Genomic DNA, 72,089 nt, shown 5'->3' with positions numbered 1-72,089 from the left:
AGCTGATGCTCTCATGCATGCTTCAGTGTTGCTTTGCCTCGAAGCGAGCATAGAAGTTATTCGCTCGCCTGATAGGCTCGTGTCACTGCGCAGCTCCGAGGCTGTGCTTTCCCTTTGTAGTCTAATACACTGCTCAAAAAAATAAAGGGAACACTTAAACAACACAATGTAACTCCAAGTCAATCACACTTCTGTGAAATCAAACTGTCCACTAAGGAAGCAACACTGATTGACAATAAATTGCACATGCTGTTGTGCAAATGGAATAGACAAAAGGTGGAAATTTATAGGCAATTAGCAAGACACCCCCAATAAAGGAGTGATTCTGCAGGTGGTGACCACAGACCACTTCTCAGTTCCTATGCTTCCTGGCTGATGTTTTGGTCACTTTGAATGCTAGCGGTGCTCTCACTCTAGTGGTAGCATGAGACGGAGTCTACAACCCACACAAGTGGCTCAGGTAGTGCAACTCATCCAGGATGGCACATCAATGCGAGCTGTGGCAAGAAGGTTTGCTGTGTCTGTCAGCGTAGTGTCCAGAGCATGGAGGCGCTACCAGGAGACAGGCCAGTACATCAGGAGACGTGGAGGAGGCCGTAGGAGGGCAACAACCCAGCAGCAGGACCGCTACCTCCGCCTTTGAGCAGGAGGAGCACTGCCAGAGCCCTATAAAATGATATAAAATGCCCTATAAAATGTGCCAAAAGTTTTTTCATAAGAGGAGGGAAAATGTATGGCCATTACAGCATATGACAAAAGCCACAATGGGATATGACAACCTAATGTGTTGACTTGGTTGTTCCAGTCCAACAATAGATGATATCCATATGACAATAAAACACCCTGAATGAATTAAACACAACCAAATACTTAAGAGCCCTGATGGTATATGTGACCTGAAGAAGTGATATTCTAACATCAGGTGTGTTTCTCATTTGTTTATGTACTGTAGGTTCACCAGCTGACCTCTATCAAGACACCCATGTCAACTGGATTCCCACTGTGAAGATGTGCAAGATCAGATATGAAAGGAGACATCCCTCAGTTATACGAGATGGTTGTCATATGCTGTGCTTTGGACAATCTGAATGATTCTGTTGTGTCAGATATGTAGAGGGCACCTTCACCTTGTCGTCATGACTAAACTGCCCCCTTAAACTGTGTGTGGTGTGTGTAATTTGGAACTTGTAAAAGACTATCGTTTGTATTGTAAACATACTGTACTTTAATAATAGGCTATATTGTCGTATGGGTGAAATGAATGTATTTTGCTATCTCTGCTTTGCCTAGCCCCATTGAATAAAAAGCATTTCTTATAGCCCAACTATTGTCCTTCTTTTACAATTTAAACACATTTAGCGTAGACAATGTAATTGTTGTGGAAGTCTTAGGCAAAACATCTTCATTATCACAGTAGCCCATCCAAGTGCCACTCAGACCTTCTCGTAGAAAAGTATCTGGCATTGAACTTGGTGGTAGTAGTTGTATGTTTGAAGAGAAGGATCCCATCATCTCCTACTTCCAGATGTTTCACCACCTAGATTACAAGGGTTGGATTTGCACTAAACAATTTCATGTCAGCACAAGGCATATACCAAATCTAGTATAATGATTAGCCTCATACATTGTCTACTGGTATTGGTTTTAAATTGAGAACATATAGCTAAACAATGTGCGAGTTAAGCTATTCTCTACTTCAGATGCACAAAGTCAAGGGGTGCATTGCAAATTCCCATAAGGTTAATGCTATCAAACTGTAGGGCAGTGGTTCCCAACTCCGGTCCCCTAGTACCCCCAACAGTACAGTTTTATTGTAGCCCCGGACAAACACACCTGATTTAACTTGTCAACTAATCATCAGGCCCCCTGAGTTGACTCAGGTGTGTTTGTCTGGGGCTACAACAAAAATGTGTGCTGGGGGGGGGTACTCAAGGACTAGAGTTGTGAACCATTGCTGAAGGCAATGGTGTTGAATGCCATTATCTGCAAAATGGGTTCACATCACTGATTTCCTGAAAAAATTGTGACAATCAAATAAAACTAATTGGAGAGCTTTTGACTGAACAACAAGCGAATATTACGTGAGCAGCTAATTTGAGTTAGCCTGCAAACAAGTTTCCGGAGCAAGCTAGCTGATAATAGATTGTTTTTGATCATTTTCAAAATATTTACTTACTAGCAAGATTTACTTACTCGCTTCACGTCCGTAGGAAATTATGCAGTAATTTGTTTGAGATTGTTTCTGTGAAACCTTCTCTGTTTCACGGAAACATGGCTCACTCGGGTTATGTTGTCAGAGCCATCGGGTTTCTTAATGCATCGCGCCGACAGAAACAAACATCTCTTTGGTAAGAAGGGTGAGAGTGTATGCCTCATGATTAACGACTCATGGTGTAATCATAACAACTTACAGGTACTCAAGTACTTTTGTTCACCTGACCTAGAAATCCTTACAATCAGATGCCGACCGCATTATCTTCCAAGCAAATTATCTTCGATTATAGTCACAGCTGTGTATATCCCTCCCCAAGCATATACCTCGACGGCCCTGAAAKAACTTCACTGGACTCTATGTAAACTGGAAACCATATATCCTGAGGGTGCATTTATTGTAGATGGGGATTTTAACAAAGCTAATTTAAGAACAAGGCTACCTAAATTCTACCAGCACATTGATTGTTGTACCTGCTCAAGCAAAACATTGGACCACTGCTACTCTAACTTCTGTGATGCATACAAGGCCCTCCCCCACACTCCCTTCGGTAAATCTGACTATGACTCCATCTTGTTGCTCGCCTCCTATAGGCAGAAACTAAAACAGGTCGCGCCCGTGCTTAGGTCTATCCAAYGCTGGTCTGACCAATCGGATTCCACGCTTCAAGATTGCTTCGATCACGTGGACTGGGATATGTTCCGGGCAACCTCAGACAATAACATTGAAGTATACACTGACTCGTGAGTGAGTTTATTAGGAAGTGCATTAGAGATGTTGTACCCACTGTGACTATTAAAACCTTCCCTAACCAGAAACCGTGGATTAATGGCAGCATTCACGCAAAACTAAAAGCACGAACCACTGCATTTAATCATGGCAAGGTGACTGGAAACATGATCGAATACAAACAGTGTAGCTATTCCCTCCACAAGGCAATCAAACAAGTAAAGTGTCAGTATAGAGACAAAGTAGAGGCGAAATTCAACAGCTCAAATGCGAGACGTATGTGGCAGGGTCTACAGACAGTCATGGATTACAAAAAGAAATCAGCCCCGTCGCGGACATCGACGTCTCGCTCCCAGACAAATTAAACAACTTCTTTGCGTGCTTTGAGGACAATACAGTGCCACCGACACGGCCCGCTACCAAAGACTGTGGGCTCTCCTTCAATGTGCCCGACGTGAGTAAAACATTTTAACGTGTTTACCCTCGCAAGGTTCCTGGCCCAGATGCCATTCCTAGCCTCAGAGCAGATTAGCTGGCTGGTGTGTTTACGGACATATTCAATCAATCTCTATCCCAGTCTGCTGTCTCCACATGCTTCAAGATGGCCACCATTGTTCCTGTTCCCAAGAAAGCTAAGGACACTGAACTAAATGACTATCGCCCCGTAGCACTCACTTCTGTCATCATGAAGTGCTTTGATAGACTAGTCAAGGATCATATCACCTCCACCCTACCTGATACCCTAGACTCACTCCAATTTGCTTACTGCCCCAATAGGTCCACAGACGATGCAATCGCCATTACACTGCACACTGCCCTATCCCATCTGGACAAGAGGAATATCTATTTAAGAATGCTGTTCATTGACTAAAGCTCAGCATTCAACACCATAGTACCCTCGAAAATCATCATTAAGCTTGAGACTGGGTCCCGTCCTGTGCAACTGGGTCCTAGACTTTCTGAAGGGCTGCCCCCAGTTGGTGAGGGTAGGAAACAACATCTCCACCCCGCTGATCCTCAACACTGGGGCCCCACAAGGGTGCGTTCTCAGCCCTCCTGCACTCCCTGTTCACCCATGACTTTGTGGCCATGCACGCCACCAACTCAATCATCAAGTTTGTAGACCAACAACGACGAGACAGCCTACATGGGGGAGATGAGGGCCCTCAGAGTGTGGTGTCAGGAGAATATACTCTCACTCAACGTCAACAAAACAAAGGAGAGGATCGTGGACTTCAGGAAACAGCAGAGGGAGCACCCTCCTATCTACATCAACGGGACAGTAGTGGAGGTGGAAAGTTTTAAGTTCCTCGGTGTACACCACGGACAAACTGAAATGGTCCACCCACACAGACAGCATGGTGAAGAAGGTGCAACAGCGCCTCTTCAACCTCAGGAGGCTGAAGAAATGTGCCTTGTCACCTAAAACCCTCAAAAACTTCTACAGATGCACAATCGAGAGCATCCTGTCGGGCTGTATCACCGCCTGGTATGGCAACTGCACCACACTCAACCACAAAGCTCTCCAGAGGGTGGTGAGGTCTGCACAACACATCACCGGGGGCAACCTACCTGCCCTCCAGGACACCTACAGCATCCGATGTCACAGGAAGGCCAAAAAGATCATCAATGACAACAACCACCCGAGCCACTGCCTGTTCACTTCGCTATCATCCAGAAGACAAGGTCAGTACAGGTGCATCAGAGCTGGGACCGAGAGAAAAACATCTATCTCAAGGCCATCAGACTGTTAACTTCTCTGCGCTACGGATCCCTTTTACGGGATCATTTTCATAAACAACCGCTGAATTGCAGGGCGCAAAATATTACTAAAAATATTTATAATCATGCAATCACAAGTGAAATATACCAAAACACAGCTTAGCCTCTTGACACTACAGGGGGTGCTGTTTCAACTTGGACATTTATCGTTCCCAAATTAAACTGCCTCGTACTCAATTCTTGCTCGTACAATATGCATATTATTATTACTATTGGATAGAAAACAATCTCTAGTTTCTAAAACCGTTTGAATTATGTCTGTGGGTGAACCAGAACTGTTTCTGCAGCGAAATTCATGACAGGAACTGCGAAGGTCTGAAAACGAGGCTCTGTTCTCAGATCAGTTTAAAGCTCTGTATGTATCCTATGGGTCGACATGAACTGCACCCGCCTTCCCCTGGATGTCAGTAACCAATGAGAAGTGGAATGGAGTGTCTACGTAGTTCTCAGAGCTTATAAAAGGCCAAGGAAYGAAGGGAGCTCTCTTTTCGTCGTTCGTCATTGCGCAAAGCAAGATCTCAGGATGGCATTTTGAAACGCTCAGATATCGGCATTAGCTATATCCGTCTGTAATTTAATTCGATATAGGTGTTAGAAACATCATAACGAAGTTATTTTAAACCGAGTTATATCAGTTTATGCGAGTATATTGCTATTTTCGGAATTTCCTTAGTATTGCGTTTTGGGGATTTGGGCATGTTGTGGCCACATAGCTATTTTTAGCTGCTAATTCCGAAGTTGAAGACRACGTTTTACAACCAAGCAACGATTCTTTTGGACAAAGGACACCTTGCCCAAGATTCTGATGGAAGCTCGTCCAAAAGTAAGAGCTATTTATGATGTTATTCCGTATTTATGTGGAAAAATGTAAACGGATTTGTCCGCCATTATTGCGGCACTAGTCTGGCTGTAACGCACACTGTATGTCTAATAACGTTAATTTTAAAAATCTAACTCAGCGGTTGCATTAATAACTAATGCATCTTTCATTTGCTGTCCAACCTGTATTTTTTAGTCAATCTAATCGATAAATAATCGTAAACTTAGGTGCCTTTCCAAGATGGCGCCGGCCAGAATGCATGACCTGTTGCCACTGATCACATTGTATAACCACGATTTGTGCTGCTAAATATGCACATTTTCGAACAAAACCTATATGCATTGTGTAATATGATGTAACAGGACTGTCATCTGACGAAGTATATCAAGGTTAGTCAAAAATTATATATCTTTTGCTGTATTGTTACGATCGCTAACCTGTGCTGCTGGTAATTGCTTGTGTTTCTGGCTATTGTGCTAAGCTAATATAATGCTATATTGTGTTTTCGCTGTAAAACACTTAAAAAATCTGACATATTGGCTGGATTCACAAGATGTTGGGCTTTCATTTGCTGTACGCTGTGTATTTTTCAGAAATGTTTTAAGATGAGTAATTAGGTATTTGACGTTGGTCTCTGTAATTATTCTGGCAGCTTCGGCACTATTTCAGATTGCAGCTGCAATGTAGAACTGTGATTTCTACCTGAAATATGCACATTTTTCAAAAAAACATATGCTATACAATAAATATGTTATCAGACTGTCATCTTATGAAGTTGTTCTTGGTTAGTGGCTATTTATATCTTTATTGGTCGAATTAGTGATGGCTACTGATGGAGTAAAAAACTGGTGGAGTAAAAAAAGTGGTGTCTTTTGCTAACGTGGTTAGCTAATAGATTTACATATTGTGTCTTCCCTGTAAAACATTTTAAAAATCAGAAATGATGGCTGGATTCACAAGATGTGTATCTTTCATCTGGTGTCTTGGACTTGTGATTTAATGATATTTAGATGCTAGTATTTACTTGTGACGCTATGCTAGGCTATGCTAGTCAGCTTTTTACTGTGGGGGGTGCTCCCGGATCCGGGTTTGGGAGGAATAGAGTGCAAAAATTACAAAAAATATTTATAATCATGCAATCACAAGTGAAATATACCAAAACACAGCTTAGCTTGTTGTTAATCCACCTATCGTGTCAGATTTTGAAAATATGCTTTGCAGCGAAAGCAATCTAAGCTTTTTGGAGTGTATCAATCAATGCTAGAACAGCTAGCCCCAAATTAGCATGGTCACGAAAATCAGAAAAGCAATAAAATTAATCGCTTACCTTTGATAATCTTCGGATGTTTGCACTCACGAGACTCCCAGTTAAACAATAAATGTTATTTTTGTTCGATAAATATTACTTTTATAACAAAAAAACGCCATTTGGGTTGCGCGTTATGTTCAGAAAACCAAAGCCTCGTTCCGTTCGACGACAATTCCAAAAAGTATCCATAATGGTCGTAGAAACATGTCAAATGTTTTTTATAATCAATCCTCAGGTTGTTTTTAACAAACATAATCAATAATATTTCAACCGGACCGTAACCTATTCAATAAGAGAGAAAAAGAAAATGGAGAGCTACCCTCTCGCTCGCAGGAACTAATCAGAGGACACCTGACTAGTTTTGAAAAATCTCGCACATTTTTCAAAATAATAGCCTGAAACTATGTCTAAAGCCTGGTCACAGCCTGAGGAAGCCATTGGAAACGGAATCTGGTTGATACCCCTTTAAATGKAAGAAAGACGGGCCAGGAAACACAGATTAAAAAAAGAAAATATCACTTCCGGGTTATATTTTCTCAGGTTTTCGCCTGCAGAATCAGTTTTGTTATACTCACAGACAATATTTTGACAGTTTCGGAAACTTTGGAGTGTCTATCATAATCTGTAAATTATATGCATATTCTACGATCTGGACCTGAGAAATAGTCCGTTTACCTTGGGAACGTTATTTAAAAAAAATATGACCCCTAGCGTCAAGAGGTTACACAGCCATCACTAACATAGAGAGGCTGCTGCCAACATACAGACTCGAATCACTGGCCACTTTAATAAAGAGATTTAGTAATGGTATCACTAGTCACTTTGAATAATGCCACTTTATTAATGTTTACATATCCTACATTACACATCTCATATGTATATACTGTATTTTACATTTACGTCATTTAGCTGACGCTCTTATCCAGAGCGACTTACAAATTGGAAAGTTCATACATATTCATCCTGGTCCCCCCGTGGGGAATGAACCCACAACCCTGGCGTTGCAAGCGCCATGCTCTACCAACTGAGCCACACGGGACCGTGTGGCTCAGTTGGTGCCATCTATTGCATCTTGACTATGCCACACTGCCATCGCGCATCCATATATTTATATATACATATTCTTATTCCATCCCCTTATATTGTGTGTAATAGGTAGTCGTTGTGAATTTGTTAGATTACTTGTTAGGTATTACTGGACTGTCGGAACTAGAAACACAAGCATTTCGCTGTACTCGCATTAACATCTGCTAACCATGTGTMTGTGACCAATATAATTTGATTTGATTTGATTTCTCCCACTGCCTCAGTTTTCTGGCTCCTTAGAAAAAATGAATAATGAGCAATCTTCCTAAAGTTTCCGGTGGTAGCAGAATGCAGCCAGCCATGTGGATGATTGGAGGCAACAAACTGACTTCCAACATGGCGCATGGTGCGGTTGCTAGGTGATTTGTGACGCAACAGCAAGCCCTTTATAGAGAATATTTCCAGATTCTTGATATCCTTTCGTTTGTGTTTATGGACTGTGTTTATGGACCATAGGTTTTCAATGGGGTTCAAGTCCGGCGACAAAATGTAGATTTTTGGGGTAAATTACTTCTTTTGATGTGTGTTTGAGGTCATTGTCTTGTTGGAACATCCAGTTTCAGACTCCTGGCAAAGGCAACCAGGTTTTTGGCTAAAATGTCATTGTACTTGGTAGAGTTCATGGTGCCGTTGACCTTATCAAAGACCCAAGGACTATTGGAAGCAAAACAGCCCCGTAACATCAAAGATCCACCAGATTCTGCTGAGCAAATTGGCCCTTGTATTACTCATATTGTTAATCTCTCTTTTGAACAAGGCACCTTTCCCAGGGACATGAAACAAGCTAAAGTTATAAGAAGGGGATAAAGTCTGACCCTGGGAATTATAGGCCTGTATCTATCCTCTGTGTAACATCAAAGATCCTGGAGAGAATTGTACATGAGCAAATGTATGAATATGTTAACAAACAGGGTCTAATGTCGGGTTTTAGAAAAACATACTCCACTGATTCATGTCTACTTTACTTGACTGACTTCATCAGGAAAGAGATTGATGAGGGAAATCTGTGTGGAATGGTACCACTTGACCTACAGAAGGCCTTTGATACAGTTAACCACTGTCTCCTAATCTCCAAACTTGAGGCACTGGGGTTAAGCAGTATCCCTCTAGGCTGGGTAAAGTCATATTTATCAGGAAGGGAGCAAGTAGTAGAGGTTAATGGTTCACTGTCTCAGGCAAAAACAATGAGTTGTGGCGTTCCGCAGGGGAGCGTGCTTGGGCCTCTGCTGTTTTTATTGTATATTAATGATATGAAAGATGCTTGTTCTTGMCGTCTTTTTCTTTATGCGGATGACTCTACACTTCTGGTGTCTCACAAAAGTAAAACTATGTTGGAGAGCATACTTAGCACAGAGCTTACTAACATTAGCAAATGGCTTGGAGATAATAAGTTATCTCTGCACTTAGGGAAAACTGAAGCAATTATTTTGGGATCCAGACCTAAATATTGTAGGTTGTCTGAAATCAGAGTGGAGTTAGGGGGTGAGGTGCTGACTACTAAAACCTCTGTTAGCTACTTGGGATGTATCCTTGATGGAAGCTTGGGAGGTGTGAGCATGGCCAATAARGTGCTAGGGAAGGTTAATGCCAGGATTAAGTTTTTGGCTAGAAAGTCCAAGCTGCTTGGTAAGGACTCCATGAAAGTGCTAGCTACTGCCCTCATTCAATGCCATTTTGACTACGCTAGTACTTCCTGGTTTGTGGGCTTATCTAAACTGATGAAGCGGAAGCTCCAGATAGCCCAGAATAAGTTGATCAGGGTAGTTTTGAAGGTGAGTCCACGTACTCACATAGGCAGGAGCTGCTTTCAGGAACTAAACTGGCTGCCTGTTGAGGCTAGGGTGTCCCAGATTAGACTAGGTTTGGTTTACAGGAGTATTTATGGTCCTGCGCCCAGATATTTAAGTGATTACTTTCCCCGTGATAGGGATGCACAAAATCACAGCACCAGATCAGGTGTTGCTGATGTGTGCTTATACAGGTTCAGGAGTAATGCTGGGAAAGGTACTTTCTTGTATACTGGAGCCTCAGAATGGAATGAGTTGCATCTGCCTATAAAAACAACATCCTCTCTGGACAGCTTTAAAAATAAAGTAAAAATATGTTTGATGTCCTCTGTGCCCATATGAATAACCCCTATGATGTAACTGGAATGATGAGATAGATGTTCTTCTTTTATGTTTTTGTTTTATTATTTCACTGCCATACTCTGTTCGATCTTGTCTAGCCATCTTGTCTCAAGAGGACCACAATGGAAATAAGTCCCAGACTTTATTGTGTGTTATCCTCCATGATTTTATTCATGTGCATGTATGGCTTTTAAGTTTTATGTGTGCTTATTTTTTTAAATGGTTGAATTAATAAACTTAACCACCATATTTTACAGTAGGTATGAGGTTATTTTCTGCATATCCATCCTCTGACCATAGCACCTGTTTCCAATCCAAGTGCCAATGCCGTTTAGCAAACTTCAGGCGTTTACATTTGTTGGTTGCTCTCATCAATGGCTATTTTCTGGAAACCCTTCCAAAGAGCCTAATGGCATGGAGGTGGCGTCTAATTGTAGATTTGGAGACTTGGTGACTCCAAGATGCGATCAAGTTCTGTAATTCTCCACCTGTAGCCCTTCGATTTTCGTTTGCCTCCCGAACCGTCTTTTTCAGTGTGTGTGGGGACAAGGTACACTTGCGTCCTTTACCAGCAAGTGAACCACTGTTTCAGTGGTTTTAAATAATTTTCATTATTGCCCTAATAGTGGTAAGTCATATATTTATTTGTTTAGGTATTATTTTGTGCCCATTGCCTGATTTATGAAGGTCAACAACCATTCTTCTCATTTCGTTTGTGAGTAATTTGCTTTTCCCCATGGTGATAGATGACAAATTAATTTAACATCTGTGCTACCTCATTTTTATACCCCAGTGAAACAAAAAGCCATGGAAGGCCACAATACAGTTCCTTAAGCTGAGATGAATTTAACAAAAAAAAGTACAATGTTAATGCAGATACAATAACTGTTATTTATAAGAATCATTAGTGGGGCCAGTTATTTTGACACCTATTTATATATATATTTTAAAATTATCATACCATATAGCTCAGTATTTGTATTACTTATTAAAAAACTTTTTTGCTCATCTTTATGGAAAGATGAAGGCAATGGGGACTGTCTATTTGTTAGATTTTTTTTACAATATTGCGGACATGCAGAGAATTAAGTTGGATTACTTCAACGTAACTTTAGGTTACTCCCAAATCATCCTCTTCAACATTGTGACCTTCCATTATAGAGCTTTCCTTTGGTGTGGATTTATGCCTATACATTCATATATGTTGTGTTCTTACATTGTATTCTCCTKTCTTTATTTCTATTGTGGATTGTGTTTCTGTGCCCCAATAGAAAGTCTACAAAACTATGAGCAAACCAACCTTTGTATTGAATGCTTGCAATTGGATTGTGATGATACAGATGAATTAATCCTGCACACAATGTGGTTATTTTTCATTCAATTTTTTCTCAGGAAAAGTTTTCAATTTTAATGGTATAATGTAGTTTTGATGAATGTATTTAAGTTTGGAGAAAGCAACTACATTTTGAAAACACAACTGTTTTGCAAAAAGCCAGTTAGTTCTGTGTCTTATTGTCACGCTCTGGCCATAGAGAGGCTTTTATTCTCTATTTTGGTTAGGCCAGGGTGTGACTAGGGTGGGCATTCTAGTTTCTTTATTTCTATGTTTTCTGTTTCTGTGTTTTGGCCGGGTATGGTTCTCAATCAGGGACAGCTGTCTATCGTTGTCTCTGATTGGGAATCATACTTAGGCAGCCTGTTTTTCCACCTTAGTTGTGGGTAGTTGTCTGTGTTCGTGGCCTGTATAGCCCTAGTCAGCTTCACGTTCATTTTTGTTGTTTCCTGTTTTTGTTGGCGACATTCATAATAAAAAAGAAATGTACACTCACCACGCTGCACCTTGGTCCGGTCATTTCCCTGACGACGATCGTGACAGAACTACCCACCACAAACGGACCAAGCAGCGTGGTAAGGAGGACTGGACATGGGAGGACATCCTGAATGGGAAAGGATCCTGGACATGGGAGGAGATCCTGGCGGGAAAGGATTGCCTGCCGTGGGAGCAGGTAGATGCAGCGAGGAAGGCGGAGGCAGCGAGTAAAAGGGCCCAGGATTACACAGGGTCACGGCTGGCACAAAAGACCGGGAGGCCACTCCCCCCAAAAATGTTTGGGGGGCACACGAGGAGATTGGCTGAGTCAGGTTGCAGACCTGAGCCAACTCCTCGTGCTTACCGTAGGGAACGTGGTACTGGTCAGGCACCGTGTTATGCGGTGGAGCGCACGGTGTCTCCAGTGCGCGTTCACAGCCCGGTGCGCTACATTCCAGCTCCCCGCATCGGCCGGGCTAGAGTGGGCATTCAGCCAGGACGGATAGTGCCGGCTCAGCGCATCTGGCCGCCAGTGCGTCTCTACGGCTCAGGATATCCTGCGCCGGCTCTGCGCACTGTGTCTCCGGTGCGTCTGCACAGCCCAGTGCGTCCTGTGCCAGCGCCCTGCCTTTGCCGGGCGAAGGTAACCATCCAGCCAGGACGGGTTGTGCAGGCTCTACGCTCGAGACCTCCAGTGCGCCTCCACGGCCCAGTGTATCCGGTGCCTTGCTGCAAGAACCAGGCCTCCAGTATGTCATCCCAGCCTGGTGAGTCCTGTGCCTGCTCCAGAACCAGGCCTCCTGTATGCCTCCCCAGCCTGGTGAGTCCTATGCTTGCTCCCAGAACCAGGCCTCATGTATGTCTCCCCACCTGGTAAGCCCTGTGGCACGCTCCACGCACCAGGCTGTCCATACGTCTCCTCACTCCAGTGATGATCCATAGCACGAAGCCTCCAGTGATAATCCATGGCATGAAGCATCCAGTGATAATCCATGGCACGAAGCCTCCAGTGATGATCCATGGCACGAAGCATCCAGTGATAATCCATGGCACGAAGCCTCCAGTGATGATCCATGGCACAAGCCTCCAGTGATGATCCATGGCACGAAGCCTCCAGTGATGATCCATGGCACGAAGCCTCCAGTGATGATCCATGGCACGAAGCCTACAGTGATGATCCATGGCATGAAGCCTCCAGTGATGATCCATGGCACAAAGCATCAGCGATGATTCATGGCACGAAGCCTCCAGTGATGGTCCATGGCCCGGAGCCTGCAATGAGGATCCATGGCACGAAGCCCCCAGTATTGATCCGTGGTCCGGAGCCTGCAGCGACGTTCTCCAGTCCGGAGCCTCCAACGACGGTCTCCGGTCCGGAGCCTCCAACGACGGTCTCCGGTCCGGAGCCTCCAGCGAGGTTCCCCAGTCCAAGGCCTGCAACGAGGGTCCCCAGTCCGAGGCCTGCAACGAGGGTCCCCAGTCCAGAGGCGCCACTAAAGTGGGAGGAGCCAGAGGTGGAGCGGTGTCTGCGTCCCTCACCGGAGCCGCCACCGAAGTAGATGCCCACCCGAACCCTCCCCTATAGAGTCAGGTTTTGCGGCCAGAGTCCGCACCTTTGGGGGGGAGGGGGGGTACTGTCACGCCCTGGCCATAGAGAGRMTTTTATTCTCTATTGTGATTAGGCCAGAGTGTGACTAGGGTGGGCATTCTAGTTTCTTTATTTCTATGTTTTCTGTTTCTATGTTTTGGCTGGGTATGGTTCTCAATCAGGGACAGCTGTCTATCGTTGTCTCTGATTAGGAATCATACTTAGGCAGCCTGTTTTTCCACCTTAGTTGTGGGTAGTTGTCTGTGTTCGTGGCCTGTATAGCCCTAGTCAGCTTCACGTTTGTTTTTGTTGTTTCCTATTTTTGCTGGCGACATTCATAATAAAAAAGAAATGTACGCTCACCACGCTGCACCTTGGTCCGGTCATTTCCCTGACGACGATCGTGACACTTATGGACAACATTGTAAAAAAATATATATTTGCCCGCAATTGAGAAAAACTGTAAGCACTTTAATAACCCTTCAGTTGATACAATTACCAAACTACAGCATCAATGGTTGCCTACTTTTAACATTTCTATTTTGAAATGCATGAAACTATGACATTTCAGAAATTATATAGAAAAAGAAAATGAACAATGCTCATTGTCCTCTTAGATAGGCTACGTTCATGTTGTACACTAATAAAATTAATGTAGAAATAAACTGGCTACAGTATAACGCTTTCCTGATACACTGGAATACAAATAATATGTATATATATTTATAGAAAGGACTGTATTTACACAATACAAAATGTGATAACAATTAGTGTGTCTAGAGATACAGTATATTTTGGTTTCTGATAGTTATTACCTTTTTTCCTCTAAATGTTTACAGTTGATCTGAGACACAATCTGATTCATAAAGTGGTCTCAACCTTATTCACCAATCCCTGATTCATAAATTGGTCTCCATCCTGATGCATATATCATGACCAACACGACCAATCTCCTCCAACAGGTAGTCCACATCCTCTGTCTGAGTTGCTGGATGGAGAAGACATCGGAAGAAGCATCCCCTGCTCCATATTGGCTTTGATTTTTGGTGCCACCTTAGAAACCAAACAGTTATTTAGCTATAGCTTTATAGATTATAGCTTTATAGAGTATGAACTGAAGTCATGATGTGTTGCTGCTAGTTATGAGTACAGATGCAGTATCTAATGGATAAAGGACCACTAAGGATGAATTAAGACACATCTAATATATCACTTGGTGTTTCCCTATGTTCATTTAGCAACAGTGCACCGCACTTTTAAAGTGAACGTGTGAGATTTTGGCAATTAAGCCCTTTTCTAAGTACCCAGAGTCAGATACACTTTTGGATACCATTTTTATGTCTCTGCATGCAGTTTGAAGGAAGTTGCTAACTAGCATTAGCACAATTTCGAACTAGCGTTAGCGCCAATTCTAACTAATGTTAGTCATACTAGATGTACTAGATGACAGCGGAGTCAATCACCACCTTCCGGAGACACCTGAAACCCCACCTCTTTAAGGAATACCTAGGATAGGATAAAGTAATCCTTCTCACCCCCCCCCCCCCCTTAAAAGATTTAGATGCACTATTGTAAAGTGGCTGTTCCACTGGATGTCATAAGGTGAATGCACCAATTTGTAAGTCGCTCTGGATAAGAGCGTCTGCTAAATGACTTAAATGTAAATGTAATGTTCCTGTAGACTTCCAGTCATTGCGCTAATGCTAGTTAGCAATGTCTAGCAAAACTATCTTCAACTTCCTTGCTCATAGAGACAACCGCTCATAGAGACATACTGTATAAATTGTATCCATGAGTTCATCTGACTCTGGGACAGTAGAAAATCTTGTACTATCCCTTTAAGGTCAGAGTGACAAGTTATAACACATATTTGTAGCAAACGGAGTGAGCAGTGGCACAGCACCACGAGTGCACAGCCACCGCTTGCTCCTCAACATCTCTACAGTGTAGTGGCGTGCATCAGTTATATTTCAGATGGTGTTAACGTAATTTACGCTCACCCATTATGCAGCTGGACCTCACTTCACGTGAGAACTGTGAGCCCACCGAGGAGAGACATGATGATCTTTACCGCTGCAGGTGCTGTAAGGAGTACTGTGTGTGGACCAGACCAATGCTGTCCCAACATCCCTGCCTGGTGTATCTTGATGTACAGTCAATCTCCAGAATTCAACCCGTGCCCTCGGCTATCTCCTGCTCCTCATGTGCTGCTTTCACCTGAGGATATACACACTGCAACACATGGGTAATTTCCTGACAACATAGACTCCTTCTTTATAGCCAAATCACTAATTTGTGACATTTGAATAACAGCCTCCGGTAATCGGTCTCCCAGTTACCAGTGCAGTTAGCTCGGAGGAGAGGGAGGACAGCTATCTCCTGTAACAATATACATAGTCTCTGGGAATGATACCACTCTACCACAACAACCTTAATTTATAAGCCACCACAGATCTCCACCACAGTCACATTCCATCCCACTTAACAGCCCTATGTAAACATTCTGTCTCAACCACAGGCCTCATGTGTACCTCGCCTCCTGCTACAGATACATTTGCACATATATCATTCCATCTGACCCATAACACAATAGTCACTAATCCTAATGCACTCCTACAGTTATAAACGTACTAAAACATTCTCAAATCAATACATCAGTCCCTCCTGTCATGTCTTTGGCATCATTATTAATACCTTGTATTAGAACCAATACTATAGCGTCTGCAACTGTATTACTGGAGAATACGGATGACCTAATGTCTTATTCCAGTATTGCGCCTCAAATATCACTGTTGTTGATAACACACATTACCAAAATATACACACTTGTCATCCTTCCTATTTCCGCATAATCTGTCACGGTTCACCACCCCAACAGGGCATACAACCAACCTCTCTTTATTGCTACTGCTAATATACCCAAATCCAACAGCGTTAAAATATCTTATTGCTTTTCTTTTAACCACTAATGGCAACTTTTTATCCTAGTACACAAGCATGTCCCTTTATCCATCCACACACACTCTACTGCCGCATGGCCACTGTGGCTGAAAATTTCACCCTATATTACAACAGGGAACCAGGTCTTACCCAATAGGACTTACCATTTGCAGATACCAGCCTGCTCGGGCTTACCTTCCGGGACTCACTCAATTCTTATAGTAGTCACATGACCTAGCCTACTTGAAATTTACCCCCTATGTCACGGCTGTCGTAAGAACGGGACCAAGGCGCAGCGGATGTTGAGTTCCACATATTTAATTCAAAGAGAAACTTAAACAAAACAAAATATATCAATAAATGAATAACCAAACCTGACTACGGGGTGCACATGCACAAACACAAAACAATATCCCACAAACACAGGTGGGAAAAATAGCTACTTAAATATGATCCCCAATTAGAGACAACGATTACCAGCTGCCTCTAATTGGGAATCATACAAAACACCAACATAGAAAATATAAACTAGAATATCCCCTAGTCACGCCCTGACCTACTACACCATAGAGAAACAAGGTCTCTCTATGGTCAGGGCGTGAGACCCTAGGACTTACCCTACAGGTACTAGCCTGCTCGAGCTTACTTTCCGGGACTTACCCTATACTTTATAGTACTAGAAGGAACCAACCTACTCAGGATTTACCCCCTAGGACTTACACGGAACACAAACCGGCCGCGCGCGTACTCCATCGTGCATAAATGTATTTTGCCCCCCCACACCAAATGCGATCACGACACGCAGGTTAAAATATATTTTTTAAACTGAACCAATTATATTAATTTGGGGACAGGTTGAAAAGCATCAAACATGTATGGCAATTTAGCTAGCTAGCTTCCACTTGCTAGCTAATTTGTCCCATATAGCTAGCTTGCTGTTGCTAGCTAATTTGTCCTGGGATCTAAACATTGAGTTGTTATTTTATCTGAAATGCACAAGGTCCTCTACTCCGACAAATAATCCACACATAAAACGGTCAACCGAATCGTTTCTAGTCATCTCTCCTCCTTCCATGATTTTTCTTCTCTTGACTTTATAATGCGATTGAAAACCTTCATAAATGAGGTGCCGCCACTGACCTCATTCGTCTTTCAGTCACCCACATGGGTATAACCAATGAGGAGATGGCACGTGGGTACCTGCTTCAATAAACCAATGAGGAGATGGGAGGTCTTGCAGCGCGATCTGCGTCAGAAATAGAACTGACTTCTATTTTAGCCCTTGGCAACGCAGACACTCGTTGGCGCGTGCTAGCAGTGTGGGTGCAATAATTGAATAACATAGATTTCTGAATTTATTTTTCAACGCACGCGATGCGAGCGGTGTAGTCAGCCTGTTACCCTCTACAGGTATCAGCCTGTTCGGGTTTACCTTCCGGGGCTTACACTATACCATAAATCTACGACTGGTCATAACACAATGAGCCTACTGAATAAACTCAGGCTTTTTAGGTCCGTATCCTATAATTATTCAGCCAACAAATCTCCAGTACACTTTTGTCCAGTACTAGACACAAATTATGTCTAGTACTGGACTAAAAAGGATGCCTAATTGAAATATATTTTTAGTCCAGGATAAGGCTTAATCTGTGTCCAGTAAACAATGATTTCTAGATAGATGCTGTAAGTTAACTACAACAACATGCAGCCAGAGTCCATGGCTCTTACAGATGTCTACGATGGCATTGAAAGGATCAAAGTCTCAGTATGTACACAGTGGTGCCTGCTGTGGCATTGAAGTAGAATTGGACACAACCCTGAAGAGAGAGAGAGATGACAGGAATTACGATGAGTGTGTTGAACTTTTCCTGTCAAATAGTCCCTGCCAATGCACTGGAGCTCTAGTATCTCATTTAACGCACCTGACAATGCCAGTGACTTATTTGACTAAATCCTTCCCTGGCTGAAAATATATGCTAATTTCTTTCACAAAGCCCTCTATCCCTCAGTTTGGCAAGAGCAGATTCATTCAACCATTATGATACTGGACTCCAATTCTGCAGGGATCATCTTTCCCCTTGAATTGTAAAAAACACGACATCACTCATTTAGCTCTGATGATATTGTCAACATTCAGTATACAGTGCCTTCAGAAAATATTCACAACCCTTGTGACTTTTTCCACGTTTTGTTGCATTACAGCCTGTATTTAACAGCTTATCTTGAGATTTTGTGTCACTGGTCTACACACACATTTAAAAAAAGAAATGTAAAAAAATTCTTAATTTGAAAAAAGTCAATAAGTGTTCCACCGATTTGTTATGGAAAGACTAAATATGTTAATGAGTAAAAATGTGCTTAACAAGTCACATAATAAGTTGCATGGACTCACTCTGTGTGCAATAATAGTGTTTAACATGATCGTTGATTGACTACCTTATCTCTGTACCCCACATATCCAATTATCTGTAAGGTCCCGCAGTCAAGCTGTGAATTTCAAACACAGATTCAACCACAAAGACCAGGGAGGTTTTCCAATGCCTTGCAAAGAAGGGCACCTATTGGTAGATCAATCTGGTCTCATAGACTACACATAACAYAGTAAATGTAAATCCGAGCCACTCAAATTAGTATGTTATGTTTGGTATGGTTACATAAGACAGATGGTTACTTAAGACAAAAATGAAAGTAGGGTGGATGGGTGGGCATATAACGCAAACGTCTAGGAACTCAAAGGTTTCAACATTGAATCTCATGACGAACAACTTTGGCATTTTAGTTAATTAGCAACTTTTCAACTTCTTACTACTTTTTATTTACTTTGCAACTACTTAGTATGTTAACTATCCCTTCACCTAACCCTAACATTAACTCTTTTAGCCAATCGTTCCCCTAACACTAACCGTAACCCTTTAAGCTAACCCTTCCCCTAAACCTAATCTTAACCCTGTAACCTAACTCCTAAACTCAATCCTAACCTTATTCCTAACCCCTAGCCTACCTAACATTAGGCTATAGCTAGCCAAGCAAATGGCTACTTCTGTTAAAATAGCTAGCTAGACTATCTTACCGTATACATCATTCATGGATGGACGTGTCTCTGGTCTGATGCCATGGTTGCCCTTATGTTGAAGATGTTTTCTCCATCTCTTTAGCTATCATACCCGAATTCCACTGATTTCAAAACTCAGTCCTCCAGAAAGTGAAGAGCAACACTTATGCAGTCTTAAGACACAATACATAAAAAAGCTGCATTAGACAGGATTACCAAGACATACTGACCAGCCCAAATAGACAGAAGCATGCTATATGGCAGACCAATTCAAGCTCATCTCTCGGCATGTCCAGCACACTCATTATCTCAGCCAATCATGGCCAGCGGGAAGGTTGCTCGCTTTTTCTGTGGCTAAACCAACTAGGCTCGTAATTTAACTATTTTATKTGCATTTACAGATGGCATACAAGTTTGTTATTAAGGCACATAAAAGTTCACATGTTCGAGAAGGCATTTTTGGCAAAAAACGAATTTTGATTTATAAAAAGGTAACGTTCAAACGGCTCTCCTGTGAAGTAGTGACCCGCGACTTATGCCCAGTTTCCTGAAACGGGTCACATTTAGTAACATATAATACGAATTGTAAGCCATAATATATAATACTTAATGGGTGATGGACATCCACAAATTAATACGTACCATACAAAATGTAACAAATCAAAATGGAGTGTTTCGGAATAACATACAGAATAATATGAAATGCTCTGAGATCAGGTTGGGTAGATGGGTAAAAATAAAGAAAGCAGACACTGAATATCCCTTTGAGTATGATTAAGTTATTAATTACACTTTGGTAGATCTATCACTACACCCAGTCAATACAAAGATACAGGCGTCCTTCATAACTCAGTTGCCGGAGAGCAAGGAAACCACTTAGGGATTTCACCATGAGACTATTGGTGACTTTAAACCATGACAGAGTTTAATGGCTGTGATAGGAGAAACCTGAGGATGGATCAACAACATTGTAGTTACTCCAAAATACTAACCTAAATGACAGAGTGAGAAGAATGAAGCCTGTACATCCTGTTTGCAATTCGGTACTAAAACAAAATGTGGCAAAAAAAACGTTATGTCCTGAATACAAAGTGTTTGGGGCAAATCCAACTCAACACATCACTGAGTACAACTCTTCATATTTTCAAGCATGGTGGTGACTGCATCATGTTATGGATATGCTTGTCATTGGCAAAGACTAGGGATTTTTCTAGGATTCAAAGAAACAAAATAGAGCTAAGCATACCCATAACGTGCCTACAGTAGGAAAACTTGGTTCAGTCTGCTTTCCAACAGACACTGGGAGACAAATGCATCTTTCAGCAGGACAATAACCTAAAACACAAGGCCAAATATATACTGGAGTTGCTTACCAAGACAACATTGAATTTTCCTGAGTGGCCTTGTTCATTGGTGCTCAGTGACGTTTAAGTCAAGGGAGGACAATTTTTTTTCATGAGCATGGTCTTATTTCTATTACAGCATATTGGATGACTCTCATTCATATTCTATTCACCCAGTTCAATGTAACTGCGATAGACTTTATATCGTACAAATTCAGGTATGTTTATCCCTGTTTTGTTCCGTTTGCTTCCGTTTAAGAAAGTTTTTCAACAGAATCGGCAGAATGAATACACCCCTGATCACGCGTAAACACTTCACTTTCATAGAAGCCACGTTGTATTCGTTCTCGCATCTATGCGCTCTCCTCCTCTCACCTCTTCCCTGACGCTTGTGACCAGATGAAAAAACCTTTCCAAGCCAACCCGCTACAGACAGCCTACATGAGTGTGTCACCATATTAGCTAAAGTAACATCATAGTTGGCATAGCTAATCGAACTAACGTGTTAGTATACCCGCTACAATCATGCAGTAACGTTACAGTGTACAGTCAGTAAGCAGTTACACCGGCGGGCCCCGGTGCCAATAAATTAGTAATACCAAAAGCTTACCTTGACTTGGAAGAGTTCCAGTGTTGTGTTGGACAATCATAGCCCTCTAGCTAATATAGCATCCCTCTGTCTGAGCAGGGTGTTTCAGTAGGCTAAACTAGCTAGCTGCATTTGCTAGCTAAGTAAGTGAAACTGAACAAAATGACAATCTCTTTTTCTATTTCTCTCTTGCTTCATCCTTCATTTTATACACCGCAGTGGTAGCAAGCTGTAGCTTATGCTTCCAGTACTAGATTAATGATCTGATCCTTTGATTGGGTGGACAACATGACAGTTCATGCTGCAAATGCTTTTAAAGACTGGAGGACGTCCTCCGGAAGTTGTCATAATTACTGTGTAAGTCTATGGAAGGGGTGAGAACCATGAGCCTCCTCGGTTTTGTATTGAAGTCAATGTACTCACCGGAGGATGGAAGCTAGCTGTCCTCTGGCTACACCATGGGGCTACCCTACAGAGTGCTGTTGAGGCTACTGTAGACCTTCTTTGCAAAATAGTGTGTTTTAATCAATTATTTGGTGACGTGATTATATTTAGTATAGTTCTACTAAAAGGATCACTCTTTCAATGTTTTACAATAAATAATTAAAATTCACTGAGGATGGTCCTCTGAGGATCCTCCACTGGCCTAGTTACAGTTTTGACTTAAATCGGCTTGAAAATCTATGGCAAGACTTAAAAATAGTTGTCTATCAATGATCAACAACCAACTTGACAGAGCTTAAAGAATTTAAATAATTAAATAATGTCCTATTATTGTACAATCTAGCTGTGCAAAGCTCTTAGAGACTTACCAAGAAAGACTCGCTGCAAAAGGTATTTCTAACATGTATTGGTGTGTGAATACTTATGTAAATTGGATATTTAATTTTCAATGAATTTGCTAACATTTCTAAAAACATGCTTTCACTGTCATTATGGGGTATTGTGTGTAGATGGGTGAGAAAAAAACATATATTTAATACATTTTAAATTCAGGCTGTAACACAACATAACGTGGAATAAGTCAAGGGGTAAAAATACTTTCTGAAGGCACTATAGGTGTTATCACTTGTCTGGAGCATTGATATTGCCAGAGGAGCTTCTCTGTTTACTCTCTGCCAAAACCTGCACACCTGGTTTAGAATTTGCTATGATGATTTCTGGAACAAATAAACCCAGTGTACATGATGATCCAATACCAACATTGACATGTCTATATTGTCGTGAGGAATTCATGCAAAGGCCTGTAAAGTAAAGATTGAGACTGAAGATGGAAGGAAAGTGTAGTAGTCAAGTGGGAAGTGGGGCGTGAGGGCAGGGTGAGAAGAAGCATAATAGTAATTTATTGTAATCTGCATAAGAATCTAATTGTTACCCATATATTCATATATTGAAACCATGTAAGCAACAGTAGACTCAGGCCATGTCATGTGTTACCCAGTCTGCCCATTTGAAGGATCATAATGTAACCAAGGTCCAGGTCAGAGAAATAAGCAGACTGCAAAGAGATGGTGAGACCGGACTGGAGGGACGTTTGTGTGTGTGCAGTTATACAAAAAAAAGTATAACTGCAAAGTAATTGGTACACATTAAACCAACTAAGAAGTAGAGTTCCCAAAAAGATCATGTTGGATTTGCATTTACTTACCATGTGTACCATGTGAGTCCAAAATGTTGTGCAAATAGATAGATATGCTACAAATAAGTTGTCTTGCTCATCGATATCATAAATGAGAAACCTGGAAAAAAATGTTTTATTACATATGCATATATAGTATACAAAATATGTAATTATGACACAATTGGCATAACTCCATACAGATACATCTAAATAATGGATTTCATGCTCATTTGACTCTTACCTGGCAGCTGCAAGTAATCCATAATGAGCCCATATGATTGAGTTCTGGGAGCTATGTTTGTCCTGTATTTGCACATCCATGAGATGCACCTGGCATGGTTCTGTTGATTATATAACCCCCTGGAGGAACTACAGTAGGCATGATGGCGGGCGTATAATGACACAAGGGTTTTCGATCACTAGCCACCCCATCAATTAATTATCGCCGATTTGGTCCTTTGTTGTTCTTTTGTGTGTAATGATTTGGCTCAAAATATGTTTGTGTGTGCTACTCAACCTGCTTAGAGGAAGAGACATTTAGAAAAATAATATACTGTAATATCTAAATACAGTATATGACTCTGGAGGCTCTGTATGTTTTCTCCACCGAATACATATAAGAGTCTTATCAGGTCTCTCAGAAAAGGAGATTGAAAACCTCAAATTATCTCCATGTAGTAATAAATGTAAGACCGATAAACTCTTTGAAAAGCTATTCTTCCACCATTGCTTTTGTGATTTATTACCATTGATGTTGCAGCCATGTACAGCTTCTAAGGGCTCTATTAAATCTGTATCGCTGAAGCCGATTCAGCCGACGTATGCAGCGTTTACCGTGAATGGAATCTCCGCCTCTTGAACATTGGGAATAATTCCAATTGGGCTTTAGTGCTGAACTTCTGAAATATGGATTGAAGTTTGCCTTGTTCATGAGCACACAAAAGAGAAAGGACAGTGCCTTTCTTTCACCAGCTTGTCCCAGCCCAGAACACAGAAACTAACTCCACCCTTGTATCAAAACAAAGCAGAGAGTCACTGACAAAGCATGAATTAGTAAAATATCAGAGGAAAAACGGAAGGATTCTAAGGATTCTAAAAATAGGGATATTTCTATGTACAGTACATGAATGGATGGGTGCTGCTGATGGAATATATGAGTCCCCTGAAATGATCAACCTGTGGATGGTTTAGCAGATTCTTGGAAAGTGCCCACATCGCCCTGCAGCCATGGCAACTGACTGGAACGATGGAGGGTTTCCGTGTTAACCCTTTAACTGTTTTCTAATCCGGCTGGTAGAGCATGTTTTGACAGTGGATATGAAAAACATATCACCTGAAATTGATTGTTCAACTCCCCCAGCCCTCCTGCATCAATTTACATAATTTGTACCTTTTGGATTGAGTGTTGTGGCAATCTAACTTTGCCCGCTCAGAGGGCTGTATGGAAACTCAAAATCAGTCACCAATGATATGGGATAAAAAACAGAAATTCAGTTGGTGAGGGGTAAATATTGCACCATTCCTGTTAGTAGAGACCTTGAAGAGTAGGAATGTGTAAATAAATAGTTAAACATTTGTAAAAAGGCCAAAAGGTATGAATTCTGGACATGCTGAATCAGGTGGTTGATTAGTCAATATAAGGTACTAACTGTCATTAAAAAAACATTGTCATTAAAATCTCTTTGGTGAAAAATATGATTGAGTGGTTGACAACAGTATTATGCAAAAAATTGGATAGACAGCATTTCATGACTGAATAAAAAAATTATTCCTATAATAGTAATAAAAAAATGTAGTCTGAATATATCTCAAAAGGTAGTCTGAATATGTGTGAGATATGGTGAAAAAACCTTGATGATTTCAAATTTAAGAGAACTGTTTTGGGGACATTGTACTATACACGAATATTCATGTTAGGACACACCAAATTACCATTATTTGTTCTAATTTCAAATCTGCCTTCATTAAACAATGCTGACCCTCCTATAAAGTCCATTAAAGCATAACTATAGTAATTTATGCAATATTGAGATGAGTACAAATGCTATTCAAATGACCCTTCTAACATGGAATTGCTGGTATGACCCTCTTGACTTCTCAGCCGCTTGGTAGGGCTCTTTAATTTCCAAATGTATTTGAGTTGCAAGTAGTAGGATTTTAAGGTGAAATCAAGAAAAGACAGTTACAGAAATATTTACTTTTTTGCTTTAACTAAAGCTATCCCTGAAAAATAAATACTTTTTCCAAAATACGTACATTTGTTGCTGAGTGATATGGAGTGATGCTTTATGTACGTGAAGCCATCCTCTCTAATAGAAACCCACTTAAGGTGGCCTTGGATGACGCCTAGTACATACTGTTACAGTTAGGTAATTCTGCAAACCAACCTGACCTCTACAACAATTGACAAACAGAGTAAATCTGATTTATGGTAAAAAAAATACTATACTTTTGTGTCTAGCAGTGTTTAGGCCTTGTTGAATGTGACTCTTCTCTTTTCCCATTTCCATACATTCAAGATAATTTGAGGTGATACAATCCTTCTTATGATAGTAATATACCTGCCTCACATCAGAATACCTCGAATGGGATCGAAAGATGTTACAAAGCTGTCAGCAAACACTGAATGCAGGATTGAAAGAAGATTATATGTTATCTAACCTTGAGCTTCCTGAATTTCAAGTATGACATACTGTCTTATTCCATTCATACCCAGATGAAAACCAGCCATCTTTACAGTAGCATGCAGTCTTCTTTTTTACCGCCTTTTTATGTTGCGAGGTATTGCTGGTAACAAGCCTGTACTTTTATTTTTGACAGCTGAGGTAGTCATCAATGCAGTATTATGTTTCAAATTCCCATCAATGCTTCAGTATAAAACGTCCCCTTTCCTCTTACCGGCTTTGGCACGCATTAAATCATGAATATTCTATTGTTGTCCGACATCAAACTTGTCCTTGCTATTATGAAAAGGTATAATCACAAAAATGTCAGTCTGCATGGCATCGCAGCAATTAATATATGGTAATGAACAGATTCCAAAGACATCAGAAACAATGCGGTATGATGTGGCATTGGCCAGCCAGTAGACAAACACTAGGATCTCCAAGATCTTGCCCCATCCATTGTACCCTTCTTCTGGCTGTAACCCTCCCACTACACTGTCAAATGAAGGCCGGTTCATCCAAAAATGCGGCTTTAGGTCTTTATCATCCAAATAGAGTCTCAAGATGGGAACATTGGGGTTTAGAGTGGTGTATGGCCCTCTGCTTTGGTTTGTTGCTAGCTTGTTAGCTAGCTATCTAGCTAGCCAGAACATATAATTAACAGAACATACTTAAACAGTCATAAGTTTGGACACACCTACTCAATCAAGGGTTTTTCTTTATTTTTACTATTTTCTACATTGTAGAATAATAGTGAAGACATCAAAACTATGAAATAACACATATGGAATCATGTAGTAACCAAAAAAGTGTTCAACAAATCAAAATATATTTATATTTGAGGTTCTTCAAAGTAGCCACCCTTTGCATTGATGACAGCTTTGCACACTCTTGGCATTCTCTCCACCAGCTTCATGAGGTAGTCACCTGGAATGCATTTCAATCAACAGGTGTCCTTTGTTAAAAATTCATTTGTGGAATTTCTTTCCTTCTTAATGTGTTAGAGCCAATCAGTTGTGTTGTGACAAGGTAGGGGTGGTATGCAGAAGATAGCCCTATTTGGTAAAAGACCAAGTCCATATTATGGCAAGAACTCAAATAAGCAATTTTTCAAAAATTGTAGAATAGTAGTGAAGACATCAAAACTATAAAATAACACATATTATCTTTAAAAGTGTTAAACAAATCAAAATATATTTTATATTTGAAATTCTTCAAAGCCGCCACCCTTTGCCTTGATGACAGCTTTGTACACTCTTGGCATTTACTAAACTAGCTTGGCATTCTCTGTCCTTCTTAATGCCAATCAGTTGCCAATCATTCTCTTTCCTTCTTAATGCCAATCAGTTCTGTTGTGACAAGGTAGTGGTGGTATACAGAAGATAGCCCTATTTGGTAAAAGACCAAGTCCATATTATGGCAAGAACAGCTCAAATAAGCAAAGAGAAACGAGAGTCCATCATTACTTTAAGACATGAAGCTTTGTCAATCTGGACATTTTCAGGAACTTAGAAATTTTCTCAAGTGCAGTCGCAAAACCATCAATCGCTATGATGGAACCGGCTCTCATGAGGACCTTCCACAGGAATGGAAGACCCAGAGTTACCTCTGCTGCAGAGGATACGTTCGTTAGAGTTACCAGCAACAGAAATTGCAGCCCAAAGAAAGGCTTCACAGAGTTCAAGTAACAGACACATCTCAACATCAACTGTTCAGAGGAGACTGCGTGAATCTGGCCTTCATGGTCGAATTGCTGCAAAGAAACCGCTACTAAAGGACACCAATAAGAATAAGAAGAAGAGACTTGGCTTGGGCCAAGAAACACGAGCAATGGACATTAGACTGTTGGAAATCTGCCCTTTGGTCTGATGAGTCCAAATTTAAGGTTTTTGGTTCCAACCACCATGTCTTTGTGAGACACAGAGTAGGTGAACGGATGATCTCCGCATGTGTGGTTCCCACCGTGAAGCATAGAGGAGGAGGTGTGATGGTGTGGGGGTGCATTGCTGGTGACACTGTCAGTGATTTATTTAGAATTCACAGGACAGTTAACCAGCCTGGCTACCACAGCATTCTGCAGCGATACGCCATCCCATCTGGTTTGCACTTAGTGGGACTCTCATTCATTTTTCAAAAGGACAATGACACAACACACTTCCAGGCTGTGTAAGGGCTATTTGACCAAGAAGGAGAGTGATGGAGTGCTGCATCAGATGACCTGGCCTCCACAATCACCCGACCTCAACCAAATTGATATGGTTTGGGATGAGTTGGACTGCAGAGTGAAGGAAAAGCAGCCTACAAGTGCTCAGCATATGTGGGAAATCTTTCAAGACTGTTGGAAAAGCATTCCAAGTGTAGCTGGTTGAGAGAATGTCAAGAGTGTGCAAAGCTGTCATCAAGGCAAAGGGTGGCTACTTTGAAGAATCTAAAATATATTTTGATTTGTTTAACACTTTTTTGATTTATACATGATTCCATTTTTACTATTATTCTACAGTGTAGAAAAATAATAAAAATAAAGAAAAACCCTTGAATGAGTAGGTCTGTCCAAACTTTTATATGTATATATATTTTTTTTAAACTAGAAAAGATGACACCTGTTCTTTCAATTAGTACAAATCAAATAGTTGGCTCATACCAGTTCTCTGACACGCTTTTGGAACACCTGCAGCTTCATTGGCTCATTTACAGACAGTAGCTTTCAAGCTGACTCATTGATTGGCTCACTGACATTTGGTGCAGATCTATCCTCCAATAGTGTGGCTGTACCACAGGGGACTGATGAGGGACTTTGGCCATCTCTGTCTATACAGACTACTGGCTAATCATTCAAACAATGCCAGTGTGAAACAGTGCCAGATTCATTCAAAAGGCTTTAACGAACACACATTATTAGCCAAAGTGATCCATTTGTGGCTCGGCTCAGTTTTTCAATTCACGTTCCAGACAATGCTTTGACGTCAATAATAGCCTGTAACAATGACTCAATAATCATCTAACCCACTAGATCAGTATATTGTATATTCTTATATCCCTGATCACATGACCACTTGGGTATTCAATTATTTGCTCAGTCATTTGATCTCTATAGATGCCTACTGTTGAAAATGTGGACATAAGCTAATTGATCCTTGTTAGCAAGTGACTTTGCCTGTTGAGAGACCTTCCTTCTAGAGGTCTTCACAGGTCTAAAAAGTTGGTCCCTTTCCAAAATGGACCTGGGGCTTTAACACCCAGACCCGATATGCATAAATTAATTTAGAGACCCGTTCCAATCGGACGCGAGGACAACTAAAGCCGTTCCGTATAGACCTGGTTGGATCCAGACCCGGTCCGATCAGAGTGAGGGAAGCAGCAGAAAAGTACTTTTTTAAGCTACTTTTTAACCAGAGCTGATAAAGCGCGAGATGGAGAGAGTGGTGCCGCTCTAGAAGGCGGGGAGGGGCCATACTGTGAGCGAGTAACACGGGGAGCAGGGACGAAGAGACAGCAACCAATGTCTTGGTTGTTGTAGCCTATTCTTCTCCTTTAACTTAATTCCGTAATTTTTATTCTATCTTCCATTGATTAGATACTTTATCTCCTAACTTTTGCCACACCTGTGCGTATGCATGTGTGCGTGTGTCCATGCCTGTGTATGTGTCAGACATCAAGGGGTGTAATCGATAGGCCAGAGAGCCAGCCTAAAGCGCTGGAAGGCACTGACTGAGTCAGAGGTGGGATTCATCTTAGGACAGATGGGGATGGCATAACAATGTGATATATTCAACAACTGGGGATTAATGAGTGGGTTACAAGAGCATTTCCAGTAAAGCTGATTGCTTGAAACATAGTGGCAGTTAGAATACAGTTCCTAAATGTTATTGATACATTTAAATCACCACTGTGAAGTTTTTTTTAAACACCTTAAAATCAAGACTCACATTGCTGACATTGATTAAACCATCAATTAGATTGATTAAATTTACACATGCGACAAGGACAACCTGTATGTGCTGTGAGGTAAGGTGCAGCAGGGCAGGGCATAGTTAGTCGTACCTATCTCCATGTCAGACTAAGAACATCCTCCAGATATTATGCCCATCCTTGTAAACACCCCCTCATTGGCTGAGAGACAGGGAAGAGTTAGGGATGAGATTGCTGAGGGGTGTCTGGAGGAAAAGTGAGAATGATTCTGCTAAGTGAAGATCTGGCTGTCTGTGTGTGCTTTAATACCTATTCTTTCAGTTAGTGTCTCAAACTCTCTGGACTCAGCCACTCACTCACTCACAGACACACACACTCTTTCCATGTATCTCTCAAACTCTCTGCCTCCCTCTCTCTCTCTCTCCCTTTCTCCTTCTCTCCATTCCCTCGCTCTCACTTACCCCCCTCTCTCTCTTTCTCTACCCTGCTCTCTTCTCCTCTCTCTCTTTCTCAGATACCTCTCTGGCTGAAGCTGTGGTAAATAGATGGCAGCGTGAGTCCAGAGGATGATGAGGCTTTCCTGCCAGTGGAGTCTGAGCTAGATGCAAACGACCACCTGCGGTCACGGATCGGACTGCCTCCCAATGTCTCAGACTATCCTTCACTGCCCAGTCTCTGCCTGGCACTCGAAGCTGAAGCGCTTTAAGGTAGCAGCTCCTCGTTAGGCACAGAAAGTCTTTGGACATATTAAGGGAATAATGAAGAATGAAGTGTGCTGAAGAGTACTGACTGAAGAGACCCTACAAAAACAATGAATGCCACGCACCAGCATCACCATGGATCATTCCACCTACGGAACCACAGCTCTGGAGCTCTGCCTTTCAGCAATCAGCAGCCCCAGGCTATGGCGGAGAGAATACGTGGTTTGCCTGGGTGTTACGAGCAGCTGCTCATCTCCACTGAGGTTTTCCTCACGCTGGGCATCGTCAGCCTGCTGGAGAACATCCTGGTTATTGCCGCCATCATCAAGAACAAGAATCYTCACTCTCCCATGTACTTCTTCATCTGTTCTCTGGCCGTTGCTGACATGCTGGTCAGCGTCTCCAACGCCACTGAGACCATTGTCATGGCGATGATCACTGATGGCAACTTGGGGATTGGCGGTGGCATGATCAAGAGCATGGACAACGTGTTTGACTCCATGATCTGTAGTTCCCTGCTGGCGTCTATCTGGAGCCTGCTGGCCATCGCTGTTGACCGTTACGTGACTATCTTCTACGCGCTACGCTACCACAACATTATGACCGTACGCCGGGCTGCCGCCATCATCACCAGCATCTGGACCTTCTGCACTGTGTCAGGCGTTCTCTTCATCGTCTACTCGGAGAGCACTACCGTCCTCATCTGCCTCATCATCATGTTCTTCAGCATGCTGGTGCTCATGGCCTCGCTGTATGTCCACATGTTCATGCTGGCGCGTCTGCACATGAAGAGGATTGCCGCTCTGCCGGGCAACGGCCCCATCTGGCATGCAGCCAACATGAAGGGGGCCATCACCCTCACCATCCTCCTGGGGGTGTTCATAGTTTGCTGGGCGCCCTTCTTCCTCCATCTCATCCTCATGATCTCCTGCCCCAGAAACCCCTACTGTATGTGCTTCATGTCTCACTTCAACATGTACCTCATTCTCATCATGTGTAACTCTGTCATCGACCCGCTGATCTACGCCTTCAGGAGCCAGGAGATGAGGAAGACCTTCAAGGAGATCTTCTGCTGCTGGTATGATATTACCTCTCTGTGTGTCTCTGTGTGAAATTCCCAGCAGACACTGAACCTTATGGAGATACTGTATGTGAACTGTTCAGGGACAGTTTCAAAGAAACAGTATTATAATATCTGTAAATAAGGACAACTTTTCATTTTTGCCTTATGAGCCAAATAACAATTGCAAAATAGTTGAACATGACTTAATGTAACTACATGTTGATATATTTATCTCACTACCACACAAACTATTGAGTCAACACATGTAATGGCTATCATTACATAGAGAGGTTTGTGAATAGTTTTTTGCTTGTCTTTATCAAGGATTCCAATCATTTGGATTCCTATCTTTTTGAGAAAAACATTTATTACTTGTTAAAGATTTTTTTTCTTCAATATTGATAAAGATGAGCAAAAAATAAATACATGAAAAATAATATAAACTCAGCAAAAAAACAAACGTCTTCTCAATGTCAACTGCGTTTATTTTCAGCAAACTTAACGTGTAAATATTTGTATGAACATAAGATTCAACAACTGAGACATAGACTGAACAAGTTCCACAGACATGTGAACAACATAAATGGTGTAATGTGTCCCTGAACAAAGGGGGGGGGGGGGGAAATCAAAAGTAACAGTCAGTATCTGGTGTGGCCACCAGCTGCATTAAGTACTGCAGTGCATCTCCTCAACATGGACTGCACCAGATTTGCCAGTTCTTGTTGTGAGATGTTACCCCACTCTTCCACAAAGGCACCTGCAAGTTCCTGGACATTTCTGGGGGGGAATGGCCCTAGCCCTCACTCTCTGATCCAACAGGTCCCAGATGTGCTCAATAGGATTGAGATACGGGCTCTTCTCTGGCCATAGCAGAACACTGACATTCCTGTCTTGCAGGAAATCACGCACAGAACGAGCAGTATGGCTGGTGGCATTGTCATGCTGGAGGGTCATGTCAGGATGATGCAGGAAGGGTACCACGAGGGAGGAGGATGTCTTCCCTGTAACGTACAGCGTTGAGATTGCCTGCAATGACAACAAGCTCAGTCCGATGATCCTGTGACACACCGCCCCAGACCATGACGGACCCTCCATCTCCAAATTAATCCCATTCCGGAGTACAGGCCTCGGTGTAATGTTCATTCCTTCCACGGTAAATGCGAATCCGACTATCACCCCTGGTGAGACAAAACCGCGACTCATCAGAGAAGAGCACTTTTTGCCAGTCCTGTCTGGTCCAGCGACGGTGGGTTTGTGCCCATAGGTGAGGACCTGCCTTACAACAGGCCTACAAGCCCTCAGTCCAGCCTCTCTCAGCCTATTGTGGACAGTCTGAGCACTGATGGAGGGATTGTGTGTTTCTGGTGTAACTCAGGCAGTTGCTGTTGCCATCCTGTACCTGTCCTGCAGGTGTGATGTTCGGATGTACCGATCCTTGTTACACGTGGTCTGCCACTGCGAGGACGATCAGCTATCCGTCCTGTCTCCCTGTAGCGCTGTCGTAGGCGTCTCACAGTACGGACATTGCAATTTATTGCCCTGGCCACATCTGCATGCCTCCTTGCAGCATGCCTAAGGCACGTTCACGCAGATGAGCAGGGACCCTGGGCATCTTTCTTTTGGTGTTTTTCAGAGTCAGTAGAAAGGCCTCTTTAGTGTCCTAAGTTTTCATAACTGTGACCTTAATTGCCTACCGTCTTTAAGCTGTTAGTGTCTTAACAACCGTTCCACAGGTGCATATTCATTAATTGTTAATGCTTCATTGGAGCATGGGAAACAGTGTTTAAACCCTTTACAATGAAGATCTGTGAAGTTATTTGGATTTTTACAAATTATCTTTCAAAGACAGGGTCCTGAAAAAGGGACGTTTCTTTTTTTGCTGAGTTTAAATAGTAAGCTATATTGTATGCAAAAAAAAAACTGAAAATGATATATTTTTACACTAAAACAATGAAAAAAAATAAGAGATTTTGTTTAACAAGTAATAAATGTTTTTCTCAAAAAGATAGGGGTCAAAATGATTGGCACCCATGTTTTCAATACCTTTCAATACCTCACCTTACGAGGATAATGGCACTGAGCCTTTTTCTATAATGCTTTATGAGATTAGAGAATGCATTGGGAGGATATTAGACCATTCCTCCATAAAGAATCCTTTCAGATCATTGATATCCTTCGCCTGTGCCCTCTTCAGTTCAAACCGCAGGGTCATTGTCTTGCTGGAAGATCCACTTATAGCCAAATTTTAGCCTCCTGGCAGATGCAACCAGGTTTTTGGATAACATTTTCTGGTACTGGGTAAAGGTCATGATGCTCTTGACCTCAGCAAGGGCCCCACAACCAGTAGAAGCAAAACAGCCCCATAACATCAAAGATCCACCACCACAACATTTTAGAATAGGTATGGGGTTATTTTCTGCATGATTCCTAATTTCGATGCCAACCCCACCACTGATGTGCGTGGTCAAAGAGCTCTATTTTCATGTCATTCAACAAATGTAAAGTCCTGGAGTTTGCTAAATGGCATTGACGCTTTGATTGGAACCAGGGCTATGGTCAGATGACAGGAAAATAGAGCTCTTTGGCCACACTACTGGCGGGTTTGGCGTAAAAAAGAGGAATCATATATAGAAAAGAACCCCATACCTACTGTAAAATATGGTGGTGGATCTTTGATGTTATGGGGCTATTTTGACTATCTTTTTGAAAAAAACATTTATTACTTGATCTCATTTCCTCATTTTTTTTCATTGTTTTAGTTTAAAAATATATAATTTTCAGTTTTGTTTTGCATACAATATAGCTCAGTATTTGTATTATTTATTTTAAACAGTCTGTTTTTGCTTGTCTTTATCAAGGGTGCCAATAATTTGTATTCTTATCTTTTTCAGAAAAACATGTATTACTTGTTAAAGATGCACTATGCAAAAATCGCTCCGCCATTTCCCGGTTGTTAAAATGTGAATAGTTCACCTAATTTCAGTTTGTGAAAAAACAAGCAAGTATAATGTAGAGAATCATTGTAGCATCTAAACCGCTGTGAAATATATTATCCATAACCAAACATATTGTATTTTCAGCTGTTTGAAGCTGGTGTACAAAACCGAAAGTAAAAGAAGCAAAAACAAAACTTAAAAACGGGAAGCATAGAAATAACCTACATAGAACAGATTCTTAGATTTGCTTTCAATGAGATATGAGAGATCTAAAACTCAAATTTCTATGTGAATTTTATCAGGTTGCCTAGCATAAAAGCACATCATTTTCAAAATAATTGGGCATACAATACAGTTCTTTTTTGCTCGTCTTTATCAAGGGTGACAATCATTTTGGACCTGACTGTATATGTGATGAAAAAAGGAACTAATCCTACTGCTATACAGAGCCAAGGAAGTGAATGAAAAAATGTATTACTTGGCTGTAGGAAATCTGCTACAAGACAAGAGGAGAGCTATACAATATTGTTTCATTGACATGTGCAAGTAAAATGCATCAGTGTGCTTTCAATTAAGTAGACTTTGCATGTTATTCCGGATAAACATTTTCCAGATATTTCATTTCCAGATGTGGTTTCCTTATTTTTATGATGTGACTGGAGTATTATGTAGATATGTGATTTAACTTATTCAAGAGGCATCTTCTGTGGATTTATTTTGGTGATGATGATTAGCCTATTCATTCCTTGTGGAACATTCTGCCTTCAATGTTTACTATGACTCTAGGCTGAGTGCCAAACATGACTAAACGCTGCCAGTGGATGTGATTACGTATGACTTTTTTCTTCCTATTTTAGTGTGAAATTAAATGATGTGTTTTGAGGTTTTGAATGTTTTTAGGTTGCAATTGAAATCTTCTGAACGTTTTGAGGTTGCAAGTGAAATCTAACCAACATTTCTACTTGTTCCCCAGTTTTAAGTTGCTTGCTAGTGGCATAGCATGGTTGCCAGGGAAACTAACACTTGATAGAAACATACAATTCCCAATATTTTTGTATATTTAATTTTGCTTAATGGAATGGATTTAAAGTGGAACTGCAGAGCATCGTTCTAGTAGGCTAGTTCCTAATGTCAAACAACAGTTAGCTCTACTGGGAATGAGACAGCAAGGGATACAAAATGACATGCTGATCTGTTCTTATTGATTTTGGTTGTTTAGTTGGTTCCTTGTATTGACAATAGCATACTTCACTGAAAGCTACTAGGGAGCCAGGCAGCGCTCACAGCGTTCTAGAACAGGTGGATCTTGACACAATTCTCTTTGGAGCAGGAGCTGAAAGTTACAGTGTCTAATGATGATGTGGAGTTAAGCACTGGAAGACAAAGTTGCCCATCTGTCTCTTATTAACAGAAGAGTATATGATAGGATTTTCCATCAATCTATTAGCCTGTTTTAATTAAATTATTATGCAGTATTTTATTAAATGTGTCACCCCCATATACAAATATCTGAGTCTGAAATAAGCAAAACAAAGAAAGTGACCTTGGCTATAATTAGGCTTCTATTAGTGCACTAGTGTGATGCCACCTCAGTTTTATTTTCAGTTTTAACAACAGCTGCCAGACTGCAAAACATAAAATGAGAAAATGGGAGAAGGTGGGTGTCAGTAAGAAATGTTTTCAAAGGCAGAGAACAATGATGATGCTCTCTCTCTTTGATGTCACCTACTATACCCAGCAGCCTTCAGGTTTATTAGAAACAGTTACATAACTTCAATGCTTGAAGGTCGCTGACTCATCTCTGTAGGTTGTCACAGTGCCTACTTCCACATTTACAATTACTAGCTCACCTTGGATCTAACAATCCATGTTTGCACTTAAAGAGGCAATCTGCAGTTCAAACAACAACAAAGCCATCACCTGCCACGATTTTGGTAAACAGCTATGGGATGGGGCTGGAGAAATGGAGCCACTCTCAAATTCATAGACAGCACTATGGACGTAAGGACTGACCATCCATGAGTGTATAGTTTTAACCATGTTTTTGAGGCTATATAGTTTTTTTTTATTACATTGTTTACAAACAATGGATTTTGGGTTCTGATGGGTTGCAACAGTGAAACTAAGCTCATGAGTCATTCTAAGTTATATTCCTCAAGAATCAATGGGTTCTTAATGTTTTGTACAAAACATTAAGAACACCTTTCTAATATTGAGATCCAACCCCCTCTCCCCTTTTGCCCTCAGAACAACCTCAATTTATTGGGGCATGGACTCTACAAGGTGTCGAAAGCGTTCCACAAGGATGCTGGCCCATGTTGACTGCAATGCTTCCCACAGTTGTGTCAAGTTGGCTGGATGTCCTTTGCATGGTGGACCATTCTTGATACACACGGGAAACTGTTTAATGTGGAAAAACCCAGCAGCGTTGCAGTTCCGTACACAAAGTTCCCTCCCCTTCATCTACACTGATTTGAAGTGGATTTAACAAGTGACATCAATAAGGGATCATAGCTTTCAACTGGATTTACCTGGTCAGTCTATGTCATGGAAAGAGCAGACATTCATAATGTTTTGTACACTCAGTGTATAGTCCAAAAACGTATGTAGCAATCGCAGATTGCCCCTTTAACAAGTTTTCATGTTTCACTGACTCCGCTCTCCAGACAGTACATTTTTTCCCCAATAGAATCTCATAGGATTCTCACAATCCTATAGGATTTTGTGTCACCTCTATCAAAATCCTATTGGACTACTTTTTTCCTATTGGAAATAAAAAGTGATCCTATAGGATTCTCGCAGTCCTATAGGATATTGTGTCACCTGTATCAGAATCATATTGGAATTATATTGGACTACATTTTTCCTATTGGGAATCACAATTAATCCTATTGGACCAAGATTCTCACAGTCCTGTAGGTTTTTGATAAATCTTGTAGGATTTTGTCACCCCAATCAGAAACTTATTCAAACTTTTTTTCTTTATTTAACCCAATAAATTATAGTTTTGTCATAAGTTCCAGTACAATAGAATAACATTAATTACAACATTTTCGTTGATTGGAAACAACAGTTCTATATTCATTTCTGTTTTATTCACCTGTAAGAAAGCCTGTCCCTTTAAGAGTGACTGATGACATCACATCTAGCACAAACTCCCAAGTTGAGCTCAACACCTCTAACTGTTTTATCCTTCACTGTGAATGCAAGAACTGTGGGTACAGTATTTGTTTCCTTATGTTTTAGTCATATTTTTGTCATGTTGCAGCATTTTATGCACTTGTTTTCATGCTAGCTAAGAAACTACTGTTAGCCACATTTTGCTGTTAACTGACTAGCTAGCTAACGTAAACTCACTCACTTTTGTACAACGTCTTGGTCCGTACAATTGACCGTATTTTAGCGCCCCAACAACGTAATACTTCCAGATCAACTGTAATGTCAATACCATTGTAAAGCACACTTTCTCCCCTTGCCAACAAAATAAATGACATGACCTAAACGCTGCCCGTTTCTGCATGATTCAAGACGGCAATGAGCCCCGTCGGGTCTTTTTCAAAATGTCGGGTGGGGAAGCGAAACTAATGTGTGATAGTGAGAAGGAGAGATGTTGTGTGGGAAAATTGCTTTTGTTCACTCGATCTGTCCAACTTATCACCTTATCGCCTCTAAAATGTAAATAAAACACTATAAAGAGTTTATATAATGTGTCATTACATACCTATTTGAAGGTTTGTGTCGAATTTGAATCGGGTTTTTAGGACGGTGCTAAAGTGATCTTCAGAAGTAAACAGTTTTTTTGAGAGTCGTGATCGCTTGCAGTGACGACGCAAAATATGACTAGGTATCCCCCCTTACCCCCGTCACTGTCCATTTCATGTTTTTAAACGATGAGAGAAGTGCTACACCTGGTGGAGAGAGATTGTAAGACAGAAATAGTTGCTTTATGCGTGTGGTACGTTACGGCATGACACGTCACGATGTAAAGGAGGGTCCGTTTTTTCAACTTTTCTCCAATACTATAGAGCCATTACCATGTTGATCAACGCTTGAATAGAAACGTAGTTCATACCCTAGATTTTGAAGTCAACACAGTCGCTACAGTCCCATTAGTTTTCTTTGCAGCCTCGTTTGATTGTCGCGGTTGCACACATTTGTACGGAATGGGGTGAGTTTACGTTAAGTTGTAGCCATTTGTATCTCTTTTTTCTCACTGTATTGTTATAGCAGATGAGAAATGTTTAGATTGGTTGTTATTGCTAAATATACTGTATGTGCCTTATTATAGGCAAGTCAAACCCGTTTCCATGATTTCTGGTAGATCATCAAAATAAATAAATCACGTCATCATGTTTTTGGACTCATTCAGCAGTTTTTACCTAATTAAGTTGAATACCTATGGAAATTAAAACCTCTACAGGAGCGGTGTCCCTCCCATGGGACTGTTGAGCTAACATAGGCTAATGTGATTAGCATGAGGTTGTAAGTAAAAATAAAATTTCCCAGGACATAGACATATCTGATATTGGCAGAAAGCTTAAATAATTTTTTATCTAACTGCACTGTCCAATTTACAGTAGCTATTACAGTGAAATAATACCATGCTATTGTTGGGGAGAGTGAACAGTTATGAACTCGAAAATGTATTAATAAACCAATTAGGCACATTTGGGCAGTCTTGAAACAACATTTTGAACAGAAATTCAATGGTTCATTGGATCAGTCTAAAACTTTGCACATGCACTGCTGCCATCTAGTGGCCAAAATCTAAATTGCGCCTAGATTCCTAAGTCATATATTGGCCTTTCTCTTGCATTTCAAAGATGATGAAACAAATACATCTGGTATTATCTTTTACCAGATCTAATGTGTTAAATTCTCCTACATTAATTTCACATTTCCACAAACTTCAAAGTGTTTCCCTTCAAATGGTATCAAGAATATGCATATCCTAGCTTCAGGTCCTGAGCTAAAGGCAGTTAGATTTGGGTATGTCATTTTTGGCGAAAATTGAAAAATAAGGGTCCGATCCTGTTGAAAGTTCCACTTTTGTTCCTAAAACTTAAGTTGAAAATGACGCTGTCGCTGCTTCCTGTTGACAAGAACTTTTGATAAATAGCCCAATTTCAAAACACTGTTTTCAAAACACTGTGTCCAAATCAGTAATCAATAAACAGTTTGTGATATATTGAAAACCTAAACATAACATGTGTACCTACACATACATGTGAAACAATAGTAATCATATGACTTGTATTTTTTTAAATTAGCACCTTATAAACTGCATATGCACCAAAAACTCTGTTGTTTTGACAAGTGGCAATTAATCACTCATTGATGAGGGGGAAATCAGGTTGTATGCACTGTTGAAACTAACAAAACTCCAAAACCACCTGGAAACCACATGGATTCTGGTTCACACATTATTATTCTCACTGGTTTATCCTTTACTGTGCGTGAAGGCAAGAACTGTGAATAGAGTATTTGTTTCCCTATGTTTCCTGACAGTTGTCAATGTTTTCATAATTGTACAGTATTTTATGCACTCGTTTTTATGCTAACTAAGTAACTGCTGTTAGACACATTTTGCCTGTCATCTGAAGTTTTAGCCATTTGTAAGTCATTTTTGAGTCACTGTCACCTTATTATATGCAAGTCAAACCTGTTTCCATGATTTCTGGTAGATCATCAAAATAAATAAATCACATCACATTTTTTTGTCATTTTATTGTACCCCCATTTTTCTCCCCAATTTCGATCTTGTCTCATTGCTGCAACTTCTCAACGGGCTTGGGAGAGGCAAAGGTGGAGTCATGCTTCCTCCGAAACATGACCCGCCTAACAGTGCTCCGTAACACCCGCCAGCTTTAACCTGGAAGCCAACCACACCAATGTGTCGGAGGAAACACTGTTTAACTGGCAACCGGGGTCAGCCTGGAGGCACCCGGCCCGCCACAATGAGTCGCTAGAGTGCGATGAGCCAAGTAAAGCCCCCCGGCCAAACCCTCCCCTTACCCGGATGATGCTGGGCCAATTGTGCGCCGTCCTATGGGACTTCCGGCCACGGCCGGTTGTGGTACAGCCCGGGGATGTACCCGGGCCTGTAGTAACACCTCTAGCACTGCGATGCAGTGCCTTAGACTTCAGCGCCACTCAGGAGGCCCATCAGTTTTTTTACCAGTTAAGTAGATCTAGGCTGTATCACATCCGGACTCCCATAGGGCGGCGCACAATTGGCCCAGCATCGTCCAGGTTTGGTTGGAGTAGGCCGTCATTGTAAATAAGAATTTGTTCTTAACTGACTTGCCTAGTTAAATAAAAGGTTACATTTTTTGTTGTACAAAATAAAATAAAAATAATACGATTGGAAATTAATGTTGAAAGTTCCATTTATATTCCTAAAACATACTGTTAGTTGAAAATGATGAGGTTGCTGCTTTCCATTCACAAAAACTTTTGATAAATATTCCAATGTCAAAACACAGTTTTGAAATCTCAAAATCCATAATCAGTAAACAGTTTGTGATATATTGAAACCCTAAACATAAAATGTACTACATACACAGTCAAAAGTTTGGACACACCTACTCATTCAAGGGTTTTTCTACATTGTAGAATAATAGTAAAGACATCAACATATGAAATAACACATGGAATCATGTAGTAACCAGAAAAGTGTTAAACAAATCAAAATATATTTTATATTTCAGATTCTTCAAAGTAGCCACCCTTTGCCTTGATGACAGCTTTGCACACTCTTGGCATTTTCTTAACCAGCTTCATGAGGTATTCACCTGGAATCTATTTCAATTAACAGGTGTGGCTTGTTAAAAGTACATTTGTGGATTTTCTTTCCTTCTTAATGCATTTGAGCCAATCAGTTGTGTTGTGACAAGGTAGGGGTGGTATACAGAAGATAGCCCTACTTGGTAAAAGACCAAGTACGTACTATGGCAAGAACAACTCAAATAAGGAAAGAGAAATAACAGTCTGGGGTGGCAGGGTAGCCTAGTGGTTAGAGCATTGGACTAGTAACTGTAAATGTTGCAAGTTCAAATCCCCCAGCTGACAAGGTACAAATCTGTCGTTTTGCCCCTGAACAGGCAGTTATCCCACTGTTTCTAGGCCGTCATTGAAAATTTTAATTTGTTCTTAACTGACTTGCCTAGTTAAATAAAGGTTCAATTAAAATTAGTTAACTTCTTTCAGCTAGGGGGCAGAATTTTTATGTTTGGAAAAATAAAAATAAAAAATAAATAAAAATAACAGGTAAACGGACTATTTTTCAGGTCCAGATGCTATAATATGCATATAATTGACAGATTAGGATAGAAAACACGCTAAAGTTTCCAAAACTGTCAAACTATTGTCTGTGAGTATAACAGAACTGATTTTGCATGCGAAAACCTGAGGAAATCCAACCCGGAAGTGCCTTTTATTTGGAAAAATCCCTGTTCCATTGCCTGCCCCTCCTCCATTTAAAGGGGTAACCAGATTCCTTTTCCATTGGCTTCCTCAGGCTGTGACCAGGCTTTAGACATAGTTTCAAGCTTTTATTTTGAAAAATGAGTGAGATTTTTCAAAACGCGTCAGGTGTCCTTTGATTAGTTCCTGCTCGCGAGAGATGTAGCTCGACATTTTCTTTCTCTTTAGTATTGAATAGGTTACTGTCCGGTTGAAATATTATCGATTATGTATGTTAAAAACAGCCTGAGGATTGATTATAAAAAACGTTTGACATGTTTCTACGAACATTACGGATACTTTTTGGAATTTTCGTCTGCCTTTCAGGACCGGAACGAGCCTGTGGTTTTCTGAACATAACGCGCAAACCAAATGGTGGTTTTTGGTTATAAAACTAATCTTTATCGAACAAAAATAACATTTATTGTGTAACTGGGAGTCTCGTGAGTGCAAACATCCGAAGATTATCAAAGGTAAGCGATTAATTTTATTGCTTTTCTGACTTTCGTGACCAAGCACATTTGAGGCTAGTTGTTCTTACTGTTTTGTCTAGTGATTGATAAACTCACAAACGCTACTCGGTTCCAACCGCTGTGTCTTTGTGAGACGCAGAGTACTGTAGGTGACCGGATGATCTCTGCATGCGTGGTTCCCACYGTGAAGCATGGAGGAGGTGTGATGGTGTGGGGGTGCTTTGCTGGTGACACTGTCAGTGTTTATATAGAATTCAAGGCACACTTAACCAGCATGTCTATCACAGCATTCTGCAGCGATACACCATCCCATCTGGTTTGTGTTTAGTGGGACGATAATTTGTTTTTCAACAGGACAATGACCCAAAACACACATCCAGGCTGTGTAAGGCTATTTGACCAAGAAGATGAGTGATGGAGTGCTGCATCAGATGACCTGGCCTTCACAATCACCCAACCGCAACCCAGTTGAGATGGTTTGGGATGAGTAGCCAACAAGTGCTCCTTCAAGACTGTTGGAAAAGCATTCCAGGTGACTACCTCATGAAGCTGGTTGAGAGAATGCCAAGAGTGCAAAGCTGTCATCAAGGCAAAGGGTGGCTACTTTGAAGATTGTAAAATATGTTTAGATTTGTTTAACAATATTTTGGTTACTAAAATGATTCCATATGTGTTATTTCATAGTTTTGATGTCTTCACTATTATTCTACAATGTATCTTTGCCTACTCACACCAGTGATAATTCCCTGAGGTTCTTAATTAACCTCTTCAACACACCATCACAATATGGGAGTGATTCAGGGCTGCAATTTGCAGTATGACCAATAGAAAAATCCTGTCAGATTTTAGAACCAGTCCTATTGGAGTCCTATAGGATTCTATCATATAGGATTTTATCCTATAGGAATCCAATACAAGAACCCAATAGAAAAATCCTATCAGATTTTGTAACCAGTCCTATTGGACTCATATGGGATTCTACCTTATAGGATTTTATACTATAAGATCCTATAGGATTCCAGTGCAAGAATCCAATGGAACCAGTCCTATTGGACTCCGATATGATTCTATTAGATTATTATTATTTTTTATCCTATAGGATTTTTTGACTAGGGACTTTTTTGCAGGCATCACTAGAGCGTGTCCACGGGGTTGGTCATTCATGCTCATCCAAATTTAATGTGGATGGCGAAGCCTTCCTGATCCCGTCCATGGCAGCTAAGACATGCAGGTCAGTGGGAAGGGAAGGTGTCAAGATCCAACAGCCTTGGTTGGGGCATCAGTAATCTGAGCACACAGGTCCATCTCAATGCTCGGTCCAACACCATCATTTACAATGCACAGGAAGGACCTGGGATACAGCTCGGCATACAGAATACAGGTCTGAGTCCTGTGGAAGGAGGAATCAAGGTTGTCTGTGGTGGACACAGGAAGGAAGGATTAGGATTGAAATGGTGGGGAATGAGAATGATTCCCTCGGTGTGTAGGTTCATTGCAATGAATGAAGTTGTTGAAGTGGTCTTGAATAAGACTGCACACAAAGAATACCATGGTCAGAATCATATAGAGTATATACGGCTCTGACCATGGTATAGCGTCTTTCATACAACTAAGTTGTGTCTATAAGTCTATGGTACAAACCTGTTCCTTAATTCACATTGAGTCATCATATAGCATATATTGTGTACTGAATGTTATTGATGTTTGGAATAGGCTACATCATGCTGTGGTATACATTCATATTTAAATGGTGAGCTGCAATCAAAAAAATCATCATTATGTTTTGAGGAGCATAAATGTCCGCTTAATTGGAGATATCGTATGCATGAAGATATTGTATGCAACGCCATGAAGATTCTAATTGGACAATGTGTCATGGGTGTAAACAAAAATGCATCCGTTTTGTTCAAAAGAACATGGTGAATAATCAAAACAGGAGACAAAGCAACCCCACTGAGAGTCTATTATACCCACGGAAAATGTAATAGATTTCCTGACAGCAACTATAGCCTACTCTAAAGGGCATCCCATCTTTCCTTGGAAGACGTTCAAAATTGGAACAATATCATGGAGAGCATCTGTAAGAATTGCATAAGAATAACATTACAATGAAGTATCATATGTTCATGTACAAGCATGAATAGGTATGCTTGTATACTCAAAATGACAGTGCAGTAGTTGGGACAAATTGTACTCTGCATTGACAACCAAGGCATTGAAGTTGTGGCATAACATGCAATAGCTTTGACTGACTTAGAGACAAATCTATTCATTAAGTTTTAAAAACATTGAGATGAAGATGTCAAAGCATATCACAGAGTTGCTAACGAACTGGCCATGGGAGCAAACAAACTGGAGTAGGTGTGGTAGGATAGGGTCTAATCACAATCATTTGCTGATTTGAAGTACAAAAACCTAATACAAATATTAAAAGTGGTCAGCTAAGGTCATAAGTGCTTCCTCAGATTTGATTAAAGTGATACATTATATTAGGGAAAGGATTTGTGAGTAATGAGCAAAAGGAGATTGTTATGGGCACAAAGAACATATTTTTTCATGAATAATTCCTACAGTTGAGCATTTGTCAGTGCCATCACTGCATTTGGTCTAGAAATGGCACCATAGTCATCGAAATTTCACTTTGTGAATTCTGCCTGCATCCAATATTGTCAGGACCGGGCAAGAAATTGGCAAACAATCAATTATACACAAATGATGAAAACTGACAAAAAATTARGTCCTCATTAGTACAGTACAGTATCTGATTAGACAATAATAATGTCAGGTAAACATATATTTTCGATACCTGCTTACCTGAGTAAAACTTAGACATTGGAGCAGGTAGACATGCTATCTTGATTTCCAACCATTCAACTCATACTTTAAAGCCTTTCAAATAACCTAGTACCTGCATGTCACCACAGGTACATTTGCAAATAAGAAATACCATCTTCAGGCTGAATCCCCTGACACCAGTGGATGATTTATGGGTCTAAGTCAGAGTTACACGACAGATGCATCTCAAATTACGATGTGTCCTGTCATCACAGTGATTTGTATCATGATGTCTTGGGCAGATTGTCCTCTGGTTTGGTTTCATGTATGTTATTTATAATGAGGGATACCAGGAGAAAACCGGACCTCTCTGAAATGAAAATTGATGGTCCTCCCTTCAGTAAAACATATTTTTACCCGACCCTCCCCTATACCCAAAATAATAATTAAAACAAAGTGGATAGCAGAGAACATGCCTACCATTTACCTTCAATCCTAGGACAGACCAGAGCCTTAGATATGACGTTTTTGTAAGTATTACATGGCAAAGTAGACACAAAGTTGTGGATTCGCAGACCACCGTGGACAAGGGTAGGCGTGGACAAGGGACAAGGGTAGGCGTGAAAAGATATCCATTATAATAGCAGCACTGCATTAATCATGCAGTGCAATCATGCATCAGTTCATGCATTTCGACGTCGTTTTACATGACTGGAGACAAGCAGAATCTTTTTTTAATACCACAACAGAGCATGACAACGAATGAGGGCATGCTGCAGCACCAGAGACGTTTTGATATCTATACAGGATATGGTTAAAAAAGAAGACAGTCTAAGTTTGGAACAGTGCTAATGTTGTCTATCAACTGTAAAAATGTAGTGTAACAGAACCAGTTCCAACTGAAGTATCTGATCGTCAATGAATTCGAGCAGCCGCATATCATATCAGGTAGGCCTTTATGCCCTTGTAACTTTTTTCATTTGAGAAACTAGCATTTTCTAATTTATTATATTTTATTCCATGATATTGTTGTTACAAAATAGATTTGTGTTGACTCTGATTAGGGCATGGGAATATAAGACCATTTGCTAAGCTAAATTAAGGCATGCATAGCTCACTGCATGATCCTCAAACCAAGGACTGGCCAAACACGTGTTTCTAAAAGGGAATTCAAAAGCACTGTAGAATGACTTTATACAGTGCCTTCAGAAAGTATTCACACACCTTGACTTTTTCCACATTTTCTTGTGTTACAGCCTGAATTTCAAATTGAGCTTTTTTTTATCACTGGCCTAAACACAATACCCCATAATGTCAAAGTGGAATTATGTTCGAGACATTTTTTACAAATTAATAAAAAATGAAAAGCTGAAATGTCTTGGGTCAATAAGTAAACAACCATTTTGTTATGGCAAGCCTAAATAGGTTCAGGAGTAAAAATCTGCTTAAGAAGTCATATAATAAGTTGCATGGCCTCTGTGTGCAAAAATGGTGTTCAACATTGTTTTTTAATGACTTCCTCATCTCTGTACGCCACACATCTGTAAAGTCCCTCAATCGAGCAGTGGATTTCAAACACAGATTCAACCACAAAGACCAGGGAGGTTTTTCAATGCCTCACAAAGAAGGTCACCTATTGGTAGATGGGTAAATCAAATAGAAAAAGCAGACATTGAATATCCCTTTGAGCATGGTGAAATTATGAATTACACTTTGGATGGTGTATCAATACACCCAGTCACTACAAAGACACAGGCATCCTTCTTAACTCAGTTGCTGGAGAGGAAGGATACTGCTCAGGGATTTCACAATTTGGCCAATGGTGACTTTAAAACAGTTACAGAGTTTAATTGCTGTGATAGGAGAAAACTGAGGATGGATCAATGACATTGTAGTAACTCCACAATATTAACCTAATTGACAGAGTGAAAAGAAAGAAGCCTATACATAATACAACATATTCCTAAGCATGCATCCTGTTTGCAACAAGGCACTAAAGTAATACTGCAAAAAATGTGAATACAATGTGAATACAAAGTGTTATGTTTGGGGCAAATCCAATACAACATATTACTGAGTACCAATCTCCATATTTTCAAGTATAGTGGTGTCTGCATCATGTTATGGGTATGCTTGTAATCGTTAAGGACTGGGGAGTTTTTCAGGATAAAAAATAAACTGAATGGAGCTAAGCACAGGCAAAATCCTAGAGGAAAACATGGTTCAGTCTGCTTTCCACCAGACACTGGGAGATTAATTCACCTTTCAGCAGGACAATAACTTAAAACAAAAGGCCAAATCTACACTGAAGTTGCTTACCAAGAAGACAGTGAATATTCCTGAGTGGCCAAATTACAGTTTTGACTTAAATCTACTTGAGAATCTATGGCAATTTGACAGAGCTTGAAGAATTAGAAAATAATAATGGGCAAATGTTGCACAATCCAAAAGTGGAAAGCACTTATACACTTACCCATAAAGACTCACAGCTGTAATTGTTGCCAAAGGTGCTACTACAAAGTATTGACTCTGGTGTGTGAATACTTATGTAAATTAGATATTTCTATATTTCATTTTCAATAAATTCGCAAACATTTCTAAAAACACATTTTCACTTTCTCATTATGGGCTTGTGTGTAGATGGGTGAGGGGGAAAAAAACKATTGAATTAATTTTGAATATAGGCTGTAACAACAAAATGTCGAACAAGTCCAGGGGTATGAATACTTTCTGAAGGCACAATAGCCTAATAAGGCATTTTTTCCCATTATTATTTCATTCTAAATAATGATATATTTTTTATTTCATTTTATACAGCCTAAATGCGAAACGTGTAGGCATGTTGTTGAGGTGCTGTTGTTGATGTGTTGCTGAGCGCTCATGCCAGCGTGTCACCAATGCTTCACAATTGATTTCTTAAATGGCAGGCTATAGCCTTGAAATAATAATAATATAGCCTAAATAATTAATTTTCGTTCCTTCTTAGGCTACCTGGCTTGTTCCTGACTGATTTAGAGTTAGTATGTTGTTGAATAGCCTGTTGAAATGTCTTACGTCAATTGATATTGACAGAATCACACATTACTTCCCAAGCAAAGTAAATGTTTTGTCTCCATGGTTATAGAAGGTTGCGCAGCCTCTGAATGTCATAGAGACAAACCAAAGACATCCCAGAGTCACATCTTTCTCCTGCTTTTTACAGCTTGCAAACTAGCATAAAGCATTGTGGACTAAAGCGTTGTTATAGATCGCTTTATATAATCAGGTCCATAAAAATAAAATAATTCTTAATAACCTGTTGAGGACCAGGGGGGGGTATTTTCACTTTTGGTGAAAATCGTATGATTTTTAAACGGCCTCGTACTCAATTCTTGCTCGTACAATATGCATATTATTATTACTATTGGATAGAAAACAGTCTCTAGTTTCTAAAAACGTTTGAATTATTTCTCTAAGTGAAACAGAACTCCTTTTACAGACCATTTCCTAACCGGAAGTGAGATTTCCAAAAGCGAACTCTCTCTTCAAGAGCTTGTCTATAAAAGGGCATGTCACTTATGACTGTAGAAACACGTCATACGCCTTCGCCTGGGTGTCATGCGGAAGTGAGAGAAGAAGTCACTTGATTATCTCGATCAGGGACTGAACACAACCTCTTGGACTGAGACGTGCGCACTTGTATTTTTTTCCTGGGCGCGAAATAGGACCTGTACTCGGCTCATGGAAGAACCTTTTTAAAGGTGAATATGATCTCTGGCTTCGATTTTCTTTRATACATGTCACAATATCATCCTAAAGTATGTTTTTTCAATATAGTTTAATTATATTATTGAAATTTATTCTGGACTTTAGACGTGATGCGACGCAAGAATTGGTTCAAGAATGAGAGGTTAGCATCGCACGGCAAGTGTGCTTGCTAATTCAAGAGGGAAATTGTTCGTTCTGGATCGAAATAAAGACGTTTCTGAACAAAGGACCCCTTGGAGAACATTCTGATGGAAGATCCACAAAGATAAGGATCCAATTTGGGATGCTTTTTCATATATCTGTCGAACTGTGCTAACGCTACCGTTTGACTAGAATCAATGTTGCTGTGTGCTAGCTATTGTAGTAAGCTAATATAACGATATATTGTGTTTTCGCTGTAAAACACTTCAACAATCGGAAATATTGTCTGTATTCACAAGATATTTGTCTTTCATTAGCTATCCACCATATATTTGTCTGAAATGTTTTATGATGAGTAATTAGGTAGTTGACGTTGGTGTCTATTTTCTCTGGCTACTCCCGTGCAATTTCTGACTGTAGCTATGATGGTAGCAGTAATGTAAAACTGATTTATAGCTAAAATATGCAATTTTTTTGACATAGATTTATTGTGTAACATGTTATAGGACTGTCATCTGAGGTAGTTTTTTCTAGGTTATTTAGGTTGGTTCTAGGTTAGTTAGGTTGGCTTGTGCATGCTACCTGCAGCCTACTTGTGCTGTGAAAAATGTCTGTCTGTCTTTTTTTATTTGGTGGTGACCTAACATAAATATATGTGGTGTTTTCTCTGTAAAACATTTAAAAAATCGGACATGTTGGCTGGATTGACAAGATGTTTATCTTTCAAATGCTGTATTGGACTTGTTAATGTGTGAAAGTTAAATATTTCAAAGATTWTTWTTTTTTWATTTGCCGCTCTGCCTTTTCAATGGAATGTGGGAGGAGTGCCGCTAGCAGCACCCCTGGCCTAAACAGGTTTTAAGCTAGCAAGGGGTAGGCCTATGCTTTTAGCCATTTTCTTTAACAAAAGCCACAATACCCTCACATACCCTCTTAATAATAGCAGAGCACATGGTCTCTTGTGCTAGAACAAACTGTGTCTATAGGTGTCAAGACAATTTTTTTCACAGTCACATCTTTGACATATGCCTAAAGCTTCTGTCTTGCTCTCTACATTTGACAAAAAGCAAATTGACGGCTATCAACAACCACAAAAAATGTTTGCTACATGTCCAGTGCTACAACGTGTCCCATGTTCTTCAGTTAAGTAAGATGTCTGTTTTCCAGGGAGGGTGAGTGGCGCTGACCAGTGGTTGAAAAAGTATCCAAATGTCATACTTGAGTAAAAGTCACCCAGTAAAATACTGCTTGAGTAAAAGTCTTTGGTTTTACATATACTTAAGTATCAAAAGTAAATGTAATTGCTAAAATACACTTAAGTATCAAAAGTCAAAGTGTAAATCATTTCAAATTCCTTAAATTTAGCAAGCCAGATGTCACTATTTTCTTGTTTTTGTTTTGTTTACGGATAGCCAAGGGCACAATCCAATACTCAGACATCATTTACATATGAAGCATGTGTGTTTAGTGAGTCTGCCAGATCAGAGGCAGTAGGGATGACCGGAGATGTTCTCTTGATAAGTGCATGAATTGGACCATTTTGGGTGTCAGAGAAAATGTTATTTTCTTTAGGAATGTAGTTAAGTAAAAGTTGTTGAAAATATAAAAAGTAAAGTACAGATACCCCAAAGAACAACTTAAGAGGTACGTTAAAGTATTGTTACACAACTGACACTGACATTCTTGGAGACGGTGATAAAGGTGGGCTGGGTCAGCGCCTCCAGAATGAGCTCCGCCGCCAGGACCAGTCTCTCAGTCTCATCCTCACCGCTAATGTGGTGGGGTAGCTCCAAGTAGTCACAGGTCAAACCCTGCTGTTGCACATTCATCATCACCACCACCATCACAGAGGGAGACACAATCACAGGTCAAACCCCTGCCTGTTGAACATTCATCATCACCACCACCATCACAGAGGGAGACACAATCACAGGTCAAACCCTGCTGTTGAACATTCATCATCACCACCACCATCACAGAGGGAGACACAATCACAGGCAGACCCTGCTGTTGCACATCATTCATCATCACATCATCATCATCAACATCATCACCCCTATTTAGAGAGGGAGACACAATCACAGGTCAGACCCTGCTGTTGCACATTCATCATCATCAACATCCTCATCATCACCCTATTAGAGAGGGAGACACAATCACAGGTCAGACCCTGCTATTGCACATTCATCCATCATCATCATCATCAACAACATCCTCATCATCACCCCTATTAGAGAGGGAGAAGCACCAGGAAGGGATAGAATAGTATGAGCCATCCACATAATGAAAGCCATCGTTTTATCAGCATTGTGCCTTTAAGAGTAAAAGGTTGAAAAGAAGCAGCAAAGTAAAACCCTTTTAGCTGTAAATGACAGGCAAATTTAGAGATTGATTGTAAATGACAGCTACATTTAGAGATTGATTGTAATGACAGGCTACATTAGAGATTGATTGTAAATGACAGGCTAAATTTAGAGATTGATTGTAAATGACAGGCTAAATTTAGAGATTGATTGTAAATGACAGGCTAAAATTAGAGATTGATTGTAAATGACAGGCTAAATTTAGAGATTGACCTTTGTCATTAGTGCTACATTATGTTCTTCCTCATTCCATTTCCCTTCCCTGGAAATATATTGAATTAGCAATGTAGCAAGAAAAATATACCAATGGTGATGACCATATCGTTGAAAAAGCAGTAATTTTACAAGTTCGTAGTCACAGGCCACGTTATGATTGTGCAAATATTTGATTAGAAAACAAATATGAGATATATTTCCAACATGAACATCACCTCCCCAACCAGGAGACACCCTACAGTACCATGCATGTATCGTTTAAGCTACAATGATAGCCTTATGACATCCAAATCTAATTCAGACAGTGAGCAGCCAGGTTACCCATGATACAGGTCAGTACTCGATGTCCATCCCTGTCGGAGGACGTCAGAAGATGMCGTGGAAACCGGCCACTCGGGGCAACAGTGAGCTCTGTTACCTTCAAGTTGGTTTCGGGTTTGCTAGGGAGTTRTGGACGGAGATGGCGGATGGGCATAAGTATCTGCCTCTTGCCTCTGATTCGAAAGGTTGTTCAGCTATAGAAAGTAGTTATGTATATTTTTTGTTTTAAGCCTTTCCCAAACCTTAACCCTTACCGTAATAATTTGGAGATAATGCCTGAACTTAACCTTAAACATGGATGAACGTCTAATTCTGACATGAGACTATGACAACTGGTATCAACGAGAGGCAGACAACAGAGAGGTGATCAACCCCCAAGAAAAACTTGATTACACACAAAATATATTATATCTGTTCATGGGAGGAATAGCATAGATATTGATGTATGAGGGAAAAATCACCAGACGTAGATCTCAATCTAACCTCTCCCCAGTTCTGATATTGTGCTGGTATTATATGACTGAACAGTGCTGAGAGAAKGGTTCTTAAGAAAAAAGGTTTCCGACTGAAGATTAGGCCTAGTTGGGGTGATGCAGCAGTTTCTGCCTGGCAGCTAGAGCAGATTTATCCAGGGTTGGCAACAGAGTTACTGTAAGGCAGGTAGAGATTTACCCTACCCAGGGTTGGCAGCCCAGCACCTGACAATCTCCTTACTATCATCCTCCACCAGGTCTTCAAATGCTGTCTCCAGATCCTCCAGCTGCTGGAAATGTCTCTTCACACACTCTGTCAATTCCTCCTGAACACAACACAACATGACACAGTTGTAGTGTACAGTAGAAGAGAAACACCACATGCTTCTGATACAAAGACACCTTCTGAAACACATAACACTTTTGGAAAAGACACAGTATTTTCTCTTATCTCATCTGGGTCTTCACTAGGTTTAATAAAGCTGTATACACAGCACCTGTAGAATAGTGTACTGCTCCTATGGTAGGAGGGGGAGTAAAAGAGGAGGGGGAGTAAAACTGATGGCGTCAAATCATGACATGATTTCCAAAGAAAAGCAACACATCTAAACATCTTACAACACTTTTGCTGATACTAAGTAAGAAATCTGCTTCATCTCAGCAGTATATGTTTCCTTGAGAAGGCTAAGCCTCTCGTTTCCAACAGTTACAGATCATTGCCTTTACCTGTGTGGACATCTCCTTGAAGGGATTCTTACAAGAGAAAAAAATCAAGGTCGATGTCAAGTATGTATGGATCAGTTTGCTGAGAGAAGGCTGTGCACAGTGTAGGTCGTTGAGACATCAATGTCAGTCTTTGAACAAGCCTGTTTGCATGGCTCCTTATCCTCTACGAGGGGAGGAAGGTAGCCTAGCGGTTAGAGAGTTGGGCCAGTAACCGAAAGGTTGCTAGATTGAATCCCGGAGTTGACAAGGTAAAAAACTGTCATTCTGAGCAAGGCAGTTAGCTCACTGTTCCTAGGCTGTCATTGTAAATAAGAATTTGTTCTTAACTGACTTGCCTAGTTAAATGATGGTAAAATTATTTGTCAATGCCATTCCTGCTGCAGCTGCTCCCTGAGGTTCTACTCCCACCTGATGGCTAAACTCGGTCAGTACAGCTACTAGATCTGCTCTCAGGCTTGGAAGCTGAAGCAGAGGAGGGTTGAGTGTCATTCACATCCAAAGCTCCCTTGTTCTCTGTCCTGGGTCTCTTCCCAATGTTACACTCCCTGTTTTTCCTCTGGCAACACTCCACATGGTTCACTCAGATAATACTCAGTCCCAGAGGTTTAGGATTTGCCAGGTGATCCTGATGAACATATAGGCCAGGCCGACACTTAAAAAGTAATCGTCCTTACTTGTAACTCTGAAACAAAACAAAAGAAAGGAGAATAAGAAACRTCTTTGAGTCAAACCACACCTTTCTGTATAAGGCACCCAGAAAGACAGGAAGCGGCTTGCAAAGAAAACCAGGGTCGAGTCAGGTGGGTTAATGTCTTTTCCTGTGCACAGTAGGGATGGAGGTAGGCCATGTGAGACTCATGCCCAGCATATAACATGGACATGATCCAATTCTTAATGCTCAGCTCACTGCAAACAGAGAACAATACATGATCAGTGAGTGAATGTATGTAATGCAAATCAGTAGTGATCGGTGCCGTTTAAGATGCGGAGGATGATCATTTTTTTCATTAATATTCCATTCATCCAGCTTAATGTAACATCGATAGGTTCAAGCTACTACATGCTACTCAAATTTTCCCTGTACCCATCATGAGGTTGCTACAACCTAGCCTATGAATGAAAGTTTACAATGTAGGTACACAGGTTGAGCATGATCACTTTGCTCGTTGTACATATATAATCCCTTCTCGCAACTATCTACACGCTCTCCTCCTCTCACCTTTTCTCTTCGCTTGTGGACTTCAGTGCACAACACATCAGATGTCTGTCACCAGGTGAAAAACCTTTCCAAGCCAAACCTTCATACCATGACCCCTACACACAGCCTACATCGTTGTCATGTTATAGTCAACTAGAACTACTAGAACTAACACATTAGTAAACCTGCTACAATCATGTAGTATAGTGTACAGTCAGAAAGCASTTTAGCAGTTAAAAAGCTTAACTTGACTTGGAATAGTTCCAGTGTTGGATAGCCATAGCCAGCTAGCTAACATAGCATACCTCTCTGTTTGAGTAGGCTTAACTAGCTAGCTGCATTTGCTAGTTAAGTGAAAGTAATAAATAAATATAATATAAAAATAAATACAACCAAATATAACTAGCTAGCTAGCTCTCTCTCTCTCTCTTGCCGTTGTGCCCTTGATCAAACCCCCACAAAGTAGAACTGCACTGTTAGTCACATGTTGTTAAAATGTGGTCAACCCTCTATCTGGAGAGGTYCTGGGTGTGCAGGCTTGGCTTTTGATCCAGCCCTGAAACACCCAAGTCTGCTTATCAAATCAAATCACATTTTATTGGTCACATACACATATTTAGCAGATGTTATTGCGGGTGTAGTGAAATGCTTGTGTTCCTACTTTAACAGTGCAGTAGTATCTAACAATTGCCAACAATACACACAAATCTAAAAGTAAAAGAATGGAATTAAGAAATATTYAAATGTTGGGGTGGCATTGACTAAAATACAGTAGAATAGAACACAATATATGCATATGAAATGAGTAAAGCATTATGTAAACATTATTAAAGTGACTAGTGTTCCATTATTAAAGTGATCCCATGTCTATGTACAGTATATAGGGCAGCAGCCTCTAGGGAGCAGGGTTGAGTAAGCGGGTGGTAGCCGGCTAGTGATGGCTATTTAACAGTCTGATGGCCTTGAGATAAAAGCTGTTTTTTCAGTCTCGGTCTCAGCTTTGATGCACCTGTACTGACTTCACCTTCTGGATGGTGGCGGGTTGAACAGGACGTGGCTCGGGTGGTTGATGTCCGTGATTATCTTTTTGGCCGTCCTGTGACATCGGGTGCAGTAGGTGTCCTGGGAGGGCAGGCAGTGTGCCCCCGGTGATGCGTTGGGCAGACTGTACCACCCTCTGGAGAGCCCTGCGGTTGCGGGTGGTGAAATTGCCGTAGCAGGCGGTGATACAGCCTGACAGGATGCTCTCAATTGTGCATCTGTAAAAGTTTGTGAGGGTCTTAGGGGCCAAGCCAAATGTCTTCAGCCTCCTGAGGTTGAAGAGGCGCTGTTGCGCCTTCATTACCACACGGTCTGTGTGCTTGGACCATTTCAGATTGTCAGTGATGTGTGCACCGAGGAACTTGAAGCTTTCCACTATCTCCATTGCGGTCACGTCAATGTGGATAGGGGCGTGCTCCCTCTGCTGTTTCCTGAAGTCGACAATCAGGTTATTTTCCTGGCACCACTCCACCAGGGCCCTCACCTCCTCCCTTTAGGCTGTCTCGTCATTGTTGGTAATCAGGCCTACTACTGTTGTGTCGTCTGCAAACTTGATGATTGAGTTGGAGGCGTGCCTGGCCACGCAGTCATGGGTGAACAGGGAGTACAGGTGGGGGCTGAGCATGCACCCTTGTGGGGCCTCTGTGTTGAGGATCAGCAAAGTGGAGGTGTTGTTTCCTACCTTCACCACCTGGGGGCGTCCTGTCAGGAAGTCCAGGACCCAGTTGCACAGGGTAGGGTTCAGACCCAGGGCCCCGAGCTTAATGATGAGCTGTCAGGTAAGGTAGAGGTGATATGTTCCTTAACCTCTCAAAGCACTTAATGATGACAGAAGTGAGTGCTACGGGGTGATAGAATTTAGTTCAGTTACCTTTGCTTTCTTGGGTACAGGAACAAAGGTGGACATCTTGAAGCTAGTGGGGACAGCAGACTGGGAGAGAGAGAGATTGAATATGTCCGTAAACACTCCAGCCAGCTGGTCTGCGCATGCTCTGATGACGCGGCTAGGGATGCTGTCTGGGCCGGCATCCTTGCGAGGGTTAACCCGCTTAAATGTCTTACTCACGTCAGCCACTGAGAAGGAGAGCCCAGTCCTTGGGAGCGGGCCGCGTCAGTGGCACTGGGTTATCCTCAAAGCGGGTGAAGAAGGTGTGTAGCTTGTCCGGCAGCAAGACGTCGGTGTCCGCGACGTGGCTGGTTTTCCCTTTGTAATTCGTGATTGTCTGTTGACCCTGTCACATATCCGTCTCATGTCTGAGCCGTTGAATTGCGACTCCACTTTGTGTCTGTACTGACGTTTTGCCTGTTTGGTTGCCTTCTGGAGGGAATAACTACACTGTTTGTATTCAACCATATTCCCAGTCACCTTGCATTGGTTAAATGCGGTGGTTCGTGCTTTCAGTTTTGCACAAATGCTGCCATCTATCAACGATTTCTGGTTTGGGTAGGTTTTAATAGTCACAGTGGGAACAACATCCCCTATACACTTCCTGATGAACTCGGTCAATGTGTCCGTGTATACGTCAATGTTATTCTCAGAGGCTACTTGGAACATATTCCAGTCCGCTTGACCAAAACAATTTTGAAGCATGGATTCAGATTGGTCAGACCAGCGTTGAATAGACCTTAGCACAGGTACTTTCTGTTTGAGTTTCTGCCTATAAGGGAGGAGCAAAATGGAGTCATGATCTGATTTTCCGAAGGGAGGGTGGGTTGGGCCTTGTAGGCATCCTAGAAGGGATAGTCACAGTGGTTGAGCGTTTTAGCAGCGTGAGTCCTACAGTCAATGTGTTGATAGAACTTCGGTAGCATTTTCCTCAAATTTGCTTTGATAAAATCCCCAGCTACAATAAATGCGGCCTCAGGATATGTGGTTTACAGTTTGCACAAAGTCCAGTGTAGTTCCTTGAGGGCCATCGTGGTATTGGCTTGAGGGAGAATATGCATGGCTGTAACTTTAACCGAAGAGAATTCTCTTGGGAGGTAATACGGTCGTTATTTGATTGTGAGGTATTCTAGGTCAGGTGAACAAAAGAACTTGAGTTTCTGTATGTTATCACAATCACACCATGAGTAGTTAATCATGAAACATACACCACGCCTTTCTTCTTCCCGGAGAATTCTTTATTCCTGTCTGTGCAATGTACTGAGAACCCAGATGGCTGTATGAACGGGACAGTATATCCGGAGAGAGCCATGATTCCGTGAAACAGAGTATGTTACAGTCCGTGATGTCTCTCTGCAAGGAGATCCTCACCCTGAGCTCGTCTACTTTATTGTACAGAGAATGAACATTAACAAGTAATATACTCGGAAGCAGTGGATGGTGTGCATGCGTCCTGAGTTGGACTAGAAGGCCACTCCGTATACCGCTTCTCCGACGGCGGCGTCTTGAAGCAGCCTCTTGGATAAGATAAATTGCCCTGGGGTTAAGAACAAAGGCTCCAATTCGGGAAAGTCGTATTCCTGGTCATAATGCTGGTGAGTTACCGCTGCTCTGATATCCAAAAGTTCTTTCCGGCTGTATGTAATAACACAAAAAACCTTCTGGGCTAATGATGTAAGAAATAACACACAAAAAAACAACACTGCAAAGTTGCTTAGGAGCTAGAAGCAGAGCTGCCATGTCTGTCGGCGCCATCTTATCATGGCCCTGCTGAGCAGCTGATGTTTAGGCTACATTGTGGTTAGACCAGGGCTTGAACAAAAGCCTGCAAACCCATGGAGTAGCTATCCTGGAGGATGGTTGCCCCCCTTGATATAAAATATTGTAACATTACAACCAAATTCTTTTGTCTTTATTAAATGATTCCCTCATTCAATGAATCAGGGATCAAATGGGTAAGGTAAGCTACTTCTGGGGTATATATTTTAATCAATAATGAGGAGAGACAAGGTCAATCACCAATCAGGATATAAACTTTATCAAAATAACTTATCGATAAGGGAGATGGTCACAATACCTCCGCAAAAGGGAATAGAGTGAAGGCCCACTGAGTGGAGTGAGCCTCTTGGTTATATACCATCGCAAGATAGGTGCAACCTCAGAGATGACGTACAATGGTTCCAAACACCAACCCCACACATCCTGTGCCAGCACTCTGCCTCCAGTACAAAGAACTTGTTGTTTTGTTCAGTACAAAGAACACAAAATGACATCTTTCGTTACTTAGTCTCCATCTTGCTAAAAAGGGAACCAGGGGAGAGGACAATCTCCCCCAAGACCCAAAGAGGGGGTGACTGACGCACAGACATTGTTTCCATAGGTGAATGTGTATCTAATATGAACCATGTGAAGGGATGGTGTGAGTAATGGGGAACCAATCACTTGTCTCCACAATGTTCCCTTCTCACCTCCTTTGCCCTAATCTCTTTCTCATATTCTGCATAGCAACAGGGACATGTGATAGACAAGCCTGACTTCTCCCCTCATATGGGACCCAKGTGACTGAGGCCCATATGAGGGAGGAAGTGCAATCGCCAACACCAGAGTCTGTAGGGAGACATTCTAATAACAAGAGTTCAACAGTTCAATCATATAAACATATTCTGCAGATAAGACATCTTAATTATCTATGTTACTTAGCTAATTCTGATTCCCCGACAACACTTCAAAGCAAAGTACAGTACAGTATCTAACTAGACATGTTTATATCTACTGAACAAAAATATAAACACAGCATGCAACAATTTCAAAAATATTACTGATTTACAGTTCATATGAGGAAATCAGTAAATGTAAATTMATTAATCAGGCCCTAATCTATGSATTTCACATGACTGGGAATACAGATATGCATCTGTTGGTCATAGATACCTTAAAAATATGGGCCTCACAATGGGCCTTTTTGTCAAAATTGTGTTCGTTGTCCGTAGCTTATGCCTGCCCATACCATAACCCCACCACCACTACGTTGACATCAGCAAACCCTTCGCCCACATAACTTCACACTAATGGTCTGCGGTTGTGAGGCCGGTTGGACGTACTGCCAAATTCTCTAAAACAACGTTGGAGGTGGCTTATGGTAGAGAAATTAACATTACATTCTCTGGCAACAGCTCTCTTGGACATTCCTGCAGTTAGCATGCTAATTGCACACTCCCTCAAAACTTGAGACATCTGTGGCATTGTGTGTGTGACAAAACTACACATTTTAGAGTAGCCTTTTATTTTCCCCAGCACATGGTGCACCTGTGTAATGATCATGCTTTTTACTTAGCTTCTTGAAATGCCACACCTGTCAGGTGTATGTATTATGGGCAAAGAAGAAATGCTCACTAACAGGTTTTGTCCAACATGTCTCCGGACCTACTCACTGCCACAGTCATACTCTGGACCTAGTTTTGTCCCGTGGAATAAATGTTGTGGATCTTAATGTTTTTCCTCATAATCCTGGACTATCGGACCACCATTTTATTATGTTTGCAATTGCAACAAATAATCTGCTCAGACCCCAACCAAGGATCATCAAAAGTCGTGCTATAAATTCTCAGACAAACCAAAGATTCCAAGATGCCCTTCCAGACTCCCTTCGCCTAACCRAGGACGTCAGAGTACAAAAATCAGTTAACCACCTAACTGAGGAACTCAATTTAACCTTGAGCAATACCCTAGATGCAGTTGCATCCCTAAAAACAAAAAACATTTGTCATAAGAAACTAGCTCCCTGGTGTACAGAAAATACCCGAGCTCTGAAGCAAGCTTCCAGAAATTTGGAACGGAAATGGCGCCACACCAAACTGGAAGTCTTCCGACTAGCTTGGAAAGAGTAYCGTGCAGTATCGAAGAGCCCTCACTGCTGCTCGATCATCCTATTTTTCCAACTTAATTGAGGAAAATAAGAACAATCCAAAATGTATTTTTGATACTGTGGCAAAGGTAACTAAAAAGCAGCATTCCGCAAGTGAGGATGGCTTTCACTTCAGCAGTGATGAATTCATTAACTTCTTTGAGGAAAAGATCATGATCATTAGAAAGCACATTACGGATTCCTCTTTAAATCTGCGTATTCCTCCAAAGCTCAGTTGTCCTGAGTCTGCACAACTCTGCCAGAACCTAGGATCAAGGGAGACGCTCAAGTGTTTTAGTACTATATCTCGACACAATGATGAAAATAATCAAGGCTTCTAATCCTTCAAGCTGCATACTGGACCCTATTCCAACTAAACTACTGAAAGAGCTGCTTCCTGTGCTTGGCCCTCCTATTTTGAACATAATAAACGGCTCTATATCCACCAGATGTGTACCAAACTCACTAAAAGTGGCAGTAATAAATTCTCTCTTGAAAAAGCAAAACCTTGACCCAGAAAATATAAAAAAACTATCGGCATATATCGAATCTCCCATTCCTCTCAAAATGTTTTGAAAATGCTGTTGCGCAGCAACTCACTGCCTTCTTGAAGACAAAAAATGTATACGAAACGCTTCAGTCTGGTTTTAGACCCCATCATAGCACTGAGACTGCACTTGTGAAGGTGGTAAATTACCTTTTAATGGCGTTCGACCCGAGGCTCTGCATCTATCCTCGTGCTCCTAGACCTTAGTGCTGCTTTTGATACCATAGATCACCACATTATTTTGGAGAGATTGGAAACCTAAATTGGTCTACACGGACAAGTTCTGGCCTGGTTTAGATCTTATCTGTCGGAAAGATATCAGTTTGTCTCTGTGGATGGTTTGGCCTCTGACAAATCAACTGTAAATGTAAAAGGTTATGTTTTAGGACCACTATTTGTTTTCACTATATATATTTACCTCTTGGTAGTGTCATTCGAAAACATAATGTTAACTTTCACTGCTACTAATGGATGACACACAGCTGTACATTTTGATGAAACATGGTGAAGCCCCAAAATTGCCCTCCCTGGAAGCCTGTGTTTCAGACATAAGGAAGTGGATGGCTGCAAATGTTCTACCTTTAAACTCAGACAAAGCAGAGATGCTTGTTCTAGGTYCCAAGAAACAAAGAGATCTTTTGTTAAATCTGACAATTAATCTTGATGATTGTACAGTCGTCTCAAATAAAACTGTGAAGGACCTCGGCATTACTCTGGACCCTGATCTCTCTTTTGACGAACATATCAACACTGTTTCAAGGACAGCTTTTTTCCATATACTGTACGTAACATTGCAAAATTCAGAAACTTTCTGTCCAAAAATGATGCAGAAAAATGAATCCATGCTTTTGTCACTTCTAGGTTAGACCTCTGCAATGCTCTACTTTCCGGCTACCCGGATAAAGCACTAAATAAACTTCAGTTAGTGCTAAACACGACTGCTAGAATCTTGACAAGAACCCCAAAATGTGATCATATTACTCCAGTGCTAGCCTCTCTACACTGGCTTCCTGTTAAGGCAAGGACTGATTTCAAGGTTTTACTGCTAACCTACAAAGCATTACATGAGCTTGCTCCTACCTATCTTTCCCGATTTGGTCCTGCCGTACATACCTACACGTACGCTACGGTCACAAGACGCAGGCCTCCTTACTGTCGCTAGAATTTCTAAGCAAACAGCTGGAGACAGGGTATTCTCCTATAGAGCTCCATTTTTATGGAATGATCTGCCTACCCATGTGAGAGACGCAGACTCAGTCTCAAACTTTAAGTATTTTTGAAGACTCTTCAGTAGGTCCTATGATTGAGTGTAGTCTGGCCCAGGAGTGTGAAGGTGAACGGACAGGCACTGGAGCAACGAACCGCTCTTGCTGTCTCTGTCTGGCTGGTTCCCCTCTCTCCACTGGGATTCTCTTCCTCTAACCCGATTACAGGGGCTGAGTCACTGGCTTACTGGTGCTCTTCCATGCCGTCCCTAGGAGGGGTGCGTCACTTGAGTGGGTTGAGTCACTGACGTGATCTTCCTGTCCAGGGTTGGCGCTCCCCTTTTGGAGCAGAGATCTTTGTGGATCTGTCCGTGGCAGAGATCTTTGTGGGCTATACTCGGCCTTGTCTCAGGATGGTAGGTTGGTGGTTGAAGAACCTCTATGGTGTGGGGGCTGTGCTTTGGCAAAGTGGGTGGGTTTTGTATCTGCCTGTTTGGCCCTGTCCAGGGGTATCGTCGGATGGGGCCACAGTGTCTCCCGACCCCTCCTGTCTCAGCCTCCAGTATTTATGCTGCAGTAGTTTATGTGTCGGGGGCTAGGGTCAGTCTGTTATATCTGGAGTATTTCTCCTCTTATCCGGTGTCCTGTGTGAATTTAAGTATGCTCTCTCTAATTCCTTTCTTCTCTCCTTTCTTTCTTTCTTTCTCTCGGAGGACCTAAGCCCCTAGGACCATGCTCAGGACTACTGGCCTGATGACTCCTTGCTGTCCCAGTCCACCTGGCCGTGCTGCTGCTCCAGTTTCAACTGTTCTGCTATGGAACCCTGACCTGTTCACCATACGTGCTACCTGTCCCAGACCTGCTGTTTTCAACTCTCTAGAGACAGCAGGAGCCGGTAGAGATACTCTGAATGATCGGCTTATGAAAAGCCAACTGACATTTACTCCTGAGGTGCGACCTGTTGCACCCTCGACAACCACTGTGATTATTATTATTTAACCCTGCTAGTCATCTATGACATCTTGGCCATGTTCCTGTTATAATCTCCACCCAGCACAGCCAGAAGAGGACTGGCCACCCCTCATAGCCTGGTTCTCTCTAGGTTTCTTCCTAGGTTCTGGCTTACTAGGGAGTTTCTTCTACACCTGCATTGCTTGCTGTTTGGGGTTTTAGGCTGGGTTTCTGTACAGCACTTTGAGATATCAGCTGATGTAAGAAGGGCTTTATAAATAAATTAGATTGAACAGGAATGGAAATAAATTTGTGCACAAAAGTTTTGATAAATATGTTTTTATTGTTTATGGAACATTTCTGAGATCTTTTATTTCAGCTCATGAAACATGGGACCAACACTTTAATTAACATGTTGCATTTATATTTTTGTTCAGTGTATAAGGCTAAAATATTTATGTTTCAGCGGAGATCTATGCACAGCCAGTTATTTGTCATTTAGACWATTATTAGAATATTTTTTTGTGTTGTTGCAATTACATGGCTACTGTTTAATAGAGGGGAATCCCAGTTTTCCAACGGTGCAGATTCATTTAGAGTCTACAGTGCAGGTGGAAAAGCGACAATGACGTTAATGCTTAGATAGCTAGAGTTAACTAGCGAGAACTGCTACTGGTTTGTCTGTTGTCTGCCATTATGTTATACCTGCTGCTCAAATGTGTCACGGCCGTTTAAAGGAGTGGACCAAGGCGCAGCGTTTAGAGCGTACATACTTGTTTAATATAAGAATTCACCACCAAAACAACCACGTGACGCCAACATAGTGCTCACAGGCAACTAAACATGGACAACTACCCACCAAACCAACATGGAAAATGGCAACCTAAATAGGCTCCCCAATCAGAGACAACGATAAACAGCTGTCTCTTATTGGGAACCCACTCAGGCCACCATAAACCTACAACCCCTAGACAATACAAAATCCCCATAGATAACAAAAAACCCTAGACAAAACAAAAACCCCTAGACAATACAAAAACTAAACAAACCACCCCTTGTCACACCCTGACCTAACCAAATAATAAAGAAAGCAAATATAACTAAAGTCAGGGCGTGACAAAATGTCCTGCTCTCTCTCCTCGGGCAACGGCCCACTCACACTGGCACAAACCCAGCACACAGACATGCTGGTAATAATTGCTGGTATGTAGATGTTTAAGAGGGTGCCTTCGTGAATTACATTAACAAAAATAATTCAACTAATTTCCATGAAGTTTCATGACCTTACAAACCCTAATTTGACAACTTGGAACATTGCATCATGTTTATTCAAACTGGTGCGTTTTCAATCTGCGCAATCTAGAACAGTCTACTGTCACACAGACTAGCAGAATTTTTTGGGGAACAATGCGGAATAAGGAAATGAATTCCCTATCTCTATTGCTATTCAATGCAGATCCCGCCTTCATTCCTATTTGATCAACCTTTATTTCCTCGATGTGTGAATCTGAGCGGCGATTGGCTACTTTGTCACAGTTTTTAAACCCAGACGCGCAACATCGCAAGACTTCCTGGAACGCCTGCGAAACAGACCAAGCAGTGTAGGCCAGGCTTGGGGTTTGAGAAGTCAATGAGAGAGCTGAAAAAGTCTTCCTTAGTTGTTCATTTTCTCAAAATCTAAAGGCACAACACTGGCACATATGAATATATTTAGTATAGTTTTATCTAAAAAGGATAGCTTTTTTAATGTTTAACTATTTAGATTTTTTATGAAATTCACTAAGGAGGATTGTAACGGTTTTCTTCCATAGGTGAAGGAGAGGACCAAAATGCAGCACGGCTAGTGTTCAACATGTTTAATTAGACGAATAAACGGTAACACTAATACAAGTAACAAAATAACGAATGTGAAAACCGAGACAGCCCTATCTGGTGCAGACAAAACACAGAGACAGGAAACAATCACCCACAAAATCCCAACACAAAACAAGCCTCCTATATATGATTCTCAATCAGGGACAACGATTGACAGCTGCCTCTGATTGAGAACCATATTAGGCTGGACACAGAAACAGACAAACTAGACACACAACATAGAATTCCCACCCAGCTCACGTCCTGACCAACACTAAACAAGCAAAACACATAAGAACTCTGGTCAGGACGTTACAAGGATGTCCCTCCCCTTCCTCCTCTGAGGAGCCTCCACTTCTGCAAATACTGGTCATGTTCTATTTATTAAATAAAATGTAATGAATTTTAGTCTGCTCTAGGATACCTAAATAGGTAATTTACTGCAAGGATATATAAAATGTGGAAGGATGGCATGTCCGTGTCCCTATTTTTGCAAGTACAGTACACTATAGGCTAGTCACCCCCTTTTCATCAGTAACCCCAGCTGAGCAAGGCATCCTTGTCAAACAGTGTCTGCAGGCATATTGACAGGTATGGGGAGGTCTGGGTGGGAATACAGATGGACCATCTTGATGTTCTTCAGTGGCATATGCCTTGATGCTATAGTCCAATAAATAGAAATATAATACACAATGCTACATGTAAAATATATAGACACTAGAGCTGGGACAATAAACCAAAAATKATCGACACCAACCATACTGTCACGATCGTCTTGAGTGGAAGAAGTGGACCAAGGCGCAGCGTGTGAAAAATACATTCTCTTTTATTTGAGAATAAAGAAAAACACGAAACAAACACTATTATAAACCTAAACAAAACAACAAACGATCGTGAAGCTATAAACGTAAGTGCACACACAAGCTACAAACATACAACATAGACAATTACCCACAAAACCCAAATGCCTATGGCTGCCTTAAATATGGCTCTCAATCAGAGACAATAAACCACAGCTGCCTCTAATTGAGAACCAATCTAGGCAGCCATAGACATACAAACACCTAGACAAGACACTGACCCATTAAACGTACAAACCCCTAGACAAACCAAAACACATACATTCCCCATGTCACACCCTGACCTAACTAAAATAATAATGAAAACAAAGGTAACTAAGGCCAGGGTGTGACACATACCGATCACTTATTGCAGGCATTTTTCTGATATCGTTCATTACAATACGTAGCCTATACTAGAGAAATGTGAAGTTTTAAATTAAATCTGTTTGCTAATATGGGTGATTGTTAATGGGACATTTGATGGCTACAACCATCAAACTAATTGCACTAGTTTAAAGGATGATCAAAATAAAAACTGTGGTGCACAATGTTATAAACTCCTTTTCTTGCATCAATTCAGGGTTCTGGCAATATGGATATTTGTCCATATGGCCCAGCTCTAATAGATGAGCCTACATTCTCAAAATGTATTGATTTTGTTGTCTATGTCCAGCAAGACTGGAGGGTGGGTGTTACCCATCTATATATAGCTCAGGGTCCTGGAGAGCTGCTGTACTGGGTGAATGCTTTTGTTCCAGCCCCAGCACTAAACTAACTCAAATCATGATCTCCAGTCTGGATAACAAAGTATTGAATCTGACGTGTTGGTGCTGGGCTGGAACAAAAGCCTGGTTGATCAGAACCAGAACGGAGGCCTGATCTAGTCACAATATATAGTTAGATTAAGCATGCATGAAGCCTTAGTAAAGTAACTAGCTGGCTAGCTCCAGATTTTAACACCAGATAATGGGATTTAACCAAAACATTTTGGTATCCATTATACAGGGAGCTACAGGTTAGGTACTGTTTTGTGTAGCAAATCGTCCTTCATTTGTGGAAACAGGAGTCCCAAAAAATATCYGTGTCCAATTGCAGGGGTTCCGTTTGAATTTAGAAAATGCTCTGTTATTAAAATAAATATGAAATAATACAACGTGTACTACTTCTTCTTCTTCGATATAATGGCAGTCCGAAAAAACAAACATTAAAGGTATATGCCGCCACCTAGTGTGCTGGAGTGTGTGGTCAATCACGGTTTACAACATTAGCTCCACATTCAACAATGTGTTCACCGCCATCTTGTTTATTTCAAGTCTTCTCTCATTGATTGAGCCAAGTGTGTCCACCCCAAAGTGCCACATGTCATGATGACAGACACCTGTCTCAATCAACGAGAGAAGACTTGAAATAGAAAATGTTTATTTATTTTAATAACTTAGCATTTTATAAATTCAAAAGGACCCCTTGCAACCTGTCACGGACATTTGATGACACTCCCTTTTCGACAAATTGAGGACAAAGACGCTATCGCTAAGGTTGGTCTAAAATTATTTTTGCTACACTAAACAATATAATGGATGCCAAAATGTTTTGGTTAAATCACATTATCTGGTGTTACAATCTATAGCTACTAGCTGGCTAGCCGAGTTTCTCAACTCCACGATGTAGCTACATCATTCACATACATATTGTGGAGTTGAGAAACCCAGTTGGCCAGCTGTAATGTGAATCCTTAGCCAGGTACAGTAGGGAATTTGATATTTTGAAAAAGTGATGTAACTAGCATTTCACAGTGATGTACTGTAGATTGTACATTAGAAACATTCAAATGGGGAATACATTTTATTTGTACAGTGTGGATATAAATGATCTGAAATCTGCCTGTACATGTGACCTTTTCCTCTATGCAGATGATACCGCACTGTTGGTTTCAAGAGCAGGAGGTCACCGTACCCTCGGCCCAGATGTTTGTCCGCCGCTGTCKACATATCTGGAGAAGAGCCAGGGCGGCTATCTTCAAGACCAACTCCAGGTATCATCGACAAGTGGACCATCGCTGGACCCCAGCTCCCCGCTACCGCATTGGGCAGAGGGTATGGCTTTCCACTCGGGATCTGCCCCTTCGGATGGAGTCCCGCAAGCTGTCTCCCCATTTCATTGGTCCTTTTCCCACCTCCAGAGTCCTGAGTTCCACTGCTGTCCGTCTTGTGTTACCCCGTACCCTCCGTATTCACCCTACCTTCCATGTGTCTAGGATCAAGCCTGTGTCTCACTGTCCTTTGTCTTCTGTTTCAAGGCCCATCCCTCCCCCCGGGTCATCGATGGCCAGACAGCGTATATGGTGAGATGCCTCCTGAGGGTTTGACCACGGGGCAGGGGTTTCCAGTACCTGGTTGACTGGGAGGGTCATGGCCCAGAGGAGAGGTGCTGGGTCCCTGCTTAAGACAGCCAGATATGCGCCCAGGTAGGATGCCAGGTAGCGCCCCTAGGGGAGGGGGTACTGTCACACCCTGATCTGTTTCACCTGTCCTTGTCATTGTCTCCACTCCCTCCAGGTGTCGCTTGTTTTCCCCAGTGTWTTTATCCCTGTGTTTCCTGTCTCTCTGTGGCAGTTCGTCTTGTATGTTTCAAGTCAACCAGCGTTTTTTCCCGTTCTCCTGCTTTTGCTATTCTCCTTTTGCTAGTCCTCCTGGTGTTGACACTTGTGTGACAACCCTCCCACTCTGTCTGCCGAATTCTTTCTCTTTGCTCTTGTTTTCCTTAATRGGATGTCGGTGGGCGGAGCCGGGAGGGTCGTCAGAGAAATGCAGACACCTTTATAGATTTTGTTGTGGTATTTTTGTGGCCTTTTGGTTGTTTGCTTTGGCACCTTTCAACACCCCGCATTATCACATTTATGCATGCAAAACACTCACTTACATTACTGATTACACACACCATTGTTAATTGTATTTAGTTTACTTTATTTAATAAATATATTTTGTTATTCCTTGTCTCCACGTTGTCTCCACGTTGTCTCCCTTTTGTTACGAACTTCGAGCCGGTTCGTGACAAGTGGGAGCTCATCCGGGATCATAAGGGTTGTTCCTAGACATTTTGACGTATAGCACTTTGTTGCATTATGAAGGACTAATACTAGTGTCGTTTGACTTACTAGTATGTGTGTTGTGTTAGGGAGAAAATGTGGAGTTAATGTTAAATTCTGTAGGTGCTTTGTTTGCATCTTCTGTAACAGTTTTTGAGTTTGATAGACCCAGTATTGGTTGCCTTTGTTTGTTTTTGGTAAACTTGCCTCTGCGGTGTATAGTTAGTTGTGTGCTGCGTTGGAGAKAGTTCATTGGTTAGTTTCCAGGCCCCTGCCTAGCCTGGAAACTCTTGCTCTACTTGCTGTTGGGACATCGGTCTGAGGAGGTGAGTACAATCGGCTGTGTACCTCAGTGGGAGATTTGGATAGGGTAGTGAAACTTGCTACCCGKAGCTATAGCCTTTTTCCCCTGTTAGGCTTAGCGATGTGTTTCATTTTGGAATACGTTGGGCATGGTTATTTTGTTTGTTATTTTTGTGTGGTGTCTGTGGACTGAGCAGTTGTCTCGGGGGCACATCCGTGGCCAGCGTGCTGGGTGGTTTATTTCCTTGCCAGCGGGCTACAGTGCATAATTACCCACCGCAAATCTGCACGAAAACTAGGGTTGAGTTACTGTAGGTTTTGGGGAAGCTCCATATGTATCTCATCTTTCTTCTGTGGTGCCCAGTGTGATTGTTACTTCTCTTGTGGTACGGTCTGGTGTGTTCAGCAGAGGAGAAGAGTGAGATTTTTTTCTTTTACTTCTGACTATGGCGTCTAATGTAGACAAGTTCATTCGCTTTCCATCAGAGGAACTGTTAGAATGATGTACTAAAGAACAGCTGTTGAAGATTTCTGAACACTACAAGGTTGAAATGAGTGATAAACGTCAAAAAAATTCTATTAGGTTGATATTGAAGGCCAATCTGACGGAGAGTGGTATTCTTGAAGTTACCACTGGGGCAGCCTCTGCTGAGGACTCGCCATCTCCCYGTAACGTTACAAGGTCCGCTCCATTTGTTAGTCCTAGTAGTCTTCTTTTTGAACAGCAGAAAGAAATGCTTCTGTTACAGCTAGAGCATGATCGTGAGAAGCTAGAGCAGGACCGTGTAAAATATGAAAAAGAATTGGCATTTAAACAGGATTTGGAGCGTGCTGATTGGGTAAAGTATGAAAAGGAATTGGAATTTAAACAGGATTTGGAGCGTGCTGATCATGTAAAGTATGAAAAGGAATTGGAATTTAAACAGGATTTGGAGCGTGCTAAAATCAAGCTGCAACAAGAGCGGCTAGAGCTGGTTAGGGAAGGAAAGCTCTCAGGGGAGAGTTTGCTCTGGGAAGGTGACCCAGATTTRCCTAGGGGTTGTTATCTTCACAGTTTAATCGCTGCTGTTCCGCCTCTGCAGGTATGACTTTCCAAGGGCTGTGTGATCTGGTTATGCTAGAGCAATTTAAGGACACCATCCCATATCATATAGCCACATACATTAACGAACGAAAAGTAAAGACTACCGCTGAAGCTGCGGTTTTGGCGGACGAGTATGTTTTGACTCACAAGTGTCTTTGCAGAGCCCCGTATTCTGATTGAGTAGGGGCGTTTGGAGAGATTTGGGCCTCGCTCACCGAGATACTTTGGTTCACGGGCAGAGTTTCATTCAATTAGGGTTGAGCCTGACTCCTGTGGTAAAGATCACTTTGAAGAGTGTCACTACTGTTTCAAGGTCCATATACGGTTGTGCGCCAGTGCACTGAGCAAAACTATCTAGTTGCCACTCCAGAACGGAGAAAAGCACACCAACTGTGCCATGTAAATTTGTTAAAACCCTATTATGCACGTTCCTCTGAGGTTGTACAGTGGGAGTCTACAGAGGACGGTAAACCTGTTCTTTTGGCCAATACCGTTATTTCGCTGGGTTCTTGTCATGCTAGGKTCATGCATGAGGAAGAAGATGTTCCTGGTCCCGACGATTGCATACTGCAGGGTAGATTGAAAAATTCAAAGACACTGGATATTTTAGATAGCCTTCTCGCTCATCTACCTGTTGATGGGCGGAAAGAGATGGTTGGTCTGATTTGCAGATTTCCAGGTTTGTTTTCTGATACCCCTACAAACTTAATAGAACACGATATTGACGTTGGCGATACTGACCCCATACCTTTATCGATCTGATATTTGGTTTACTAGGCCTACTTGATACCGCTGTTTTGTTCTGTTCACATTCTTTCGCATTTGCAGTTGTCGGTATTCTAAGCCAAACATTTTGGTTTGCATGCATGAATAACTGGGCTACTACTTTCAGTATTTAATTTGCATTATTTTGGTAAGACAGCTGTGTGTATGGCTGCATTCACATAGTCTGTTTGTAATAGGTGATTTACCCCATTCATCTTTTAGCCTTTATTTTAGCCCATTACCAAAACGGCCTTGCTTTAGTGGGAAAGGCGCTGTCCATTGCACTGATACAGAGCAGCGGAGATAGGTTGGTGCAAAATCTGTAGCCTGTCACTTCATAAGCACTCAAAGGTCCTGGAGTCTCGGCATTTGAACTTTGTTTGTGGTATAGCGTGATATAAGCAGAATTCAATATAATTCCAATGCTAGAACCCCCCCTAAATTGTTCCCACTCAAAGATTTCAACTGCCCCCTTAGGCACTTTATCCTGCCACTGGGTCTGAGTCATGATGCTGCCTTGTAGACTGTTTTTATATGTAAGGCTCCTTGCATGCAGCTTAGCTGTCAAAGTGCTTTATATGCAGATACATATACGATCCAGGGGGTGAGCTCTATTCCTGGCAGGCTGATCAGTTTTAATAACAGCCTCATATGTAGAGCTCCTTGAAGACAGCCTACAAGGCAGCATCCTGACGTCAGCCTATGAGGCTGCTATTGAATCTGATCAGCCTCTCAGGAATGGAGCTCATCCAATCTGTAAATGTAAATATTATCCATAAAACATTGTGTCCTTTAGCTTGCACAACTGATATGTGTATAAGTCTAAGGGACACTTAAAGTTGTATGGATAATATTTAATACAGAGTGGATGAGCTCAATTCCTGACAAGCTGATCAGATAGAATTTCAGCCTCAGAGCTTGATCATATTCAATAGCAGCTTCAGAGGCTGATAAATTCTGCCTTGTAGGCTGCTTCATTGGTAAAGGACCCTACGCGTAAGCCTACAGTATTAGTAGGCTACGATCAGAAAGATTGAAATATTGTTGGTGCAATTCTGCCCTCTACACAAAAAGTGACGGTGAGGTTTGGATCTATTCTCTACATTAATATTTGCTGCAGATCCTCAAAACAACGTTATCTGTATCATGTTTAGAGATCAGAGAGACAGCAGCCCTGCCCACTCTGGGTTTGATGCCTGTTCAAAGCAAAGCAAAATAATTTATATTTGATGAATTATTGACTTGTTGTTTAGTTGAGTCTAAAACAAAGATTTCACTTCAAACCTATTCCCACGTACATTTCGATAAAGAATGCTGTAATTTCACAGATCTTTACTCCTCTTGGCTTTGAAACAACTGGGTTCTCCTCTGGTCTGATCAATATTGCATTATCAATTACTTACTTTAAAAAGACAATAAGAATCCCAATGGRCACAAACA

At 41.3% G+C, this 72,089-nt stretch overlaps 2 protein-coding genes and 1 pseudogene across 5 annotated transcripts in view; 2 read left to right on the top strand and 1 right to left on the bottom strand.

Moving 5' to 3' along the window:
- Nucleotides 1-1,318, top strand: part of LOC111979424 (E3 ubiquitin-protein ligase RNF152) — a 16,957-nt gene extending 15,639 nt beyond the window's left edge. For all 4 annotated transcript variants that reach the window (XM_024009955.2, XM_070448875.1, XM_070448874.1 and 1 more), the window contains one exon: nucleotides 953-1,318. The gene's annotated coding sequence lies outside the window, so the exon portion shown is untranslated. The remainder of the gene's footprint in view (nucleotides 1-952) is intronic.
- Nucleotides 1,319-30,396: 29,078 nt separating this feature from the next.
- On the top strand, nucleotides 30,397-31,398 carry LOC111979625 (melanocortin receptor 4-like). Its single transcript, XM_024010219.1, has one exon. It carries the CDS (start codon nucleotides 30,397-30,399, stop codon nucleotides 31,396-31,398), a length of 1,002 nt encoding a protein of 333 aa, XP_023865987.1.
- Nucleotides 31,399-48,115: 16,717 nt separating this feature from the next.
- LOC139029322 (UPF0489 protein C5orf22 homolog) lies at nucleotides 48,116-67,658 on the bottom strand (annotated as a pseudogene).
- Between the last annotated feature and the right edge of the window lie 4,431 nt (nucleotides 67,659-72,089).

The sequence above is a fragment of the Salvelinus sp. IW2-2015 genome, linkage group LG19 (genome assembly GCF_002910315.2).
Source record: "Salvelinus sp. IW2-2015 linkage group LG19, ASM291031v2, whole genome shotgun sequence".
NCBI classification, from domain to species: domain Eukaryota; kingdom Metazoa; phylum Chordata; class Actinopteri; order Salmoniformes; family Salmonidae; genus Salvelinus; species Salvelinus sp. IW2-2015.
Note: the sequence above shows the minus strand (reverse complement) of the source record. Positions and strands in the feature narration are given on the sequence as shown.